Source organism: Pinus tabuliformis, chromosome J, assembly GCF_031772625.1.
Source record: "Pinus tabuliformis cultivar Carrire ecotype Pingquan chromosome J, CPIR1, whole genome shotgun sequence".
NCBI lineage: Eukaryota > Viridiplantae > Streptophyta > Pinopsida > Pinales > Pinaceae > Pinus > Pinus tabuliformis.
The window spans coordinates 368,989,429-369,061,517 of record NC_142295.1 but is presented as its reverse complement, the minus strand read 5'-3'; the positions used below and the strand labels follow the sequence as shown (position 1 = coordinate 369,061,517).

Below are 72,089 nucleotides of genomic sequence, written 5' to 3'. Positions count from 1 at the left end.
CCTGTGTATACCTCTATTTCTTCATTCTTTGTAGTCTGATCTATAATCCTTTGTTGTTAACATGTTGTACAGTCAACTGTCATCTGAGTGAGTTGCCATCAAGGACAACACCTGTATCATAATGCCAACACACACATATTATTATTTTTTGAGGTTTTGATGTATGAAAAACATTACCGGCACACACACACACACACACATATATATGTTGTACTTCTTTGCTTACTATGGTACAAATGTTTTTATTTTTGAGTTGTTACATGTTTCACAAATGTTTATCCATAACATAATTAGCTAATGCATATGTTAATGTATTCATGTGTCGAGGAATATGATGATATGTAATGTAATCAAAATTTCTCTCTAGTAGATGAATACGTAGATACATTCTCAAGATTTGAGGGTTTCTGATGGAATATTTCCCGTTGAGTTGAAGAACAACAAATTGTAAATCAAGTTTTACAACCAATTCCCGAATGCCAAGAGCAATAGCTTCTGGCAATAATTCGATAACTGCGCTATACTCAACAATGTTATTAGTTGTTTGACCTAGGCAGATACCTTGAAGATGAATTAACGGACCATGGGGGTCATAGATGGGATACGCTGCAAATGATAGATTCTAGGTACTACAGCAAGCACCATAAGGGAAACCGATGTGAGGGGACATCGACATCTACAAAGAAGGAAAAAACATAATAAGAAGGGAAGTTTCTTGCAAAATAACACAACAAACCCCACTATACAAAAATGAATGACACACTAGTGTACAAAAGTAACCATGCAAGATGACCTAAGCATAGTACTTTGTGAGAGAGTCCATGCTTGGACTTGGGTAATCAATCAACACAGATGACCACCATAGTTTTACCGTTTACATGAAGAGTAAGCATCGACTTGACCAAATAATAGAGTAGAACTCATATAAGGCTTTCCCCCATGCCCCCTAGGTGAGGGAGAGTGATGAGTCAGATGACAACCCCATTGCAATAATGGGCAATTGGTAAAAACTCAGGGAGGGAGAAAAAACCTGAATCCATGAGGGGATAAAGGGGCCCTCAGTTGAAAGATATTGACTGGCAGGTGAAATTGACATGTCAATAGGCAGCGAAGAATAAAACTACTCAAGACACATAGACATGACCGCCGGGCTAGAACTAAGCCACGGGGATTGAGAAAACACGTCGAGAGAAGAACTCAAAATAGGATGATCAGAGGATACGGAACGTGAGGCAAAAACAATATCCACATAATTGATTTCAACTGGATGTAGCAACATAACCTCTCCCCATGTATCAAAAAGATCCGGTGAAGGTATGACCCAAGGATCAGACTTGACCAAGATCATGTTGATAGAGGCAACATGACGAGGTGGGAGCAGAAAAATTCCCATCAAGGTAGGATCTTTAAAAAGCCTTGCCCCCACACTCTCATAAGGAGCACCAATGTGCTTGACATACGGAACATTTCCATCTGAGGAGGAAGAGGCAAAGAAGGACAGTTGGTTGACTATGACTATCTTCTCTTAATGGGGGAAACGAATCACGTGGAACAGGGAGGAGGCTACAACATGGATGGCATGGGTCCAACTTCGTCTGAGTAGAAGATTATAATTGAGATTATCATCAATAGTTTCTACTTCAATGTGTATTGTCTTTCCCTCCAAAGTAATGGCAAGGTTGGGTAAGACACCGAATGGTCGGGAATCGTGCCTGTTGAAAGATTCCAAAGTGTTAGGGAACTAGTTTAGAGTAGGAGAACGAATTGCCTTCCAACAAGCGATTGACATGATGCAGGTAGAAGCACCTTCATCGATGACAATCCAATGAATGGTTTTATCATTGATGATGACCTGAATGAGAAATGAAATCTGATGAGGAAGACGCAAAACGTGGTTTTCTAGATCAAAACATATAACACTGGAATCAGTAGGATCAATACCACCAATAGCCGGCAGTAATGATTTCCGTTGAGACAGACAACTTTGAAGTACCTTGAGGGCGGACATAACCGATGTCGCCTAAGCCAAATCCTCAACAATATTATAGTGTTGAGCGGCACGAGTGTTGGGATTATATGAGGACATTCACAAAACACCTCGAGAAGGTGGTCAAACGGCGGAATCAGGGTTACGTCGTTTGATATGAAGAGGACTAGAACTTGACGGGGCAGAAGAAGAAGGGGCAACTTCTTTTTCTTTCCCTGATGTCGAGGTAGGAGTTTGATAATATTTTGATCTAGTAGCCATATTGATGGGCATACTCATTATGAACACTTGTGAACTTGAGGAAGTAGATGGTTGACGCTGGTCTAACATTTGGGTTTGCTGGTATAGAAACGACTCTTTTAGGACAGCTGGGGTCCCTTTGAGCAAATGACTAACTTCAGATCATCTAGGAAAATCCTTAGTATAGTGATCCTTCTCACAAATAAGGAAAAATACTTAGGCTTTCGTTGAGAAGCATCACCAGCAGATGACTTAGGAGGACCCTATTTTGGGCATCGACTTTTGTTGGGTTGTGTTATATTCCTTCCACAACTAGCCCACGTAGTTAACTAGGGGGTTAGAAGGGGAGCGGAGCCCCCCATAGTTGCGCCGATTGCATATCGGGGGGAGTCACAGGGGGTTTGAGGGGTGCAAGTAACCCTATGTTAGGTTGGGTGGACCTACCTATGGTTTTGTGCATGATTTTCACACATGGTTTTGGACATGATGGTTTTCGGTCCATGGTGTTGGATGCTTCGGCATGTATAAATATGTATAGTAACATTGAAAGGAATATAATGAAAAATAAAGCTGGTAGTCCCGGTTTTGGGATCCAAGGGAAACTCTCTGTGTATATGTGTTTTATGTGTTATTCTCTCGCATTGTTTATTTTCTGTGTTTTAGAATTCGTATGCAGGTAATTTCTGTACGGGGTTAAAACCTACAGCTTTACCCTTACCTTTGCCTTTCTTCTTACCTTTCAAGGATTTTTCTGCTGTGGTAGACTAAATAGCATGGACCTATGAGGTTTTACTAGGTCCAAGTGGATCACGAGAAGACTCATGGATAGTAGTTTTGGAGACAGAAGTTTTTGCAAGGGTCTGTGTCAGTGAACCAATTACTCTATCAACAGGAAGTGTAGCGGGGGACTTAGATGACGTTAGATCAGATAATGGTCTGGGTGCATTAGGTAACATGTCACATAACGTTCCCGACTATGAATAGACAAGGTCTAGATACTCGCCACGCGTGATAGCTTGTTCCTCAGTGACACATCCTCCCATAGCTATGTTCTTAGCAATTTTGTTGACGAAGGATTTGGTGAACCATTCAGCCAACAATTGATTAGCAATCTCGAACTTAATCAGGCGATGCTGATGCCTCCATTCATGGATATGATCAGAGATATGGGGTGTAGTATCTTTCTTAGGTGACGTTAGCAAGTGGGTGTCAGTTTCATAGTGAACTAGAAATTGGAAATGTGTGAGAAAGGCCATGGCGAGAGTGTTAAAGTCATGATAGGTACTTTGAGGTAGCTCGATATACCATTTAGCTGCAGCATCTATAAGAGTTCATTGGAAAAGACGAAGATGAATGGGATCATCAATGTAAGAATTTGAGGAGCACCAGAGGTGATATGTCATCACATGGACTTGTGGATCCTCTTTGGTTTTTCCTTCAAATTTCAGACAATCACTCGGAATCTTAGAAGGGACCAGAGGCTAGTATGGCAAATGAAGAATGGGATCATTCATGAGTCAAGACACATTTGGAAACTCTATTGTAGCCAAGAACGACAATTGGGTGTTAAAAGGCATTGGAGATTAATAAGTGGGTCCAACCAGAGGAGCCCATCCCTGCTGATAAGGATTTTGTCCCCATAGTGGAGGATTTTGTTCCTAGGGAATCTGATTGTGTCCCCACTATGGGCTACCTTGCCCGTAGGGTGGATTTTTTCCTTGAAAGCCTTGCAACTGTCCAACCATAGGTTGCTGATAAGAAACATACATGTTAAAAGGCCGTTGAGCCTATTGACCTTAGACATATGGATGTTGCACCTGTTATCCTTGGACATACGGGTTCTGAACCTGTTGCCCCTGGACATAAGGATTTAAGACCGGCTGCCCTTGGACACAAGGATTTTGGGCCTACTGCCCTTGAACATTAGGATTTTGGGCCTGTTGTTGCAGGATTGGACCCTGACCTTGTCCTTGCAAGGGTTGCCCCTATTGATATGAGTACAAGGGTTGTTGCTACACAGGTTGGCCTTGCTGCTGTAAGGGTTGACCTTGTGGCTACAAAGGTTGTCCCTGTGGCTACAGAGGTTGGCCTTGAGAATACATAGGCTGGGTAGTTTGTTGAACATACCGCATCTACGGCTGCACGATTTGCTACAACTATTGCAAGGGTTGACCCTATGGCTGTTGCAGTTTTCTTTATTGCAGCAGCCCCTACTGCTGCATGGATGGCACCTGTTGCAATAAAGCTTTCCATTGTTGCTATAGAGGTTTTCCTTACTATTGCAAGGGTACTTGAATAGTTCCTGGATTGATACCTTGAAAATTTGCGAACTGTATCTGACCATAGCCACTGGGAATGGTAGACGGACCAGGCTGAACATATTGTCTAGGGTGAAGGACGTAAGGCAGATTGACCATTCATTGAGAACCATATGAAGCATAAGGAGTTTGGTACTAAACCTGATCCTCATAAGGCTATTGATACTGGAAATTACTTGACCGAGACAAACCAACGGGATTTTGGACCTGTTGATACTGGACATTGCTTGATCCAGCAGGACTAACTGGGTGTTGAATAGAACCAAGGGAAGGCTAGTTCATTCCAACTATGTGAGCTTGTGAGCCACTCACGTTGGTTGTGCCTGACACCATAGAAATATTCAGATGCTTCCCCCCAAAGGGCACAGCCTGTCCGCTTACTAGAGGGACTGGCGAACTAAGAGAGACATAACTCGAGACTGTCATTTGAATCAAACTGGTTACTTGAAACGACAAGACAAGAGGATTCAGAAGGTGGGTCGCACCATGACTGAAGTGACAACATAAAACGTTGTCTATTGGGAGGTCGGGTTCTGAATGAAAGGACCTTTGGCAGGCATAGCGCCAGATGCCCAAACAAGGTTATCATAATTTCCAGTTAACTGAAGATTCCTTCATCTGTAACTCATGCATGCCTATTCTGAGAAAAACCCAGTTGAGATTAAAGAAAAGGATAGTGTACTATCAGTTGCATGTGTTTTCCTATAAAGAAAACTCATGCATGCAGAAGGAATCAATACCTTAGAGGATTGCACAATTCTGACAATGTGTTAGAGCAGTGTTCCACTTGGTGAGGTGAGAATCATCCACTAGGAACAACCCAAGGAAATAGGAGCTTGGAGGCCAGAGAGGAAGGCTTGTGAGAAGCCAAGATTGCCTGTGAGCATCTGTGAGGATTATCCAGAGAGCTGGCTAGCTGTGAGAGCTAAGGCTTTGTATAATTCCTATGTATTTCTAACTTGTATGATAATACAGATAGTGGGGTTTTTAGCTGCGGCTTTCCCCAAAGTATTTTCATGTGCATTGATTCTTCTTCTTCTGGAAATATGTGTTCAGCTCGATCTTTAAGCTTCTGCAAATTGATAGTAGAAGTAGGTTATAGTATTTTGCTTTGGTTATATTGCATTATCGAGTCAATCTACAGTCAGATTTTCTACATGGTCATATAGCGAGATTTGTAGAGAAGTTGCAGAATTTCTACACGGTATCAGAGCCAAGTTTATCAGAGCTGTGAATAGTATATGGAGAAGAAAATTTGAAGTTTGAAGTTCACAGTTGCAAGTGAAAATCAAATTCATGTCATACTTCAAGGTTGGCCAATGGTGTTCTATGGCTTGAGACTCGAGTATGCCTTGGAAGGCAGCTCAAATTACATAGCATGGAAAGATAGAATGGAGGTTGTATTAGAAGAAAATGGCTTGAAGGATTTCATTGATCGAGAAATCCCAAAGCCAGCTTCAACTAATGCACAAGAGTTGGTTGAGTGGAAGAAGTGTGTGGCGAAGGTAAGATGGATCATCCTTGAGGGAGTTCGAGACCATATTGTCTCGAGTATCCATGGGAAGGATACTCCATTTTCAATGTGTAAGACATTGAAGGACCTCTACCAAAATAGTAGCGACCAGAGGAAATTGGCACTCAAGGATAAGCTTCGAAGAATCAAGATGGAGAAGGGTGATATTATTTCCACATATCTAAACAAGCTCACTACCTGCAGAGATTAGCTTAGCAATGTGGGAATAACTATTGCCGATGATGATATGGTGAGCCTCGCTCTCCTTGGCCTTCCAAAGAGCTAGAATAGCTACTAAGACTCTCTGAATGGAAGGGAGAAACTGCCGAATTAGGAACAACTGTGGTCGGATTTGATGCAGGAGGAGATCAGGAGGAGCACACGATATGGTTCTTCATCCAAGGACGATGATGAAGAAAATCTGGCCTTAGCAAGTAAGGCAAGGAAAGGAAATGGGAAGGTTTCCCATTCCAAATCGAATTCTTCTCATTGAGGGAAGAAGGGTGACAAGTCTAAAGTGAGATGCTTTAATTGTCACAAGATGGGACATTATGCGGCTAATTTCCCATCGAATAAGTCCAAGAAGGGATCCTTGGAAGGATCGGAAGGTGAAGCATTAGCATTTTAGTTTGAAATGGACTTTACCCTCATTGCATGCATGGTGTCATCGATGATGGGTTGTGTTTGGTATCTTGATAGTGGAGCCTCATTCCACATGACCGGTGATAAAAGTTTATTCAGTACCTTGGAGGAGAAAGACCTCAAGATGTGCATAGAGATGGGTGACAGATGTGGGCACGGTTGCTTTTGAGAGGGAGCACGGAGCTCCTATCACCTTGATAGATGTGAAATATGTGCCTGGACTAAAGAAGAACTTCGTATCGGTCACGATGTTGGAGGACAAAGGCTACGATGTTGTCTTTAGTAAGGGAAAGGTTTTCCTTAGATACATCACCACGAGACAAGTGAAATAGATTGGTTCACGAGTTAAGAACTTGTACGCTCTTGAGGTTCAAGATGCATGAAAAGCCTTGAGGAGCAAGGAAAATGTTAGAGACTTGGTGGTTGAGAGGGAGAGTAAATTAACCCTCAACATGTAGTCCCAAAAGAAGTCTCAGACAATTGTGGAGGAGCCATAATTGGAGAAGCAGAGAGGAGACCGAGTGAAGATATCCACTCATGCAGATACCTCCATTAGGGGGGAATTTCGATCCAAGTGGGTAGAGGGATCACCTGCAACCATACCTCCAAGTGTGAGGTGGGGCGATGTGAAGTGATATTCCAATGAAGGCTGAAATTGGGCAGGGTTCAATGAGAGGTTTTATCTCATGGATCATACCTTGCTACAGGAGCCCAAAGTACATAGTAGCGGGAGGAATCAGTGGGATTGATGCAGTCAAAGATCAAAGTGACAAAGGCTAGAGCAGTCAGATACTGAAAAGCATAGAGAAGAATTAACAACAATGCAAAAAGGCAGAGTCAGCAGAAGCGCAAAGTTTTCAATTGACAAAGGCAATATCAGTCAGAAACTTTGATGATAGATGCATCATACTAATTCAAGTTGGATGTTTTTTTTTATTTCTGGAGTTGTTGGAGCAACAACACTAGAGAGAAGTGTTGCATGCATAACATTCCAAAGGTTCACGATCAGGATCGAGTTTATAACTTTCTTGTTGAGAGGGAGTGTTGAAAATAGCAACAAGAAATGATAAAAATAGAACAAGAATATTCTAATTTTAATTTTTCCTTGAATTAAAATTGAATTTAGTCTCACCTACTACTTGAAAATAATTAATTAAGTTATTTTGACTTAATTAGTTGGAGAAATTCACGTTAGAAGTCTTTCTGAAGTCATGCAAGAGTTATCCCTTAAATTAAGGAGATAAGCCTTTAATTAAGGAGATAAGGCTGAGTTATGTTTGAGTTGTAATTAGTTAACTTAGTTTACTGAGTTAAGTCCAGATAAATTAGTTCCAAACTATTTGAGGAACTAATAGAGAGTTAACAGTCAGTTGATGCATGCATGCACTCAACTAGTGTACTCCAGTTAACTGAAGATTCCTTCATCTGTAACTCATGCATGCTAATTCTAAGAAAGACCCAATTGAGATTAAAGACAAGGACAATGTAATATTAGTTGCATGTGTTTTCCTATAAAGAAAACTCATGCATGCAGAAGGAATATCTTGGAGGATTGCACAGTTATGACAGTGTGTTAGAGCAGTGTTCCACTTAGTGAGGTGAGAATCATCCACTAGGAACAACGCAAGGAAATAGGAGCTTGCAGGCTAGAGAGGAAGGCTTGTGAGAAGCCAGCATTTCTTGTGAGCATCTATGAGGATTGTACTGAGAGCTGGCTAGCTGTGAGAGCTAAGGGTTTGTATAATTCCTATGTATTTCCACCTTGTATGATAATACATATAGTGGGGTTTTAGCTGAGGCTTTCCCCAAAGTATTTTAATGTGCATTGATTCTTCTTCTTCTGGTTATATGTGTTCAGCTCGATCTTTAAGCTTTCGCAAATTGATAGTACAAGTAGGTTATAGTATTTTGCTTTGGTTATATTGCATTATCGGGTTAATCTACAGTCGGATTTTCTACATGGTCTTATAGCGTGATTTGTAGAGAACTTGCAGAATTTCTACAAGAAGATCTTGGTACATGAAGATACTTATATTTCTTGATCCACATAGTTGTTTTGATTTAGGTGACTCTTTTGATGATGGACATATACATGCTGTTGATTTTGATGCTGCTAAAAGATGTTGATGGTGCAGTTCATATATGGTGTATGATAGATGCTGATGACTATCATGGTCTTGTTTAGATTGTTGGTCCTTGTTATAAATGTCATGTATATCATTTGATGTAAAGGTCATGAAAATACCTAATTTTTAACCCCACTATGCATGGGAAGGATGATGTAATAATTTCTATTTCAATCATGTATAAACAATTGGTGTATCCCCACTTGGTTGGGAGATTGATGTATGTACGAGTCATTGGTGATAGGAAGGTAATAGTCACATAATTGATTTATAGAGTCATGATATTCTTTTGGAAAATATTTTTGCAAACTCTACATGTGCTTAGGGGGAGCATGGACGATTTAGTACATCTCAGCATGTACAAAGGGGGAGCATGGACAACATATTGTATATCAAATGGGGAGAATATCTTGATCTGCCCTTTGCCCTTGATGTCATAGGGGGAGAGTGTCTTGGTGTTGTTCTTGCCATCAAGTCCAAAGGGGAAGATTGTTGGCATTATGATACATGTGTTGTTCTTGATGGCAACTCACACAGATAATAGTTCACAGTGAAATAGGTTAACAACAAAGGATTACAGATAAGACTCCAGAGATTGAAGAAAGAGAGGTATACGTTGGTTCATTTTGTCCAAGTAGCATATACATGCGGGTTAACAGAACAAAAGGAGTGTATACGTATGCATGCACTTTCACAGAAGGAAAAGCGCATATGGGATGGAAAACCAAATAAAGAGAGGTATACGCTGGTTCATTTTGTCTGAGTAGCGTATACACGCAAGTTAACAGAACAAAAGGAGCGTATATGTATGTACGCAATTTCACAGAAGGAAAAGCGCGTATGGGATGGAAAACCAAGGTTTTGGTCCAAGGTATTTGGTCTGAGGTATTAGTTCGAGGTATTTGGTCCAAGGTATTGGTCCTAAGTGGTTTTGGTCTGAGGTGTTTGGTCTAAGGTATTGGTCCTAAGTGGTTTTGGTCCGAGGTATTGAGAAAGGCCTAAAACTATATAAGGAGGAGAAGATCATTAGGCCAAAGTGTGCAAGTATTGAATATCTTATGAAGAGTTAGATAAAATATGTAGGTTATGGGCTTATGATGCTTTGCTTGATCTTAACTAAGGATGCACCTAAGTGGTTGATGATGGATGATGGATCGGATCATAAGACCTAAAATGAATTATCATTATGTGGATTGATCATGGATAGTCTAGATCTGAATACTGACGCATGTGTTTATTCTGAAAGTGTTATGATCTAGGCATGATTGAAGTCTGGAATAGCTATGAAGTTTTTAAGTTAGTGTTTGTAGATTTGTACGCTGGTTCCCTTTGATAAAAGCGCGTATACATGCTGGTTCGGCACATTGAAGTAGCGTATACATTACGAAATATGATGGTTGAAGTTGCAGTTTGTTCTGGCTGTTAATGTAGAGTTCTGGGTTCTGCTTTCTGTTCTGGTAACTATGTTCTACTGACAATGTTCTGAATGTTCAGATTGATTGATTGTGATTTTCTTCAGTGATGTTGGTTTTCAGTGATTGATTGATTCAGTTGTGGTTGATTCAAAGAGTGATGATTGAGTTTCAGTAATTGGTTGATGCAGATGTATTTGATGGTTGTATTGTAGTGGTGATTGATTTTGAGCTTTAAGGTCACTGATGGGTCCATTATGAAAATTTGATGAAACAAGGCCTTAAGATTGTCGTGTTGTGTTCCAGGAGTATCCAGTCTAAAAATTTATGAAACATGGTCCCTGGAGGAAGAGAGAAGTTCGTAGCCTTCTGTAGGTTGGTGCCTATGTAGAAGTAAATATATAAGCCAACACAAGAGCCAGGGGGTTTGAGCTCCCTTCCAATAGTAGCTGGAAAAACAAGTGAAGGTTGGAGCCTTCTGTAGGTTGGCGCCTACGTACTAGTAAATGGGTCGGATAGTACAAAAGCCAAGGGGTTGGAACTCCCTTCTAGTAGCAGTTGGAAAATGAGTGAAGGTTGGAGCCTTCTGTAGGCTGGCGCCTACATACTAGTAAATGAATCAGCTAGTACAAGAGCTAGGGGGTTGTAGCTCCCTTCCAGTAGAAGCTGGAGAATGAGAGAAGGTTGTAGCCTTCGGTAGGTGGGTGCCTGCATACTGGTATGAGTCTGCACTAGTACAAGATTGTAAACAAGTTTTTCTTATATTAAAAGAAGTTAGCAGCGGGTGGTTTTTGTCTTGCATTGGGTTTCCACCTTAAACCTTGGTGTTCATGTGTGTTTCTTATGTGTGATGGTTTATTCTGTTATTACTGCACATGGTTACTGTTTATATGGTTAATTAAGTACTGATTCACTGATTAAAGATCAACATATGATGATTTAATTGACTCATAAGTTTGTTGGATATAAGCTGGTTGCTTTAAAGACAGTTGTGTCTACACGCAAGTTACCTTCATTGAAGTTATAACATATATAAATAAGAGTATGAAAAGAAAAAGTTATTGATTTAACTAATACTGATTCACCCCCACCCCCCTGAGTAATATTCCAACAATTGGTATCAAAGGAGGTCCTTTGGTAGAAGCTTGATCGATTGAAGAAGATCCATAGGAACAATGGGAATGAAGCTGAAGAAGAAAACACCTCAGAAGAAGACTCTCAAAGGAACAGGGACAGCAAGAGAGACAATTGGCCATTAGGTCGAAGCAAGTATTCAAATTTAGAATCACCTCAGATTGAAGATGAATAAGAAAAAGAAGTATCAAGTACAAATTTTTGGTCTTCTGGTGATACTTTTCTCCATTCATGCAATGTTGAAGATATTGAAAGTGATATTGAAATAAATATAGAGGTAGAAGTTAAAAGACTCACATATAAAATTAGAGATCAACAAGATCTATTTAAAAAAAGGTAGTGTGCCTTCAAAGAAGAAGTTACCAGATTAAAAGCTCAGTTGGAGGAAGGAAGCAATACAAGGAAAAGGGAGATCAATGTCAAAAGTTGCAGGATGAAGTGACATCATTAAGAAATGAAATGAAAAAAGCACAACAATCAAGAGACTTAAAGATAGATCCAATTACTATGAAAGTCTTGAAGCTAAGATCCTCTCTCTAAAAGAAGATCTTGGAAAATCAAATAAGCATAATCAAGAACTACCTCAAGCAAATGAAGAACAAGAAAATGAGATTCTCAAATTAAGGAAACAAGTGGAAGAAGGAAGAAAGGCTAAAGAAATCATGAAGAATCAATATCTTGAAAAGGAAGGACAATATCAGGTTGAGGTAAATATCTTAAAAGGTAAATTAGAAGAAAAGTATAATTTGTTACGATTTCAAGATAGTACTAAGATTTTGGATAATATTCTTAGTAGTCAAAGGTCTCCTACCATCAAAACTGGTCTTGGTTTTCATGAATCTGTTGAAGGTGAATCTAGTTCTCAAGATGAGGCAAGGAACTCTAATGCAAAATCTAAAATGCTCAACAAGATGAGAAGTCAACCCCATCAAAAACCAAGGAAAGAAAGCCTTCAAAGAAAATCTTTTACTCCTAACTATGGAAGTGATAGTTAGATATTTCCTCTGATTAATAATGTTGAATGTTTTATATGTCATAATTTTGGACATGTTGCAGCGAGATGTAGAAGTAGAACAATTCAAGACCATCACACAAAAAGATCATTAGCTTCTAGGTACTTTAAGGGATATTGTTTTATTGCAATATGTTTGGTCACAAAGCCATTGACCGCTATAGAAGGAATACGAAACATGTAAGATGTTATGCATGTAACAAATTTGGACATATAGCAAAGGAATGCAGGAGCAATTTTCGAGCACCATACCAAAAGGAGAAAACATCATCACACTCGAATATATGGAAGAAGGAAGTACAGTCAGAAAGATGTGGCATAGCACAAAGTATAGGCATAACAGACTCAGGGCGAGCTGAAAGTGTGAAACTTTAGTGTTCTAAATCTCATACGCAATTTTCATGAAGATAAGTCACGTATATACATGAGTTTGAAGCTCCATAGTCGCGTATATGTTGGTTTGAGGAAAAAGAAGTGGGACGGACTCATAAAAGGGGTCTGATATGGTTCAGTCAATTATCAAATATCTGCTATGTTCTGATTGATGATGGTGCCTTGATGATTCTTACTAACAAATGCAATGATCAGATCTAACATTGAACAGTTGGCACAAATTCAGGGGGAGCATATGCTTCTCATAATGCATTGTTGGCATTATGTTAGAAGATCTTGGTACATGAAGATACTTATATTTCTTGATCCACATAGTTGTTTTTATTCAGGTGACTCTTTTGATGATCGACATATACAAGCTGTTGATCTTGATAATGCTAGAAGATGTTGATGGTGCAATTCATATATGGTGTATGATACTTTCTGATAATTAGCATGGTCTTGTTTAGATTGTTGTTCCTTGTTATAAATGTCATGTGTATCATTTGATGTAATGGTCATGAAATACCTAATTTGTAACCCCACTATGCATGGGAAGGATGATGTAGTAATTTCTATTTCATTCATGTATAAACAATTGGTGTAGCCCCACTTGGTTGGGAGATTGATGTATGTATGAGTTATTGGTGATAGGAAGGTAATACTCACATAGTTTATTTATAGAGTCATGATTTTCTTTTGGAAAATAATTTTGCAAACTCTGCATGTGCTCAAGAGGAGGATGGATGATTTAGTACATCTCAGCATGTACAAAGCAGGGGCTTAATCAGAGAATTCAGCATGTACTTAGGGGGAGCATGGACAACATAATGTATATCAAAGGGGGAGAATATCTTGGTCCGCCCTTTTCCCTTGATGTCAAAGGGGGAGAGTGTCTTGGTGTTGTTGTTTCCATCAAGTCCAAAGGGGTAGATTGTTGGCATTATGATACAAGTGTTGTCCTTGATGGAAACTCACACAGATAGCAATTCACGGTGCAAAAGGTTAACAACAAAGGATTACATATCAGACTCCAGATATTGAAGAAAGAGAGGTATATGTTGGTTCATTTTGTCCAAGTAGCGTATACACGGGGGTTAACAGAACAAAAGGAGCATATACGTATGCACGCACTTTCACAGAAGGAAAAACGCGTATGGTATGGAAAACCAAGATTTTGGTGCAAGGTATTTGGTCTGACCTTTTGGTCCAAGGTATTGGTCTGAGGTATTTGGTCCGAGGTATTGGTCCAAGGTATTTGCTCCGAGGTATTGGTCCTAAGTGGTTTTGGTCTGAGGTATTGAGAAAGGCCTAAAACTATATAAGGAGGAGAAAATCATTAGGCCAAAGTGTGCAAGTATTGAATATCTTATGAAGAGTTAGATCAAATATGCAAGTTATGGGTTTATGATGCTTTACTTGATCTTAACTAAGGATGCACCTAAGTGGTTGATGATGGATGATGGATCGGAATCATAAGACCTGTAATGAATTATCATTATGTGGTTTGATCATGGATAGTCTAGATCTGAATATTGACGCATGTTTTATTCTGCAAAGGTTATGATCTAGGTATGACTGAAGTCTGGAATAGTTGTGAATTTTTTAAGTTAGTATTTGCATATCTGAAAATTTGATGAAACGACGCCTTCAGATTGTGGTGTTGTGTTCCAGGAGCATCTAGTCTAAAAATTTATGAAACGTGGTCCCTAGAGGAAGAGAGACGGTTGTAGCCTTCTGTAGGCCGATGCCTACGTACAAGTAAACTTATCTGTCAATACAAGAGCCAGGGGGTTGGAGCTCCCTTCCAGTAGCAGCTGGAAAACGAGTGAAGGTTGGAGCCTTCTGTAAGCTGGTGCCTACATACTAGTAAATGGATCGACTAGTACAAGAGCCAGGGGGTTGGAGCTCCTTTCCAGTAGCAACTGGAAAATGAGTGAAGCTTGGAGCCTTATGTAGGCTGGCAGCTACATACTAGTAAACAGATCAGCTAGCACAAGAGCTAGGAGGTTGTAGCTCCCTTCCAGTAGAAGCTGGAGAACGAGAGAAGGTTGTAGTCTTCTGCAGGTGGGTGCCTACGTATTGGTATGAGTTTGCACCAATACAAGATTGTAAACATTTTTCTTATATTAAGAGAAGTTAGCAACAGGTGGTTTTTGTCCCACATTGGGTTTCCACCTTAAATCTTGGTGTTCATGTGTGTTTCTTATGTGTGATGGTTTATTCTATTATTACTCCACATGGTTACTATTTATATGGGAAATAAAGTATTGATGCATTGATTAAAGATCAACGTATGATGAATTCACTGACTCATAAGTTTGTTGGATATACGTTGGTTTCTTTAAAGACAGTTGCGTGTACGCGCAAGTTACCTTCATTGATGTAGCATATATAACTAAGAGTTTGAAAGGAAAAAGTTATTGATTTGAGTAATACTGATTCACCCCGCCCTCTCAGTATTATTTCCAACAATGTCTCCACTGTAATGTCCGAACTTGTTTCAGAAAAAGACCTGAATTTCTGCCTATTTGTGTTAGCCCGAGTTCTATATTCTTATGATGCAAAGACCCTAGCACTGTATATACAGTTTTGGTCTAAAGTAAATAAGCTGACATGAACATATGAACAGTTGTGTCTCCAGTAGGTGAGGTGGACATGTGTTATTTATTTTACCTTGAGGCCGACTTGAAGAAGAATAATGTGTGCGTGTCTTGTAGGGCTACTAGACTATCCTATATACTGATATACATTTGTAACATGCCCAAGAAGGGTTCTTCATACATGACATCAACTCTCTTTGACTTTTATGACTAGATGACAAATCCTAAAGGGTCACAATGGGAGCCATGTAAAAATGAAATTCCTTGCTCATGAAACCCATGAGGCAATCATTACAATAATAATTTTATTTTTCTTCTTTACATCATTTACATAAAATCACAATTACACGTCATTATGAAGATCGAACCTACTTACTTTCAAACACATCTTTATTTACCCGTCCTAATGGATGTGGGATTGGATGATCATGAGATTCCAATCCAAATTTTTTTATAATCTCTATTGCAATGAGATTCACCTACAATCCTGAGTCAAATAGAGTGTCAATCTTTGTCTTCCTAACATGTATCTTTATATGCAATAGCCTTGTATTTTCATTATCTTCTTGTTGTTGAAAGCTACTCAAATTTACCTCCTTCTCCACTGATGTACAAGTGATCTTCTCATCCACATTAATTTACTTTAACCTAGTTTCTCAGATTAGTGACCATGAGATTCTTCTTATTATCTTTCTTTTTATTCCTTTGGTTAAACTTTGGATGCAACTTCAATACTTCTCCTCTTTAATATGGTCAGCATAACATTGGTTGTATTGGTTGTTGGGATCTTTGGACTGGTGTGTTATGGTTGTCATCCTTTTGTATTTTCCTCCTTTCCACTTCTTCTTCCCCTCCTTATAAGTGCCTTGGTGCTCCTTCTGCTTCGATCTACTTGATTTCTCTTTCTTCTAGCCTATGTTTTCTAGGCACTATTCTCATACACAACCCTCACCCACCAATATGGAATTGAATTGCATCACTTTCTTCTACAAATAGATGCATAGAGCCCCTAGATACTTGAGGAGTACATTTGGATTCTTTGAGGAGATATCCAACATTATTTCCATCATTTTAAATTTTTTGGTGTACTCATGTACACTCTGCCCTTGCTTCTACCTTAAGTAGTGCTATTGGATCCATTATCATCTACATACTCGATGGGGTAAAATTGTGACTTTATTAGGGATTTAAAGTCCTCCCACTTGGTCACTAGAGGATCTCCCTCCAAACTCAAGGTCTCAATGTGATTTTCCCAACAGGTCAAGGCATGACCCTCTAATTTCATCCATGCAAATGAAATTATAATTTCCACAACTAGTGATTTAACTCCTAGGTGTCGATCTCACCTTGGTACTGCTTGATCTCTACCTTTGGTTCCATTTTGAACAAGGATTGTGAAAGGTTCACAACACTCAAACAGGGGTGATATCTTTCGGGTTCATTCTTTGACTCCTTTATTTCTTCCCAATCTCTTGATCTCCCCTCTAATTAGGCCTTTGCATTAGAAACCACATATTCTCTAAATAACTTGAGCTTGTTGGTCAAGGCTACCATGAGGATATTCATGTTATGGTTTATATCTAAAACTTGTGCTTGTAACTAAGAAGTCCTCTCCTTTGTAGGATTAAGAGGGATATTCACAAATTTGTCAAATACGACTTGGGTTTCATGACTTTTGGCTTAGACAATCTAGATCCCTTAAAAATGTCCGTAATATGCCAAAAGAAACCTGCTCTCATACCAGTATTATTTGTAAACTTCCATTGATATTCCATTGTATAGTTCATCACAATAGATCTTATAAGTTACACTTCAAAATCCTAAATCTACACTATGAGGTTTGTTTCTATTTAGATTTATGGATCTATAGATTATTGTTTATTACATGTGCATGCGAATTATAATTATGCGTAAAATTAGAGGATAAAAAAATAAAATATAAAAAATCATTATTGACACAATATATCCAGGGAAATGCTTTCGAGAGAAAATCTAGCTAGAAGGTATGGTCGCTCTAATCTCTTTCGCTGAGTAGAAAAATGTTGCAAGTATAAAGAAGGTCTATGGCTTGTGGGCTACTCCAGTGCACAAATCCTCTCTATGTACTCTCTCCCTGTCCCTCTTGGCAACTCTGCGTGTCTATGGAACAAAATGCCTTGAAAAATAATGGAACTGGTTTTCCTCCTAGTGGCTCGGTTATAACACAACCCAATAGATTATTAGTGGTTAGGTTTGACTCCAAATCCTAACTAGATTTACAATATGGACTCTTTTAGAATATTTTTCATCATGATTACATGGCTATCTCCTTACCCATGAATAATGGGCATCCTATTGAAATTTTGTGGCCAAAATAGGAAGGTCAACTTCTGGGTGGCATAACTTCCGGACACTGACTCTAATTGAGGTCATATGTGCACTCTTAGAAATGTCTATACATGTAGAATAGGTAGAAAATATGGTATGCTAAAGAATAAAAATTTTACCCCCAAAAATTTCATTTGATGCCTCAAAGTGCTCCTAGAAGGTTTCAGACCTCAATTTACCAAATTGGGCCCTGCTAGTAAAAATGGTCCTATGAACTAATTCCTCCACCTTTCCAATTATAAAATCTTCAAAATGGATGAAAATTAATATAATGATCCAATACAAATCAATAAACATGGATATAAGGTTTACCATATGCATTATGTCAGGCCTTGTTGTTGTGAGATACATTAGGTTGTGTCTTAGTTGCTTGTACAAAGTGGAATTCACTACTAGACTATTTTCATGTTTCCTTAGCTTGGTTCGTGGGACACTTGGTGTGTTTGTTGGATTTCATTCACTCCTCTTGTACCTTGTCAAAAGATCTCTTGCATACCTTCTTTAACAAATGAAAATTCCTTTTCCATATTGTCCAACTTCTGTTCCAATATAATATTTCACGTATTGGCCATCTCAAATACCTTTGCCATAGCATTTTAAAAATATTCAAGCTGCAAATTTCCTGTGTAAATCACATCATCAACATAAATGAAAACAATCAAAATATTACCTTCTAGACATGTTATTATATAGATTGTGTGTTCCTTAATTTTGTGTTTGAATCCTTTGTTGTTCAGAAAAGAATCAATTATGTTGTACCATGCTCTGGGGGCTTGTTTTAAACCACACAAAGCCCTTTTTAACTTGTAAACTTTCAACTCTTGACTCTTGTCTTCATATCTTGGAGTTTCATCTACATTAACTTCTTCCTTCAAGATTCCATTTAAAAATGTTGATTTGATATCCATTTTGTAAATTGGCCCATGATTTTTTGTTGATATTACTAATACTATTCTAACAGTATCCAACCTTACTACTGGGATTAAGGTTTATTCACAATCCACTATAGGATTCTATGCAAAGCCTTTTGCTACCAATATAGCTTTATGATTTTCAATTTTCCTTTCTTTCATTAAACTTGGTCTTATAGACCAATAAAACTCCAATTCTTGTTTGTCTAGTTGATAGATATACAAGACTCCATGTCTCATCCTTCTCTATTGTTGTGATTTTTTCATTCATAGCTTCAATCCATTCTATCTTTTTTATTGCTTCTTCAAAATGTGTTGGTTGATAGGATAACAAGACAAAATGTGTTTGTTCATTATCTAGGTGTTCATAAATTTCTCTCAAACTTCTTGTTTTCTCTGAAATGGTGGGATTAGATTCACTACTTGAGGATGGACTAGGGCCTCCTTGATTTTCCCCTCCTAAAGGAACTTGCAGTCATGGGAGTCCTTGTCTTGGTTGTTCCACTTCTATTATTTCACTTGGTTCAAATGCATGTGGAGAAACTTGATTTCTATTTGTTTTATTATCTTCATCATTCCATGCTTGATATTCAAATAACTTAACATCTCTTGAAATAATTGCTTTTTTGGTGACAAGATTGTACAATTTATAAGTCTCTGATTCTTCACTATAACCAACAAATATGCATTTTTTAATTGTGTCATTCAATTTCCTTCTCATTTATCTTGGAATATGTGCATAGGCTACATAACCAAATATTCTCAAGTGTGATGCACTTGTCTTCATACCACTCCAAGATTCTAGGGGAACTCTACCTTTGATGCTTTTGGTTGGAAATCTATTCAAAATATAAACTGAACGTGTTACAACTTCCATGCAATAATCATTTTGCAAATTATTTGTGTTCAATATGCTTCCTTCCATATTCATGACTATTTGATTTTTCCTTTCAACTAATCCATTTTGTTTTGGAGTGTACCTTGTTGTAAACTTCTTTTTGGTACATTGATCCCTAGAATATGCCACAAATTCTTTAGAATCATATTCTCCTCCTCCATATGATCTTAATACTTTAACTTTCTTACAACTTTGCTTCTTTGAAATTGATTTGAATTACTTGAATTTTACAAATGTATCGGACTTTTTGTTATGAAGAAGGCCGATGTTATTCTATTGAAATCATCAATAAATATTATAACATAAAAACTCCCTCCTTTTGATTGGGTTTAAATTGGACCCCAAAGATCTATCTGAACTAGCTCAAGTAGACTCTAGGCTCTAGTGCTTGGAAAATTGCTTCTTTCATGTTTGGAAAGAATACAACTTTCACATGGATTATGATGGACATCTATTGCTAGTAAACCTAGGACCATAGACTTATTTTTCAAGATATCAAGACTATTAAAAGCTAAATGGCCACATTTAAGATGCAATAGCCAAGATTCAATAGAAATTTCTACAAAATGAGCATATAATAATTATTGCTTGATAGTTCTCATGAAAAGAGGAAATATTGTACTTTTGGTCATTTGGATCCTCGCTATGACTCTTTGATTGGGTGGCTTGTCAAGAATTGTGTAGGTACAACCTTTAAACTTGAATTCAAAACCATTTTCATTCATTTGTACTACACTTAATAGATTTTTTTTTCATACTTTGTACACAATAGACAATATGAATGTCCTTTTCATTCTACTTGTTTACAACTGTAGCAATACCTTTTCTTAATGAATTAACAAGATGATCACTGCCCAATTTAATGTAAGATTTAAGTGTTTCATCAAAACTTGAAAAAACATATATGTTACATGTCACTGTAGCCATTGTGAAATAACCAAATATCTTCATTGTTTTTTTCTTATGCTACTAAACAAGTAAGAAACATGAAGTATGTTGTATCTTCATTAGTGCTTGAAACATCTACACTTCCTTTGTTCAAATATGAATATTTCTTCTTGCATTCACTTTCAAAATGGTCATACTTCTTGCAGTGATAACACTGTATATTTGACTTGTCCATCCTTCCTCTTCCTTTTTTTTTATGCCTCTTCTTCTTTGATTCTGAGGTTGATCCTATGGCTACTCATGTTGACTTCCTATGTTGTTTCAATTGCTAGAATATCCTCTTCATTTTCTACCTTTGCTTCTATTACCTCTATCTCTTCCTCTATTAATTGTGGCTTGAGTTTGAAAGGAATTTTCTAATGATTCATTTCTACCTTTAATGCTTGGCTCATGATTTAACATTGATCCTAACAATTCTTCAATTGAAATTTGGACCACATCTTTACTTTCTCCTATGGTTGTTACAAGCATGTCAAATAAAGGTGGGAGACTTCCGAAAATCTTATCAACCACCTTTTCATCGGTGAAATCCTCTCCATGAGTTTCAAACTTTTAAGCTTCTTCTTAAGGATATGGAGCTTTGCATTCTTGACCTGTTTGTGCTTTCGTATGCTTTTTCCAAATTTTTGTAAGTTTAATGAGCACTAGTTTCTATTGCAATCTTGGGGAATATGGAGTCTTCAACTCCATTGTGCAGATTCCATAGTGCTACTGAATCCTTTCTTTTGCTCTATGTTGAAGCATTTTGGGCATTTGTCATTGCTACTAATTCTACAACTTTAGGTTCTTCATATTTTGTGGTTGTTTCTCCCTAACAATCCAAATTCTTCAAAAATCTCTTCATCTTAATCGCTCCTATTGCATAATTTATACCATTCAATATAAGACCTTGTGTGAAGTGACTATTGGTGGACACCGTCACTGAATTCTATAACAACTAACCCTTACTATGAATTAGGGAGCTTCTCCCCTATTTTCAACTTACTAGAAACCCAATGGGGGTCTTAAAACCTCGAGGTGAGCAAATTTGGCTTAAAATGGTGGCTCTAAATAGAGGAATCATATTGTTAAACATGACATTACAACATCTCTACCATATTGGGTTGGAGAGCGCCTCCAAGGCAATAATTTAATTATTAATTTAATTTGTTTAGTGTTTTACTTTTTATTTACAATATTATTTTAAAAATAATATATTAATATAAAATTTATAAAAATGATTAAATTAATATATAATTTTTGTTTGTTAGTTTATGTGAGTCTTGAGATGACTACATGACTAACCTATGGCTTGAGTGGGCGTGACCTAGGGACATCTGAGCTGTCAAAATCACCCATTGATCACATCTTACGTGAGTCACACCAACCCTTACCAATGATTGGATTTTTTCCCACAGAGTCTCACACTGACCAACCCTTACAAATGATTGGATTTTCCCCATAGAGTCTCAAACTGGTGACCTTCACATCATAGAGTGTCTTAATAGAACACCCTCTCACAATCTGCTCTTCACCTAATGGGAAATTTTTACAATTTAATATATATAAGAAAATAAATAAATAAATTATAATTTCTTTCCAATAAAAATAATATAATATATATATATATATATATATATATATATATATATATATATTTCAACTAAATATAAATTACAAAATATTTCACTACTTATATTAAATAAAATAAAACATTTTAATATCAAATTTTATTTATATGAAAGGTAATCCAAAGTTTGTCAATTGAATTTGTTTGAAAGGTTTTGTCTAACTTTCTTATGTTTTGATTTTTTTGATCGGAATCTAGTATTACAGTTTTAGATGAGATTGTGATCTTAATATATTTCTAAATACATAAATAGATTAAGTAATCTCAAAAATTCTATAATACCACTTTTACAAAAATGTGTTAGGTAACAATGTTGCTGCACTCATAATATACAACATTGTAATCAAATAAGGTGGCAAAAAAAATTATAACTTCTCTTTGAAAACCCATTATTAGTTATAAGTTATAAAAGTGATATGCATTATGTTGGAATATTAAAACGCTGATAATTTGATCAAAATTGTGGAAATACATTTTTTATCTATCACTTAAAATAAATAAATACATTGTAATATATGCTAATTTTTTAAATGATTTTAATAGAGAGGGCATACATCAAGACTAATGCTGAAGAAAATATATTGAAGGCAATGAATTTAGTGGAGAGGGTAGACATCAAGCTTGATGAAGCATAAAATATATTTAGAACATTGATATACTGTAATTAGCAACATATACAAGCTGATCAGTGACAGTTACTCTATCTTACTGTTACACAAAAATATAGTCATCATGATTATTTGCAGTCAATATGGGTCCATCATCACTTGTACTGTCCTCCTAAGCAAGTCTCAGACCTCAGCTCTTTAAGTCAAGCCTTGAAAAGAAGAGAAAGACATTGAAAATCAATAAAAGCTCTGCTTCTGCACTTTCTCCTGCTGTCACCTGCGGGCCCGCACCCTTTGTTCGTGTCAACTACGTATCTGCACGCTCTGTCTGTAAAGGGGTGGGTGCGTACCCCTGTGAAAGTCAAAAGGCGCAAAGTTTATCTTAAAAAACTCACTTTGGGTTAAATCTAGAGTATTCTAGAAGGAATTTTGACGTGGATTGTTCACTCTGAGGTGGTTCATGCATCCCAAAAGAGAAGGAGCTAATCCCTTGACTAAAGGAGCTATCCCTTTGAAGGAGGGCTTTATCCCTTTGAAGGAGGAACTAGTAACTTCCCTCCATTTTACCATAAATACAGGCATTGGGGTGAGGACTAGGGAGGTTAGAAGCTGAACATTTTGAGGGTAAATGCTGGTGAAATTAAGACTCTTTGGTTGAGCTTGAGAGGAGAGATCACATACCTCTTGGTTCCATTGGAGAGTGAGTGAAACTTGTCAAAGTAGAGGAGACATCTTGTTGGACCCTGGGAGGAGCTTGTACAGCGTCAAGGCAAAGGTTGTAAAGTTCTTCTTCTTTTGAATTAATACAATCAAACTCATTTTTCTCAACAAGTATCTTATGTTATTTGTTTCATGGACTCCTTGACTTTCATGTTAAATATGTTTTATGCAATTGGTTTTTCAGGTGCTATTTAATTTGTTTGTATTGTTTGTGTTTGCAGGTTCGCGAAAAGGAGCATTTGGATCAAAGGAGCGAGGGCATCCACAAACTTGCATTGGACCTAAGGTAGGCCCCAAAAACACTTGTTTGCCATTGTTTTTAAAAGCATATTTAGAGAAAGATAGTGTCTGGTTGGTTTGCTTGTCATTAGGTCTTCTTTAGATTCTAGGAAGGTCTATCTTGTCCGCAAGATCGACTAATTCCGTGTGACACTTACTTACCGAAAAAATAGGAGAGACTAATAGGGCCTCTGTGAATCGGCGGAAGTCCAGCTTGGCCGTTGCCTTTGCCAACCTATCAAATAAATAAAATAAAAAGGTTATATATTCTAATCTTTCTCATCAGTTAAATCATTTTATTGGTATTGTTTAAGTTAGGAAATAAATCCACGTAAATGTAATATAAATTTGAATGGCTTAAATTAATATAAAATTTTATAAAATTAAAAATAAATTCATAATGGAAAAGAAGTTTTCTTTAGTATGTAAAACACATAAATGAGGCTCCTCTAGAAAGAGCAAGGAGCATGTTAAGTAAAGCCAATTTGTAACAAGATTTGTGGGGAGAAAAAGTTTCTATCACTTTTTATCTTGTAAATAAATCACCATTAGGTGCATTCTATTGTAAAATTCCCAAATAAGTATGACCAAGTTATCCTAGCATTTTTTCAAATTTAAAAAAAAAAATGGTTGTAAAGCTTATGTCTTGAGCACACACTTATACTTCACTAAGTGTGTTTGCTACTTTTTCCTTCACATGGTTTACTTTTTGCTTCTACCTTTACCAAGCTTTATTATTCCTTCCATTTTCACTAAGTTTTCTCACTACTTTGACTTTCATAAAGTCCAACTAAAATTTGAATGTCCGAATGAAATTTATGACAAGTCTCCCAAATCTTCTTTCTTTTAGTATCATCCCAAGAATGAACTTTTACAACATGCCACATATTTGATTTTTCAAAAATGATTCTGAAACTTTTACCTAAGGCACTTATATATGCCTCCTTAGACCTCTAAAAGTTTTACAATATGGAGAGTCCCAAAAAATAAGTTATAAAAAAATTTCCAAGTCGACATATTTGAAACTGATTTAAGGAGCAATAAAGAACCCAAACTTCCATAGGTAATATCTCATAAAGTGTAATGAAACAATGCCTAAAATTTTTATCACATGTACTTAAAGATATTTCCACTGTCTCCTCAAAATTTCTTGGTTTGAAACATCCAAAAAAAATATGTTATAGCGAAAATTCCAACCTGCCCTACTTAAAACTAATATTAGGAACATTCATGAACCCTAACTTCCAAAGGGAATATCTCATAAAATAATACAAACCAATTCCCAAAACATTTACCACATGTATTGAGATATGTCACCTCTATCTCCTAAAAATTTGATGGTCTGAAACATTGTAGAAAACAAGTTATAGCAAAAATCCCGAGATGGCTCATTTGAGGCAGATTTTTAGACCAATCACAAACGTTGACTTCCACAACATATATTTCCAAAATCATAGCAAACCAAAATCTAGAATTTTAACCATATGTTCCCCTTAACTCTCTTAAATATGCCCAATATTTTACTATTTGAAGCAGTCCAGGAAATATTTATAGAGAAAATGACAAGATGACTTGTTGACTCCACAAACTGCATTTTCATTCACATACATTTTCATTCCAAAGCTTAATCATTTTACATGATATCATGACCCTTCATTAAAAGACATGTTAATTCAAAAAGTGACATCAATTCAATAATTAAATAATTAATTCCCTTTTTTATTTCATTTTTCAAAATGCCATGAGCTTCATATACCATGGGTTTGAAACCACTATTTCACTTTTTGACTCCTCCTTTTTCAAAAGAACACATTTTTTAATATACTTGGATACTTATATATACTATCAATAATATAATCCCTTTTACATCAATGACAAAAGTTGTTTCAATCATCTCCCCCTTCGTCATTGATGGCAATCCCACAATGAAACACATAATCCACCGAGGCTTTCCCTGAACTTGTGCCTCTCCTTAATCACTTAGTGATGAGATAAATATTACTCCCATTGTTGTCTCAAATTTTCAAATGTCTCTATGGGAAGAGGTCTTGTGAAACTATCTTCAATCTGGTCTGTGGTGGAAATATATTTCAACTTGACATTTTGTTCTGCTACTTGTTCTCTTAAGAAGTGATACTTGATTAGAATGTACTCTCTTTTCAAGTGCATAACGTGATTTTTTGAAATATTTATTGTGCTTTTGTTGTCATAAAGTGTTGAAATTGGATGATCATATTCTACATTAATATCTCTCAGTTTTTTCTTCATCAAAAGAACTTGTGTGCAACATGATTCTAATGATATATACTTGGCCTCTGTTTTGGATAAAGAAACTGAAGATTGTTTCTTGACCAATCGAGACACTAAATTGTTGCCCAAAAAGAATGCTCCTCCACTTGTGCGTTTCCTATCATCTAGCACTCCCTACCCAATCTGCATCCATATATGCTACTAGAGTAAAATATTCACCTCTTGAGTACCACAAGCCAAATTCAAGGGTTCCCTTTAGATAGGAATCTTCTTTTCACTACTTGCAGTAGATCTTATTTTGATGCAGCTTGAGACTATGTAACCAATCCTACTAGTTGCATAATTTATGGCCTTGATGTTGTCACATAGTAGGCTTCCAATCATTAACTTGTACAATGTTTTATTTTCTTCTCAAGATTCATCATATTTACTCAATTTACAACCTATGACCATGGGTGTGCTGACAAATGCACAATATTCCTTGATGTACTTGGTTTGTTAAATGAATAGCCCTTTGTTGGATTGAGAAATCTCTAAACCAAGAAAAAATAATTGTTGACCTAGAATAGAGATCTCAAATTCCTTTTGCATTTCCATTACTAACTCTTTGCACGTTTTTTTCATACCCTCTCCAAAAATAATATCATCTACATATCCCATGATGATCAATTGGTTTTCTCCTTCTTTCTTGATGTAGAGATTATTTTTAGTAATTCCTCTTTTGAATCCTTATTGTTGTAGATATTTGTTAAGTCTTAAACACTAGGCTCTAGCAGCTTTCTTTAGCCCGTAAAGCGCTTTCTTCAATTTGCATGCATGATCCTTATTTTTTTATAATAAGAACCATTCTCATTGTTCAATGTATACTTATTCCTCTAGATTTCCATTGAGAAAGGACAATTTGACATTTATTTGATAGAATCTGAAGTTCTTGAAACTTGCAAGTGCCAAAAATAATTTAATAGGTTATAGTCTTTCAATGGGGGCAAATATTTCTTCAAAATCAATACCTTTAACTTGAGCATAGTCTTTTCAAACTAAACTTGCTTTATTTCTTATTACTTGACCATCTTCATTCAATTTGTTTCTAAAAACAAACCACATGGTGTCAATCACTTTTTATTTTTTGGTCTTGATACAATTTCCCATGTCTTCAATTTAATTTAGCTCTTCTTCCATATAATCAAACCATTGCTTGTCTTCACTAGCTTCTATGAAATTATTAGTCTCAATTTTAGATAGAAAGGAGAAATGTACATGTTATGATCCATTTGCTAATCTTTGTCTATTCCGGACTCATGTATCTTAATCACCAATAATTAGATTTTCCTTAATGATTCTTATGGATGAATATTGATGTTGTCTTTGTATCTTGATGTTTTGTTTCTTCTTCTTCTTCTTCTTCTTCTTCCTTGCAACTCGTCTTTTCTGAATGTTTATTTGCTTGTGTTTTCTCATTTTAAGGAATTGCTTCATCCATTTAAACGTTTTTACTTTCTACAATTTTTGCAATGATTTGTTGTAACATCTATAAGCCTTCAATCTTGATGAATAACCAAGAAATATACCTTCACCAACTCTAGAGTTAAACTTTCCTAAATCCTCGTCATCTCTCTTTATGTACCACTTTCTCCCGAAAGCTTTGAAGTATTTGACTGCTACTAGTCTATCCTTTTATAGTTCATAAGGTGTTTTGTTGTTTTTGAATTGGATTTACCCTCTATTCAAAATGTAGACTATGGTCCTAACCGCTTCTCTCCAAACCATGTTTCATATCTTTGATCCATCCAGCTTTTATGTTTATGTTTTTCCTTTCTGCCACTCTATTCTATTGTCTAGTTCTTGTAACTAAAAGAATGTATTTTTATTCCACGAGACTCACAAGACTCTTCAAATTCATTTGAGATAAATTCACCTCCTTGATTTCATCTCAAGTACTTGATTTTTAAATCAGTTTTATTTTCAAATAAGAATTTGAAAGATTTAAACTTCTCAAATGCATCTAATTTACGTTGAGGAAGGCAACCCATGTCATCCTTGAGTAATCATCAATGAGCAACATGAAGTAATTTTCACCTTGTAGATTTTGTGTTCTTGAAGGCCCACAAACATTTATATGAACATCTTCCAGTGAATTCATTATTGAGTACTCATTTCTCTTAAAGCTTGTCCTTATCTACTTCCCATGCTAACACTACCCACAAATAGTGTTTGAAGGTTTTGTAATCTTTAGCATGTCTCTCACTTCTTCTTTGGTGTTGATTTTCACTCGAGTATCAAAGTTCATATGGCCCATTCTTATATTTCATAACTAGCTTTAATATAGTAGTACCATATAACATTTTTCTCCCTTTATCTCATTAAGGATATATACACTATTTTATTTTTTATTTGCATATGCAACTAATTTTCCTATGCATGCCTTCCTTATCTCACAACCATGATAATAAAAATGTGAGAATGTGTCCTTGATCACACATTTTACTTACATGAAAATAATTATGATTCAAACCTTCAACATATATGACATTGTTGTTTTTGCCTTTCCATTATTGAGACTACGAATACCTTTTCAAGTTATCCTTGTGGTAGAATTATTTACAAATATCACACTACCTTCATGAAATTTTTCCAAAGTGAAAAAATTTCTCTGGCGACCTATCACGCAGCTTCAAAATCCACTATCAATGTACCATTGGATTCCTTTTTTTGGGTATGAAGTGTAGTTTTTACAAGCATAAATTTCTCCTTCTTTAGCTCTTCTTACCCCTTTCTCTCCAAAATTTTGTGTATTCTTTGGTAAGGGTGTCCTCTTCCTTAATTTGTCTAGTAGATTCTATAATACCACTTCTACAAAAGTGTGTTACGTGACAATGTTGTTGCACTCATAACATACAACATTGTAATCAAATAAGGTGGCAAAAAAATTATAGCTTCTATGTGAAAACCCATTAGTACTTCTATTTTTGTTCCATGCGTTAGTATTTCTTGCAAGTGCTCTACAATATATTTCTTTATGACCAAATTGATTGCAAGAAAATCAATAACCAATAAAGGAGTTTCAGTATCGAGTTGTGCAAACCACCTTGATGGAAAATATCTTATGAATTCTTCAATGTTGTCATTGTGAGAAAGGTCAAGTTTATGTAGAAATTCGCTTTATTTATTCATGTTTCCTTCATTTTAGATGGATATTTTGAGAACATAAACATAGCTTTTATATTTTCATTCATTTAGTTTCTTTGGTGGCTTTCTATCCAAATAACTTGAATTTTCTTTAGGATTCTTCTTATTCATACCATAGACAAGATCAATCTTAATGAATGGTGACTTTTGACAACTGACGATTTCATCTAATGTGTTAGTATTCTTTTCAAACTTTAAGCCTCTATTCAACTAAGCAGTTGACTTATCTATTTCCTTTCTTAAGGAAACAATTTTATCTTCTAGCTTCTTGCAATTCTTTTCTTTTTCCTTCAACTAGACTCTCATAAAATGCTTCTATATTTTTTCCTCTTGTAGTTGAACCTTTAGGCTAATAATACCCTATTATCTTTCTTCAAGGATTTATGACATCTTTGATCTTGCATCATGACACTCCTCTTTATATTTCTATAGATACTCCTTTTGTTTCAAATTTGTTTTCTTAATATTCTTTATTTCAAATAGGGCACAATGAGTTCTTCTTCAAGATCCACTTGTTCATCTGTTTCAATGCTTTCCAAAGAAAAAAACATGCCACATCATCACACATCTTCCTTGGTGCCACATCATAATGACATGTCACCTCACAACATCCCCGACCACATAGCTAACACATGGAAACCCCTTGGGTGTACTTTGACTCACCACATCAACATCTACCACACCAGGCTCTTATTAGGCTTCAAAATTGTCGGGAGGAAAGCCCAATATCAGAGTTTTGAACTACCAATGCTCAACCTCCTCACACTTGATACTAAATGGAACAACATCCTAATATCTAAAAAAATTTCACCCATGTCACCTCTAGCCATTTCCTATCACTTGGCCTCCTATTGTGCAATCTAATCCATGCCATACCATGTATTCTCACTAAGTCAGTTGCCACATGGCTGAGACATGGAAATATTATCCCATGTCAGTTTACCACATTACTTGCCACATGGCATGCCTCATGGAAATTCCATATCACCATATTTTTCACATAGAATTTGTATTAGGATTATTATGTATAGAGAGTAAACCCTAACTACCAGAGTTTTGCTCTCTTGATACATGACCACCATATGCCTGATGCTTGATTGTTGATATCTATTAATTTTCATCCCCCAAACATTTGGTCTATTTTAATTGACATATATGTCATATTCTGTTAGTGTCAATGGTTTCATCTCAATTGTTTCTTGGGGTTTAACTAACACCAAATACCCGATGTCTTGATCCATCACTTGACCAGTCCCAAAATCTTCCAAACACTGTTAATTGTTCAACAATGTGGGTTCTATTAGTATCAGGGATTCTAGGTAGTGAAATACCTAACCGATAGGGCACAATATCCAAATGTCTTGATAATAATAACTTGATAACTTGAAACTCCCTCCAACTAGCTCCAAGTCATGGCCCCCGTGTCATCCATTTGACCAAGGGATGAAGCCAATGACTTTGTTCCCCAAATTTACAAACTTGTTCCATATAGATCTAGAAATGAAATTGGTCAATCCTTGAATTTCCAAACATTTGCTACATAACTCTATAAATTTAATGAGTTAATCCTTAAATTTTCAAGGAAATCCCCAAATTTCTATGCTTTTAATAAATCTTCCAAGCATATTCCAAGGTTTGAAACCTTCAATGATTAGTCCTGGAATTTTTTCCAAGGAAAGCAGGTTAGAAAGGTAGGGTCAAAGTCTTAGCTTATGTCTATAGACTAGAAGGGAATTTGACAAGAATATAAGCTACCCAAGATACTATTAAAAATTAACTCAAGATAAAACCAAATTTACTGAGAAAAACATTAACATAGCAACAAAACTCAAACATGCAAACATAACACCATGTTTACCCTGGGAAAACATGAACACTGGGAAAATCCCAGCTAAGGGAATTCCATTAGATTCGTTGGCAAAACCATTGGCCAAGTCAGCCAAGTGATCCTTCACCCCTCATATCCCTTGGTCCATTACAATATAGTCTTCACCTAGGCTTCTAAAGGCTTCACTCATGAATCCATTGGCACAAAACCATGGGAAACCAAAAAACCATGGGCTCAAAACCACTATTGTTGACCTAATCAACATTGACTCTTTCCTTGAGTCAATTTTACCTAACAATTCCCCCCTTAAACCTTAACTTGGGATTCCCTTGACCAAATCCAACCAAATCATCCAAGTGAGTTAGCTTCGTTCATTCTATCCCTTGTCCCCCTCAAAGTCTATACCCAAGTTATCGTGCTCCTTATCACCTAGTTCTATCACTAGATTTTACTAGAAATTTCCCAGGGTTATGCATGCCTTACGAGGTCTTACAATAGTATGCCTATTTACATGCAATTTGAAAATTTGACTCCATTATGACATTTTTTTTTATTGATCCAACATTTATGTTACAATCCTCTCATCTTAACATGCTTCCACCCTCATACTCTTCTATTTAGAGATAATTTTCATGGCTATGTCTCACCAATAAAACTATCATCTCATTGAAACATTTTTCCAAACCCTTTGCGAGCATCCTTGACATATATTTCCATGGCTCTCGACCATGATTTCCTATGGCATAAAACATGCAAGCCCTCGATCTCTATCACATGTTGTATTTTGTAATCGATACAACATTGTTCCATAATCTCTTCATTCCACTACTCACGATGTCGTATGCTAGGAATTCTCAAGCTTCTATAACATCGTTGTGATCTTCGCCAATTGTTGTTGGGCATTGGAGCATATGCTCCCAATAAGTGTGAAAAATTGTAACTGCAACATATAATTCCCGACGATATCACTCTCTCCTTGGAGTATAAACTCCACTCCTTAAGGTATAAAATCTTGATGGTGTGATTGGTAGGATCCTTTGCAACAATCGTTCCAATGAGACTCCCATAGTAGTATACCATAGAATATCTAAGAAGATTCCATGCTTCCTTTTCACTATGACTCTCCTCATGTGACCCTATCCCTAATTGTACCTTCACCTGATCCCCTACAATACTATCGACTAATGCATTTATCACATTAATTTCTCCTACCACCATATTGATGGGCCCATTTATCTCATTGCTAATAATTTCATTCACTCATGGCCACCATAGTTGACTCGAATACTGTAAGTCAAATGGCCCATTCTAGTTGTGTTTATAAATGTCTCAACCACATCGAGCTTTGTCCTCTACAAGAACCTATCTTGTCTACAAGAACTTATCTTGCCTTCATTAGATTGCACTTGCTTCCAATGAGAAATTTGATAATTCCCACATCAAGTACATGTGAAGTTCTTCTAGCCAACGATAGATGTTTTGGAAAGTCTTGTACCTGCCGTAGGGATATGAAAATTTTACATCTTTGAATTATTCCTAACTAGTCATGTACTTTACACAGCCTCCACATGGATCCTCTCCTCTATGTTCCACAGTGAGGTAGGTTCCTTCGAATTTCTTCAACTATAACTTTCCACTCTATACTCTACACAAATGTCTTCAAAAAATGGTTTTCCAAGTATCCTTTATGCATCGATCACACACAGGCACAATTCTTCACATTTTTCACTAGGAAAAAATAACCCTTGGCAATAGAGGTGTCCCCCTAAAGCTGCACTCAGATCTGATACCATCTTAAAAATTAACCAGAGAGAAAACCAAATTTACTAAGCTAGACATTAACGCAACCAGAAAACTCAAATGCGCAATCATAACACCATGTTTACCCCAGGAAAACCCCAACTCTAGGGAGAAACCTAGCTAGCATAATTCCATTTTATACCTTGGACAGAACCCTAGCCAAACCAGCCAAGTGAGCCTTCATTATTGGCATCCCCTATCAATAGAGTCTTCACCTAGCCTTTTAAAGGCTTCATCACATAAATCCATGGGAACAAAACCATGGGAAACCAAAAACCCGTGGACCCAAAACTACTATTGTTGACCTAGTCAACATTGACTCTTTCCCCAAGTCAAGTTTACCTAATAGATACTTCTTGAAACTATAGAGACCTTCACCAACCATGGGGGTACCCATATACTTCATATCTCAAGCATAAACCAATCAATTCTCAAATGAATTCAAAGAAGTCATTGTATATAATTTTCCTCCTCTAAAGCCTCCATGCCTTCTCTCTCAATCTAGTGTATCCTTACAACTAATCAGCAATCCAATTAGGTGTACATCATGGATTTTTAAACCTCTAGTTGGCCTCGTAAATGGACAAACACTTTCACTTACTGGAAACTTCAAACCATTTAAGAGGCTTCTACCATTCAAGAGTTCCTTCATGAATTCAAGAGTTCCTTCGTGAATTCAAGAGTTCCTTCATGAATTCAAGAGTTCCTTAGTGAACTCTATAGTACTTTATTTTATCCATTTTGATAGAAATACTTATTTTGAGTCTCCTCTTTGAAATGAAGGCTTCTACTCTTACACCTAATTCCACACCAACAATGACCTTCTAATTACCACAAACATTTAACTCAAATATTTTTTGATCTAACCAGTCCTAACCAAACTCACTTGTTAAGACTCACAAAGGGCCTTTCATACCAAAACAAACCATCCTAGTTTTCCACAGGGTTGAGGAGTCATCCTCCCCTATCTTCTTAGTCTTAACTTCATATAAGATAAGGTCTATAGAAATGATGAAATATTAACCAATACCAAGACTAAAATCTAACAATCCTATTCTCTTAAAAATAGATGATAGGAGAAGATAAGGATCCAAAAGCAAGAATATGAAGGCTATATAGCCATTAAAACCAAATTTATCATTTCATTTCTTAGACAACCTCGCATAGCCCATAATACTCATTCAGAAGACAAAAACATAACTAGTGCAAATCATTAACATCATTTCTTTTTCATTAATAGGATTTAGATTGCAGAGATGCATCCCACAAGTCTACTTATCTAATCTTAATTATTTGTTTAAGACCTCCAGTCCCTACAAGCGTGCATAGATTATCTCACAAACCATTTTTGATTTGAACCCTTCCACATTTTATTATGGAAATATTTGTATAATATCATAGTAGCTTTGGCGAAATTGACAAAATAGTACCCCAGGTTGCACCAATTTTTGAAATCAATTGTTAAGTACACAAAATCGAAGGAAGACTCAACTTCATCTGAGCCCACACTAGTGAAGACACTTTTCATTGTCATTGTGGTGGCAATATGTTTCAACTTGACATTTTGTTCTACAACTTGTTCTTTTAAGAAGTGATACTTGATTACAATGTACTCTCTTATCAAGTGCATAACGTGATTTTTTGAAATATTTATTGTGCTTTTGTTGTCACAAAGTGTTGAAATTGGATGATCATACTCTACCTTAATATCTCTCAGTGTTTGCTTCATCAAAATAACTTATGTGCAACATGATGCTAATGATATATACTCGGCCTCTCTTTTGGATCAAGAAACTGAAGATTATTTCTTGACCAATCGAGATACTAGATTGTCGCCCAGAAAGAATGCTCCTCCACTTGTATGTTTCCTATCATCTAGCACTCCTTACCCAATCTGCATCCATATCTTCTACTAGAGTAAAATATTCACCTCTTTAGTACCACAAGCCAAATTCAAGGGTTCCCTTCAGATAGGAGTCTTCTTTTCACTACTTGCAATAGAGCTTATTTTGATGCAGCTTGAGACTATGCAACCAATCCTACTAGTTGCATAGTGTATGGCCTTGATGTTGTCACATAGTAGGCTTCCAATCATTAACTTGTACAATGTTTTATTTTCTTCTCAAGATTCATCATATTTACTCAATTTACAACCTATGACCATGGGTGTGCTGACCAATGCACAATATTCCTTGATGTACTTGGTTTGTTAAATGAATACGCATTTGCTAGTTTGATAAATCTCTAAACTAAGAAAAAATAATTGTTCACTAAGCATAGAGATCTCAAATTCCTTTTGCATTTTGCATTAATAACTCTTTGCACGTTTTTTTCTTACCCTCTCCAAAAATAATATCATCTACATATACCACGATAATCAATTGATTTTCTCCTTCTTTCTTGATGTACAGATTATTTTTAGTAATTCCTCTTTTTAATCCTTGTTGTCGTAGATATTTGTTAAGTCTTAAGCACTAGGCTCTCGAAGCTTGCTTTAGCCTATAAAGTGCTTTCTTCAATTTTCATGCATGATCCTTATTTTTTGATAATAAGAACCCTTCTCATTGTTCAGTGTATACTTCTTCCTCTAGATTTCCATTGAGAAAGGCCAACTTGACATCTATTTGATAGAATCTGAAGTTCTTGAAACTTGTAAGTGGCAAAAAATCTTTAATAGGTTATAGTATTTCAATGGGGGAAAATATTTCTTCAAAATCAATACCTTCAACTTGAGCATAGTTTTTTCAAACAAAACTTGCTTTATTTCTTATTACTTGACCATCTTCATTCAACTTGTTTCTAAAAGAAAACCATGTGATGTCAATCACATTTTTATTTTTTGGTCTTGAAACAATTTCCCATGTCTCACTCTTCTCAATTTAATTTAGCTCTTCTTTCATATCATCAAACCATTTCTTGTCTTCACTAGCTTCTACGAAATTCTTAGTCTCAATTTTAGATAGAAAGGAGAAATGTGCATGTTATGATCCACTTTCTAATCTTTGTCTAGGCCACACTCATGTATCTTAATCACCAATAATTAGATTATCCTTATTGATTCTTATGGATGAATCTTGATGTTGTCTTTGTATCTTGATGTTTTGTTTCTTCTTCTTCTTTTTCTTCTTCCTTGCAACTCATCTTTTCTGAATGTTTATTTGTTTGTGATTTATCATTTTAAGGAATTGCTTCATCCATTTTAACATTTGTACTTTCTACAATTTTTGCAATGCTTTTTCGTAACATCTATAAGCCTTACCTCTTGATGAATAACCAAGAAAGATACGTTCATCAACTCTAGAGTTAAAATTTCCTAAATCCTCGCCATCTCTCTTTATGTAGCACTTTCTCCCGAAAGCTTTGAAGTATTTGACTACTAATAATATATCCTTCCATAGTTCATAAGGTGTTTTGTTGTTGTTGAATTTTATTTACCCTCTATTTAAAATGTAGACTATGGTCCTAACCGCTTCTCTCCAAAACATGTTTGATAGCTTTGATCCATCCAACATTGTTCTATCCATCTCTTGTACGTTTATGTTCTTTCTTTCAGCCACTCTATTCTATTGTGTAGTTCTTGTAACTAAAAGAATGTATTTTTATTCCACAAGACTCACAAAACTCTTCAAATTCATTTGAGATAAATTCACCTCCTTGATTTCATCTCAAGTACTTGATTTTTAGTCAGTTTCATTTTCAAATAAGAATTTGAAAGCTTTAAACTTCTCAAATGCATCTAGTTTTTGTTGAGGAAGGCAACCCATGTCATCCTTGAGTAATCATCAATGAGAAACATGAAGTAATTTTCACCTTGAATACTTTGTGTCCTTGAAGGCCCACAAATATTTGTATGAACAACTTCCAGTGGCTTCATTATTGAGTACTCATTTCTCTTAAATCTTGTTCTTATCTACTTCCCATGCTAACACTACCTGTAAATAGTGTTTGAAGGTTTTGTAATCTTTAGCATGTCTCTCACTTCTTCTTTGGTGTTGATTTTCACTCGAGTATCAAAATTCATATGGCCCATTCTTATATGTCATAACTAGCTTTAATATAGTAGTACCATACAACATTTTTCTCCCCTTGTCTCATTAAGAATATATACACTATTTTATTTTTTATTTGTATATACAACTAATTTTCCTATGCATGACTTCCTTATCTCACAACTTTGACAATAAAATGTGAGAATGTGTCCTTAATCACACATTTTACTTACATGAAAAAAATTATGGTTCAAACCTTCAACATATATGATATTGTTGTTTTAGTCTTTCCATCACTGAGACTAAGAGTACCTTTTCAAGTTATCCTTGCGGTAGGATTATTTCCAAATATCACACTCCCTTCCTGAACTTTTTCCATTATTGGGACTAAGAGTACCTTTTCAAGTTATCCTTGCGGTAGCATTATTTCCAAATATCACACTACCTTCATGAACTTTTTCCAAAGTGAAATACTTTCTCTTGTCACGTGGCTTGAAAATTCACTATCAATGTACCATTGGATTCCTTTGTTTTGGGTATGAAGTGCAGTTTGTACAAGCATAACTTTTTTCTTCTTTAGCTCTTCTTACCCTTTTTTTTTCAAAATTTTATGGATTCTTTGCTAAAGGTGTCTTCTTCCTTGTTTTATCTAGAAATTCTATCACTTCTACAAAAATGTCATAACATACACCATTGTAATCAAATAAGGTGGCAAAAAAATTATAACTTCTATTTGAAAACCCATTATAAGTTATAAGTTACAAAAGTGATATGCATTATGTTGGAATATTAAAACGCTGATAATTTGATCAAAATTTTGGAGATACATTTTTTATCTCACTTAAAATAAATAAATACACTGTAATATATGCTAATTTTTAAAATGATTTTAATAGAGAGGGCAGACATCAAGACTAATGCTGAAGAAAATATATTGAAGGCAATGAATTTAGTGTAGAGGGTAGACATCAAGCTTGATGAAGCAGAAAATATATTTAGAACATTGATCTACTGTGATTAGCAACATTTACGCACTTGGCTGTATTAATTGACGTAACAGATAGAAGCTGATCAGTGACAGTTACTCTATCCTACTTACCTGTTCATTTACAGTTGGAATAGTTGAGCTAGTCGATGCCTGATCAGTGTTGTGTCGAGGTTCTACTGGGTCCTCTGGGTCGTTTCCTTCGCCATCCTGTAGAATAAACAAAATAAATCCACGTAATTGTAATATAAATCTGAATAAGTTAAATTAATATTAAATTAAAAATAAATTCATAATGCAAAATAAGTTTTCTTTATTTTTTATTATTTATAGTAGCTTTAAAATAATATGTATAAAGTAATTGAGTTCAATTATATCTATAAACTAAATTTAAAAATAATCTTAACAAAATAGAAATAGTAATATATATATGAAATACAATGAAAGATATCCAGAGATGTACTTTTCCTCCCACTTGGTCACTAGAGGATTTCCCTCCAAAGTCAAGCTCTCAATGTGATTTTCCCAACAGCTCAAGGCATGACCCTCTAATTTCATCCATGCAAATGAAATTATAATTTCCACAACTAGTGATTTAACTCCTGGGTGTCGATCTCACCTTGGTACTACTTGATATCTACCTTTGGTTCCATTTTGAACAAGGATTGTGAAAGGTTCACAACACTCAAACGGGGGTGATATCTTTCGGGTTCATTCTTTGACTCCTTTATTTCTTCCCAATCTCTTGATCTCCCCTCTGATTAGGCCTTTGCATTAGAAACCACATATTCTGTAAATAACCTAAGCTTGTTGGTCAAGGCTACCATGAGGAGATTCATGTTATGGTTTATATCTAAAACTTGTGCTTGTAACTAAGAAGTCCTCTCCTCTGTAGGATTAAGAGGGATATTCACAAATTCGTCAACTACAACTTGGGTTTCACGACTTTTGGCTTAGATAATCTAGATCCCTTAAAAATGTCCGTAATATGCCAAAAGAAACCTGCTCTCATAATAATATTATTTGTAAACTTCCATTGATATTCCACTGTACAGTTCATCACAATACATCTTATAAGTTACACTTAAAAATCCTAAATCTACACTATGAGGTTTGTCTCTATTTAGATTTATGGATCTATAAATTATTGTTTATTACATGTGCATGCAAATTATAATTATGTGTAAAATTAGAGAATAAAAAAATAAAATATAAAAGATCATTATTGACACAATATATCCAGGGAAATGCTTTCGAGAGAAAATCTAGCTAGAAGGTATGGTCGCTCTAATCTCTTTCGCTAAGTAGAAAAAGGTTGCGAGTATAAAGAAGGTCTATGGCCTGTGGGCTACTCCAGTGCACAAATCCTCTCTATGTACTCTCTCCCTGTCCTTCTTGGCAACTGAAAAATAATGGAATTGGTTTTCCTCCTAGTGGCTCGGTTATAACACAACCCAATAGCTTACTAGTGGTTAGGTTTGACTCCAAATCCTAACTAGATTTACAATATAGACTCTTCTAGAATATCTTTCATCATGATTACGTGGCTATCCCCTTCCCCATGAATAATGGGCATCCTATTGAAATATTGTGGCTAAAATAGGAAGGTCAACTTCTGGGTGGCATTACTTTCGCATACTGACTCTAATTGAGGTCATGTGTGCACTGTTAGAAAGGTCTCTACATGTAGAATAGGTAGAAAATATGGTATGCTAAAGAAGAAAAATTATACCCCCAAAAATTTCATTTGATGCCTCAAAGTGCTTCTAGAAGGTTTCAGACCTCAATTTACCAAATTGAGCCCCGCTAGTAAAATGGTCCTACGAACTAATTCCTCCACCTTTCCAATTATAAAATCCTCAAAATGGATGAAAGGTAATATAATGATCCAATACAAATCAATAAACATGGATATAAGGTTTACCATATGCATTATGTCAGGCCTTGTTGTTGTGAGATACATTAGGTTGGGTATTAGTCGCTTGTACAAAGTGGAATTCACTGCTAGACTATTTTCATCTTTCCTTAGCTTGGTTCGTGGGACAATTGGTGTGTTTGTTGGATTTCATTCACTCCTCTTGTACCTTGTCAAAAGATCTCTTGCATACTTTCTTTAACACATGAAAATTCCTTTTCCATATTTTCCAACTTCTGTTCCAATATAATATTTCACATATTGGTCATCTCAAATACCTTTGCCATAGCATTTTTAAAATATTCAAGCTGCAAATTTCCTGTGTAAATCACATCATCAACAAAAATGCAAACAATCAAAATATTACCTTCTAGACATGTTATTATATAGACTGTGTGTTCCTTAATGTTGTGTTTGAATCCTTTGTTGAGCAGAAAAAATCAATTATGTTGTACCATGCCTTGGGGGCTTGTTTTAAACCACACAAAGCCCTTTTTAACTTGTAAAATTTCAACTCTTGACTCTTGACTTCATATCTTGGAGTTTCATCTACATTAACTTCTTCCTTCAAGATTCCATTTAAAAATGTTGATTTACTATCCATTTTGTAAATTGGCCAATGATTTTTTGTTGTTATTACTAATACTATTCTAACAGTATCCAATCTTACTACTGGGATTAAGGTTTATTCACAATCCACTATAGGATTCCATGCAAAGCCTTTTGCTACCAATATAGCTTTATGATTTTCAATTTTCCTTTTTTCATTAAACTTGGTCTTATAGACCAATAAAACTCCAATTCTTGTTTGTCTAGTTGATAGATATACAAGACTCCATGTCTCATCCTTCTCTATTGTTGTGATTTCTTCATTCATAGCTTCAATCCATTCTATATTTTTTATTGCTTCTTCAAAATGTGTTGGTTGACAGGATAACAAGGCAAAATGTGTTTGTTCATTATCTTGTTGTTCATAAATTTCTCTCAAACTTCTTGTTTTCTCTGAAATGGTGGGATTAGATTCACTACTTGAGGATGAACTATGGCCTCCTTGATTTTCCCCTCCTAAAGGAACTTGTAGTCATGGGAGTCCTTCTCTTGGTTGTTCCACTTCTGTTATTTCACTTGGTTCAAATGCATGTGGAGAAACTTGATTTCTATTTGTTTTATTATCTTCACCATTCCATGCTTGATCTTCAAATAACTTAACATCTCTTGAAATAATTGCTTTTTTGGTGACAAGATTGTACAATTTATAAGTCTTTGATTCTTCACTATAACCAACAAATATGCATTTTTTAATTGTGTCATTCAATTTCCTTCTCATTTATCCTGGAATATGTGCATAGGCTACATAACCAAATATTCTCAAGTGTGATGCACTTGTCTTCATACCACTCCAAGATTCTAAGGGAACTCTACCTTTGATGCTTTTGGTCAGAAATCTATTCAAAATATAAATTGAACATGTTACAACTTCCATGCAATAATAATTTTGCAAATTATTTACGTTCAATATGCTTCCTTCCATATTCATCACTGTTTGATTTTTCCTTTCAACTAATCCATTTTGTTTTGGAGTGTACCTTGTTGTAAATTTCTTTTTGGTACATTGATCCCTGGAATATGCCGCAAATTCTTTAGAATCATATTCTCCTCCTCCATATAATCTTAATACTTTAACTTTCTTACCACTTTGCTTCTTTGAAATTGATTTGAATTACTTGAATTTTACAAATGTATCGGACTTTTTGTTATGAAGAAGGCCCATGTTATTTTGTTGAAATCATCAATAAATATTATAACATAAAAACTCCCTCCTTTTGATTAGGTTTAAATTGGACCACAAAGATCTATGTGAACTAGCTCAAGTAGACTCTAGGCTCTAGTACTTGGAAAATTGCTTCTTTGATGTTTGGAAAGAATACAACTTTCACATGGATTATGATGGACATCTATTACAAGTAAACCTAGGACCATAGACTTATTTTTCAAGATATCAAGACTATTAAAAGCTAAATGGCCATATTTAAGATGCCATAGCTAAGATTCATTAGAAATTTCTACAAAATGAGCATATAATAATTATTGCTTGATAGTTATCATGAAAAGAGGAAATATTGTACTTTTGGTCATTTGGATCCTCGCTATGACTCTTTGATTGGGTGGCTTGTCAAGAATTGTGTAGGTATGACCTCTAAACTTGACTTCAAAACCATTTTCATTCATTTGTACTACACTTAATAGATTTTTTTTCAAACTTTGTACACAATAGACAATATGAATGTCCTTTTCATTCTACTTGTTCACAACTATAACAATACTTTTTCCTAAGGAATTAACAAGATGATCATCTCCCAATTTAATGTAATATTTAAGTGTTTCATCAAAACTTGAAAAAAAATATATATTACATGTCACTGTAGCCATTGTGAAATAACCAAATATCTTCATTGTTTTTTCTTACGCTGCTAAACAAGTAAGAAACATGGAAGATGTTGTATCTTCATTAGTGCTTGAAACATCTACACTTCCTTTGTTCAAATATGAATATTTCTTCTTGCATTCACTTTCAAAATGGTCATACTTCTTGCAGTAATAACATTGTATATTTGACTTGTCCATCCTTCCTCTTCCTTTTTTTTAATGCCTCTTCTTCTTTGATTCTGAGGTTGATCCTATGGCTACTCATGTTGACTTGTTGTGTTGTTTCAATTGCTAGAATATCCTCTTCATTTTCTACCTTTGAGTCTATTACCTCTATCTCTTCCTCTATTAATTGTGGCTTGAGTTTGAAAGGAATTTTCTAATGAGTCATTTCTACCTTTAATTCTTGGCTCATGATTTAACATTGATCCTAACAATTCTTCAATTGAAATTTGGACCACATCTTTACTTTCTTCTATGGTTGTTACAAGCATGTCAAATAAAGGTGGGAGAATTCTGAAAATCTTCTCAATCACCTTTTCATCAGTGATATCCTCTCCATGAGTTTCAAACTTTCAAGCTTCTTCTTGAGGATATGGAGCTTTGCATTTTTGACCTGTTTGTGCTTTTGTATGCTATTTCCAAATTTTTGCAAGTTTAATGAGCACTAGTTGCTATTGCAATCTTGGGGAATACGGAGTCTTCAACTCCAATGTGCAGATTCCATAGTGCTACTGAATCCTTTCTTTTGCTCTGTGTTGAAGCATTTCTTTGGGCATTTGTCATTGCTACTAATTCTACAACTTTAGGTTCTTCACATTTTGTGGTTGTTTCTCCCTAACAGTCCAAATTCTTCAAAAATCTCTTCATCTTAATCACCCCTATTGCATAATTTATACCATTCAATATAAGGCCTTGTGTGTTGTGATTGTTGGTGGAAGCTGTGACTGAACTCTGTAACAACTACCCCTTACTATGAATTGGGGAGCTTCTCCCCTATTTTCAACTTACTAGAACCCCAATGGGGGTCTTAAAACCTCAAGGTGAAAAAATTTGGCTTATAATGGTGGCTCTAAATAGAGGAATCATATTGTTAAACATGACATTACAACATCTCTACCATATTGGGTTGGAGAGCGCCTCCAGGGAAATAATTTAATTATTAATTTAATTTGTTTAATGTTTTACTTTTTATTTACAATATTATTTTAAAAATAATATATTAATATAAAATTTACAAAAATGATTAAATTAATATATAATTTTTGTTTGTTAGTTTATGTAAGTCTTGAGATGACTACATGACTAACCTATGGCTTGAGTGGGTGTGACCTAGGGACATCTAAGCTGTCAAAATCACCCATTGATCACATATTACGTGAGTCACAGCAACCCTTACGAATGATTGGATTTTTTCCCACAGAGTCTCAAACCGGCCCTTACAAATGATTGGATTTTCCCCATAGAGTCTCAAACTGGTGACCTTCACATCACAGAGTGTCTTAATAGAACACCCTCTCACAGTCTACTCTTCACCTAATGGGAAATTTTTACAATTTAATATATATAAGAAAATAAATAAATAAATAAATGATAATTTCTTCCCAATAAAATTAATATATAATATATATATTTTTAAATATATATTTCAACTAAATATAAATTATAAAATATTTCACTACTTATATTAAATAAAATAAAACATTTTAATATCAAATTTTATTTATATGAAAGGTAATCCAAAGTTTGTCAATTGAATTTGTTTGAAACGTTTTGTCTAACTTTCTTATGTTTTGATTTTTTTGATCGGAATCTAGTGTTATAGTTTTAGATGAGAATGTGATCTTAATATATTTCTAAATACGTAAATAGATTCAATAATCTCAAAAAAAAAGTTAGACATTTAGATTATGCACACCTTAAAAGTCAAAATTGTGATTTTAACCAATCTTTCTTAAAAAATAAATAAATAAAAAACAAGCCCAAAACAAAACAAAAACATTAAAAAATCAAATTAAAAACTTAATACTCTAAAGAATCAAAAACATTAAAAGAATCAAATTAAAAACTCAATACTCTAAAGAAATCACTATTGACATTTGATTTTGTAAAAGGATGTTCATTAATCTTTCATCCCATAATGTTTTATCTTCAATTTTTAATAACATGTTTATGGAGACACATTAGCTTTGCATAAATGTGATATGCATTATGTTGGAATATTAAAAAGCTCATAATTTGATCGAAAATTAGCAAATAATTTTTCTATCTATGACTTAAAATAAATAAATAAATACACGGTAATATATGCTAATTTTTTAAATGATTTTAGTAGAGAGGGTAGACATCAAGACTAATGCTGAAGAAAATATATTGAAGGCAATGAATTTAGTGGAGAGGGTACACATCAAGCTTGATGAAGCAGAAAATATATTTAGAACATTGATCCATTGTAATTAGCAACATATAGAAGTTGATCAGTGACAGTTACTCTATCTTGCTTACCAGTTCAATTTCAGGTTGAATGGGTGAAATTTATGACAAGTCTCCCAAAGCTTCTTTCTTTTAGTATCATCCCAAGAATGAACTTTTACAGCATGCTACATATTTGATTTTTCAAAAATGATTCTGAAACTTTAAAGGCACTTATGTATGCCTCCTTAGACCTCTAAAAGTTTTACAATATGGAGAGTCCCAAAAAATAAGTTATAAAAAAAATTCCAAGTCGACATATTTGAAACTGATTTAAGGAGCAATAAAGAACCCAAACTTCCATGGGTAATATCTCATAAAGTGTAATGAAACAATGCCTAAAATTTTGATCACATGTACTTAAAGATATTTCCCCTATCTCCTCAAAATTTCATGGTTTGAAACATCCAAAAAAAAATTTTATAGCAAAAATTCCAACCTGCCCTATTTAAAACTAATATTAGGAAGATTCATGAACCCTAACTTCCAAAGTGAATATATCTCATAAAATAATACAAATCAATTCCCAAAACATTTACCACATGTATCGAGATATGTCACCTCTATCTCCTAAAAACTTGATGGTCTGAAACATTGTAGAAAACAAGTTATAGCAAAAATCCTGAGATGCCTCATTTGAGGCAGATTTTTAGACCAATCACAAAGGCTGACTTCCATAACATATGTTTCCAAAATAATAGCAAACCAAAATCTAAAATTTTAACCATACGTTCCCCTTAACTCTCTTAAATATGCCCAATATTTTACTATTTGAAGCAATCCATGAAATATTTATAGAGAAAATGACAAGATGACTTGTTGACTCCACAAACTGCATTTTCATTCACATACATTTTCACTCCAAAGCTTAATCATTTTACATGATATCATGACCCTTCATTAAAAGACATGTTAATTCAAAAAGTGACATAAATTCAATAATTAAATAATTAATTCCCTTTTTTATTTCATTTTTCCAAATGCCATGAGCTTCATATACCATGGGTTTGAAACCACTATTTCACTTTTTGACTCCTCCTTTTTCAAAAGAACACATTTTTCAATATACTTGGATACTTATATATACTATCAATAATATAATCCATTTTACATCAATGACAAAAGTTGTTTCAATCATCTCCCCCTTCGTCATTGATGGCAATCCCACAATGAAACACATAATCCACCAAGGCTTTCCCTCAACTTGTGCTTCTCCTTAATAACTTAGTGATGAGATAAATATTACTCCCATTGTTGTCTCAAATTTTCAAATGTCTCTTTGGGATGAGGTCTTGTGGAACTATCTTCAATCTGGTCTATGGTGGAAATATATTTCAACTTGACATTTTGTTATGCTACTTGTTCTCTTAAGAAGTGATACTTGATTAGAATGTACTCTCTTTTCAAGTGCATAACGTGATTTTTTGAAATATTTATTGCGCTTTTGTTGTCACAAAGTGTTGAAATTGGATGATCATATTCTACATTAATATCTCTCAGTGTTTTCTTCATCAAAAGAACTTGTGTGCAACATGATTCTAATGATATATACCTGGCCTCTGTTTTGGATAAAGAAATAGAAGATTGTTTCTTGACCAATCGAGACACTAAATTTTCGACCAAAAAGAATGCTCCTCCACTTGTGTGTTTCCTATCATCTAGCACTCCCTATCCAATCTGCATCCATATATGCTACTAGAGTAAAATATTCACCTCTTGATTACCACAAGCCAAATTCAAGGGTTCCCTTTAGATAGGAATCTTCTTTTCACTACTTGCTGTAGATTTATTTTGATGTAGCTTGAGACTATGTAACCAATCCTACTAGTTGCATAATTTATGGCCTTAATGTTGTCACATAGTGGGCTTCCAATCATTAACTTGTACAGTGTTTTATTTTCTTCTCAAGATTCATCATATTTACTCAATTTAAAACCTATGACCATGGGTGTGCTAACCAATTCACAATATTCCTTGATGTACTTGGTTTGTTAAATGAATAGCCCTTTGTTGGATTGAGAAATCTCGAAACCAAGAAAAAATAATTGTTCACCAAGAATAGAGATCTCAAATTCCTTTTGCATTTCCATTACTAACTCTTTGCACGTTTTTTCATACCCTCTCCAAAAATAATATCATCTACATATACCACGATAATCAATTGATTTTCTCCTTCTTTCTTGATGTAGAGATTATTTTTAGTAATTCCTCTTTTGAATCCTTATTGTTGTAGATATTTGTTAAGTCTTAAACACTAGGTTCTAGCAGCTTTCTTTAGCCCATAAAGTGCTTTCTTCAATTTGCATGCATGATCCTTATTTTTTTATAATAAGAACCATTCTCATTGTTCAATGTATACTTATTCCTCTAGATTTCCATTGAGAAAGGACGATTTGACATCTATTTGATAAAATCTAAAGTTCTTGAAACTTGTAAATGCCAAAAATAGTTTAATAGGTTATAGTCTTTCAATGGGGGCAAATATTTCTTCAAAATCAGTACCTTCAACTTGAGCATAGTCTTTTCAAACTAAACTTGTTTTATTTCTTATTATTTGACCATCTTCATTCAAATTGTTTCTTAAAACAAACCACATGGTGTCAATCACTTTTTTATTTTTTGGTCTTGAAACAATTTCCCATGTCTCACTCTTCTCAATTTAATTTAGCTCTTCTTCCATATAATCAAACCATTGCTTGTCTTCACTAGCTTCTATGAAATTCTTAGTCTTAATTTTAGATAGAAAGGAGAAATGTACATGTTAAGATCCATTTGCTAATCTTTGTCTATTCCAGACTCATGTATCTTAATCACCAATAGCTATATCTTCCTTAATGATTCTTATGGATGAATATTGATGTTGTCTTTGTATCTTGATGTTTTGTTTCTTATTCTTCTTCTTCTTCCTTGCAACTCGTCTTTTCTGAATTTTTATTTGCTTGTGATTTCTCATTTTAAGGAATTGCTTCATCCATTTAAACATTTGTACTTTCTACAATTTTTTCAATGATTTGTTGTAACATCTATAAGCCTTCAATCTTGATGAATAACCAAGAAATATACCTTCACCAACTCTAGAGTTAAAATTTCCTAAATCCTCGTCATCTCTCTTTATGTATCACTTTCTCTCGAAAGCTTTGAAGTATTTGACTGCTACTAGTCTATCCTTCTATAGTTCATAAGGTGTTTTGTTGATTTTGAATTTGATTTACCCTCTATTCAAAATGTAGACTATGGTCCTAACCGCTTCTCTCAAAAACATGTTTGATATCTTTGATCCATCCGGCTTTTATGTTTATGTTTTTCCTTTCTACCACTCTATTCTTTTGTGTAGTGCTTGTAACTAAAAGAATGTCTTTTTATTCCACAAGACTCTTCAAATTCATTTGAGATAAATTCACCTCCTTGATTTCATCTCAAGTACTTGATTTTTAAATCAGTTTTATTTTCAAATAAGAATTTGAAAGCTTTAAACTTCTCAAATGCATCTAATTTACGTTGAGGAAGGAAACCCATGTCATCATTGAGTAATCATCAATGAGCAACATGAAGTAATTTTCACCTTGTAGACTTTGTGTTCTTGAAGGCCCACAAAGATTTATATGAACATCTTCCAGTGGATTCATTATTGAGTACTCATTTCTCTTAAAGCTTGTCCTTATCTACTTCCCATGCTAACACTACCCACAAATAGTGTTTGAATGTTTTGTAATCTTTAGCATGTCTCTCACTTCTTCTTTGGTGTTGATTTTCACTTGAGTATCAAAGTTCATATGGCCCATTCTTATATTTCATAACTAGCTTTAATATAGTAGTACCATATAACATTTTTCTTCCTTTATCTCATTAAGGATATATACACTATTTTATTTTTTATTTGCATATGCAACTAATTTTCCTATGCATGCCTTCCTTATCTCACAACCTTGGCAATGAAATGTGAGAATGTGTCCTTGATCACACATTTTACTTACATGAATATAATTATGATTTAAACCTTCAATATATATGACATTGTTGTTTTTGTCTTTCCATTATTGAGACTACAAGTACCTTTTCAAGTTATCCTTGCAGTAGAATTATTTACAAATATTACACTACCTTCATGAAATTTTTCCAAAGTGAAAAAATTTCTCTGGCGACCCATCACGCGGCTTGAAAATCCACTATCAATGTACGATTGGATTCCTTTTTTTTGGGTATGAAGTGCAGTTTGTACAAGCATAAATTTCTCCTTCTTTAGCTCTTCTTACCCCTTTCTCTCCAAAATTTTGTGTATTCTTTGGTAAGGGTGTCTTCTTCCTTGTTTTGTCTAGTATATTCTATAATACCACTTCTACAAAAATGTGTTACGTGACAATGTTGTTGCACTCATAACATACAACATTGTGACCAAATAAGGTGGCAAAAAAATTATAGCTTCTATTTGAAAACCCATTAGTACTTCTATTTTTGTTCCATGAATTAGTATTTCTTGCAAGTGCTCTACAATATATTTCTTTATGACCAAATTGATTGCAAGAAAATCAATAACCAATAAAGGAGTTTCAGTATCTAGTTGTGCAAACCACCTTGATGGAAAATATCTTATGAATTCTTCAATGTTGTCATTGTGAGAAAGGTCAAGTTTATGTAGGAATTCATTTTATTTATTCGTGTTTCCTTCATTTTAGATGGATATTTTGAGAACATAAACATATCTTTTATATTTTCATTCATTTAGTTTCTTTGGTGGCCTTCTATCCAAATAATTTGACTTTTCTTTAGGATTCTTCTTATTCATACCATAGACAAGATCAATCTTAATGAATGGTGACTTTTGACAACTGACGATTTCATCTAATGTGTTAGTATTCTTTTCAAACTTTAAGCCTCTATTCAACTAAGCAGTTGACTTATCTATTTCCTTTCTTAAGGAAACAATTTTATCTTCTAGCTTCTTGTAATTCTTTTCTTTTTCCTTCAACTAGACTCTCATAAAATTCTTCTATATTTTTTCCTCTTCCAGTTGAACCTTTAGGCTAATAATACCCTATTATCTTTCTTCAAGGATTTATGACAACTTTGATCTTGCTTCATGACAATCCTCTTTATATTCCTATAGATACTCCTTTTGTTTCAAATTTGTTTTCTTAATATTCTTTATTTCAAATAGGGCACAATGAGTTCTTCTTCAAGATCCACTTGTTCATCTGTTTCAATGCTTTCCAAGACAAAAACATGCCACATCATCATGCATCTTCCTTGGTGCCACATCATAATGACATGTCACCTCACAACATCCCCTACCACATAGCTAACACACGGAAACCCCTTGGGTGTACTTTGACTCACCACATCAACATCTACCACACCAGGCTCTTATTAGGCTTCGAAATTGTCGGGAGGAAAGCCCGATATCAGAGTTTTGAACTATCAATGCTCAACCTCCTCACACTTGATACTAAATGGAACAACATCCTAATATCTAAAAAAAATTCACCCATGTCACCTCTAGTCATTTCCTATCACTTGGCCTCCTGTTGTGCAATCTGATCCATGCCATACCATGTATTCTCACTAAGTCAGTTGCCACATGGCCAAGACATGGATATATTATCCCATGTCAGTTTACCACATTACTTGCCACATGGCCGAGACATGGAAATATTATCCCATGTCAATTTACCACATTACTTGCCACATGCCATGCCTCACGGAAATTCCATATCACCATATTTTTCACATAGAATTTATATTAGGATTATTATATATAGAGAGTAAACCCTAACTACCAGAGTTTTGCTCTCTTGATACATGACCACCATATGCCTGATGCTTGATTGTTGATATCTATTAATTTTCATCCCCCAAACATTTGGTCTATTTTAATTGACATATATGTCATATTTTGTTAGTGTCGATGGTTTCATGTCAATTGTTTCATGGGGTTTAACTAACGCCAAATACCCAATGTCTTGATCCATCACTTGGCCAGTCCCAAAATCTTCCAATCTCTATTAATTGTTCAACAATGTGGGTTCTATTAGTATCAGGGATTCTAGGTAGTGAAACACCTAACCGATAGGGCACAATAGCCAAATGTCTTGATAATAATAACTTGATAACTTGAAACTCCCTCCAACTAGCTCTAAGTCAAGGCCCCCGTGTCATCCATTTGACCAAGGGATGAAGCCAATGACTTTCTTACCCAAATTTACAAACTTGTTCCATACAGATCTAGAAATTCAATTGGTCAATCCTTGAATTTCCAAACATCTGCTACATAAACCTATAAATTTAATGAGTTAATCCTTAAATTTTCAAGGCAATCCCCAAATTTCTATGCTTGCAATAAATCTTCCAAGCATATTCCAAGGTTTGAAACCTTCGATGATTAGTCTCGGAATTTTTTCCAAGGAAAGTAGGTTAGAAAGGTAGGGTCAAAGTCTTAGCTTATGTCTATAGACTAGAAGGGAATTTGACAAGAATATAAGCTACCCTGAGAAAAACATTAACATAGCAACAAAACTCAAACATGCAAACATAACACCATGTTTACCCTGGGAAAACCTTAACACTAGGAAAGTCCCAGCTAAGGGAATTCCATTAGATTTGTTGGCGAAACCATTGGGCAAGTCAACCAAGTGATCCTTCACCACTCACATCCCTTAGTCCATTACAATAGAGTCTTCACCTAGGCTTCTAAAGCCTTCACTCATGAATCCATGGGCACAAAACCATGGGAAACCAAAAAACCATGGGCTCAAAACCACTACTCTTGACCTAATCAACATTGACTCTTTCCTTGAGTCAATTTTACCTAACAATTCCCCCCTTATACCTTAACTTGGGATTTCCCTTGACCAAATCCAACCAAATCGTCCAAGTGAGTTAGCCTCCTTCACTCTATCCCTTGTCCCCCTCAAAGTCTATACGCAAGTTATCGTGCTCATTATCACCTAGTTCTAACACTAGATTTTACTAGAAATTTCCAAGGGTTACGCATGCCTTACGAGGTCTTACAATAGTATGCCTATTTACATGTAATTTGAAAATTTGACTCCATTATGACATTTTTTTTATTGATCCAACATTTATGTTACAATCGTCTGACCTTAACATGCTTCGAGCCTCATACTCTTATATTTAGAGATAATTTTCATGGCTACATCTCACCAATAAAACCATCATCTCATTGAAACATTTTTCCAAACCCTTTGCGAGCATCCTTGACATATATTTCCATGGCTCTCGACCATGATTTCCTATGGCATAAAACATGCAAGCCCTCGATCTCTATCACATGTTGTATTTTTTAATCGATACAACATTATTCCATAATCTCTTCATTCCACTGCTCATGATGTCCTATACTAGGAATTCTCAAGCTTCTATAATATCGTTATGATCTTCGCCAATTGTTGTTGGGCATTGGAGCACATGCTCCCAATAAGTGTGAAAAATTGTAACTACAACATATAATTCCCAACGATATCACTCTCTCCTTGGAGTACAAACTCCACTCCTTAAGGTATAAAATCCTGATGGTGTGATTGGTAGGATCCTTTGTAATAATCGTTCGAATGAGACTCCCATAGTAGTTTATCATAGAATATCTAAGAAGGTTCCACGCTTCCTTTTCACTATGACTCTCCTCATGTGACCCTATCCCTAGTTGTACCTTCACCTGATCCCCTACAATACTATCAACTGATGCATTTCTCACATTAATTTCTCCTAAAACCATATTGATGGGCCCATTTATCTCATTGCTAATAATTTCATTCACTCATGGCCACCATAGTTGACTCGAATAGTGTAAGTCAAATGGCCCATTCTAGTTGTGTTTATAAATGTCTCAACCACATCGAGCTTTGTCCTCTACAAGAACCTATCTTGCCTTCATTAGATTGCACTTACTTCCAATGAGAATTTTGATAATTCCCACATCAAGTACATGTGAAGTTCTCCTAGCCAACAATAGATGTTTTGGAAAGTCTTGTACCTGTCGTAGGGATATGAAAATTTTACATCTTTGAATTATTCCTAACTAGTCATGCACTTTACACAGCCTCCACATGGATGCTCTCCTCTATGTTCCATAGTGAGGTAGGTTCCTTCGAATTTCTTCAACTATAACTTTCTACTCTATACTCTACACAAATCTCTTCAAAAAATGGTTTTCCAAGCATCCTTTATGTATCGGTCACACACAGGCACAATTCTTCACATTTTTCACTAGGAAAAAATAACCCTTGGCAATAAAGGCGTCCCCCTAAAGTCGCACTCAGATCTGATACCATCTTAAAAATTAACCAGAGAGAAAACCAAATTTACTAAGATAAACATTAATGCAACAAGAAAACTCAAATGTGTAATCATAACACCATGTTTACCCTAAGAAAACCCCAACTCTAGTGAGAAACCCAGCTAGCATAATTCCATTTTATACCTTGGACAGAACCCTAGCCAAACCAGCTAAGTGAGCCTGCACTATTGGCATCCCCTATCCCATTACAATAGAGTCTTCACCTATCCTTTTAAAGGCTTCATCACCTAAATCCATGGGAGCAAAACCATGGGAAACCAAAAACCCATGGACCCAAAACCACTATTGTTGACCTAGTCAACATTGACTCTTTCCCCAAGTCAAGTTTACCTAATAGATACTTCTTGAAACTATAGAGACCTTCACCGGCCATGGGGGTACCCATATACTTCATATCTCAAGCATAAACTGATCAATTCTCAAATGAGTTCAAATAAGTCATTGTATATAATTTTCCTCCTCTAAAGCCTCCATGCCTTCTCTCTCAATCTAGAGTATTCTTACAACTAATCAACAATCCAATTAGGTGTAAATCATGGATTTTTAAACCTCTAGTTAGCCTCGTAAATGGACAAACACTTCCACTTATTGGAAACTTCAAACCCTTTAAGAGGCTTCCACCATTCAAGAGTTCCTTTGTGAATTCAAGAGTTCCTTAGTGAACTCTATAGTACTTTATTTTAGCCATTTTGATAGAAATACTTATTTTGAGTCTCCTCTTTGAAATGAAGGCTTCTACTCTTACACCTAATTCCACACCAACAATGACCTTCTAATTACCACAAACATTTAACTCAAAGATTTTTTGATCTAACTAGTCCTAACCAAACTCACTTGTTAAGACTCACAAAGGGCCTTTCATACCAAAACAAACCATCCTAGTTTTCCACGGGGTTGAGGAGTCATCCTCCCCTATCTTCTTAGTCTTAACTTCATATACGATAAGGCCTATAGAAATGATGAAATATTAACCAATACCAAGACTAAAATCTAACAATCCTATTCTCTTAAGAATAGATGATAGGAGAAGATAAGGATCCAAAAGGCCTATAGAAATGATGAAATATTAACCAATACCAAGACTAAAATCTAACAATCCTATTCTCTTAAGAATAGATGATAGGAGAAGATAAGGATCTTAACTAGTGCAAATCATTAACATCAATTCTTTTTCATTAATAGGATTTAGATTGCAGAGATGCATCCCACAAGGCTACTTATCTAATCTTAATTATTCGTTTAAGACCTCCATTCCCTACAAGCGTGCATAGATTATCTCACAAACCATTTTTTATTTGAACCCTTCCACATTTTATTATGGAAATATTTGTATGATATCATAGTAGCTTTGGTGAAATTGACAAAATAGTACCCTAGGTTGCACCAATTTTTGAAATCAATTGTTAAGTACACAAAATCAAAGGAAGACTCAACTTCATCTGAGCCCACACTAGTGAAGACACTTTTCATTGTCATTGTGGTGGCAATATGTTTCAACTTGACATTTTGTTCTACTACTTGTTCTTTTAAGAAGTGATACTTAATTACAATGTACTCTCTTTTCAAGTGCATAACGTGATTTTTTGAAATATTTATTGTGCTTTTGTTGTCACAAAGTGTTGAAATTAGATTATCATACTGTACCTTAATATCTCTCAGTGTTTTCTTCATCAAAAGAACTTATGTGCAACATGATGCTAATGATATATACTTGGCCTCTCTTTTGGATCAAGAAACTGAAGATTATTTCTTGACCAATCGAGACACTAGATTGTCACCCAGAAAGAATGCTCCTCCACTTGTATGATTCCTATCATCTAGCACTCCCTACCCAATCTACATCCATATATTCTACTAGAGTAAAATATTCACCTCTTTAGTACCACAAGCCAAATTCAAGGGTTCCCTTCAAATAGGAATCTTCCTTTCACTACCTGCAATAGAGCTTATTTTGATGCAGCTTGAGACTATGTAACCAATCCTACTAGTTGCATAGTGTATGGCCTTGATGTTGTCACATAGTAGGCTTCCAATCATTAACTTGTACAATGTTTTATTTTCTTCTCAAGATTCATCATATTTACTCAATTTACAACCTATGACCATGGGTGTACTGACCAATGCACAATATTCCTTGATGTACTTGGTTTGTTAAATGAATATGCCTTTGCTAGATTGATAAATCTCTAAACTAAGAAAAAATAATTGTTCACTAAGCATAGAGATCTCAAATTCCTTTTGCATTTTGCATTACTAACTCTTTGCACGTTTTTTTCATACCCTCTCCAAAAATAATATCATCTACATATACCACGATATCAATTGATTTTCTCCTTCTTTCTTGATGTACAGATTATTTTTAGTAATTCCTCTTTTGAATCCTTGTTGTTGTAGATATTTGTTAAGTCTTAAGCACTAGGCTCTCGAAGCTTGCTTTAGCCTATAAAGTGCTTTCTTCAATTTTCATACATGATCCTTATTTTTTGATAATAAGAACCCTTCTCATTGTTCAGTGTATACTTCTTCCTCTAGATTTCCATTGAGAAAGGCCAACTTGACATCTATTTGATAGAATCTGAAGTTCTTGAAACTTGTAAGTGGCAAAAAATCTTTAATAGGTTATAGTATTTCAATGGGGGGAAATATTTCTTCAAAATCAATACCTTCAACTTGAGCATAGTTTTTTCAAACAAAACTTGCTTTATTTCTTATTACTTGACCATCTTCATTCAACTTCTTTCTAAAACAAAACCATGTGATGTCAATCACATTTTTATTTTTTGGTCTTGAAACAATTTCCCATGTCTCACTCTTCTCAATTTAATTTAGCTCTTCTTTCATATCATCAAACCATTTCTTGTCTTCACTAGCTTCTACGAAATTCTTAGTCTCAATTTTAGATAGAAAGGAGAAATGTGCATGTTATGATCCACTTTCTAATCTTTGTCTAGGCCACACTCATGTATCTTAATCACCAATAATTAGATTATCCTTATTGATTCTTATGGATGAATCTTGATGTTGTCTTTGTATCTTGATGTTTTGTTTCTTCTTCTTCTTTTTCTTCTTCCTTGCAACTCATCTTTTCTGAATGTTTATTTGTTTGTGATTTATCATTTTAAGGAATTGCTTCATCCATTTTAACATTTGTACTTTCTACAATTTTTGCAATGCTTTGTCGTAACATCTATAAGCCTTACCTCTTGATGAATAACCAAGAAAGATACGTTCATCAACTCTAGAGTTAAAATTTCCTAAATCCTCGCCATCTCTCTTTATGTAGCACTTTCTCCCGAAAGCTTTGAAGTATTTGACTACTAATAATATATCCTTCCATAGTTCATAAGGTGTTTTGTTGTTGTTGAATTTTATTTACCCTCTATTTAAAATGTAGACTATGGTCCTAACCGCTTCTCTCCAAAACATGTTTGATAGCTTTTATCCATCCAACATTGTTCTATCCATCTCTTGTACGTTTATGTTCTTTCTTTCAGCCACTCTATTCTATTGTGTAGTTCTTGTAACTAAAAGAATGTATTTTTATTCCACAAGACTCACAAAACTCTTCAAATTCATTTGAGATAAATTCACCTCCTTGATTTCATCTCAAGTACTTGATTTTTAGTCAGTTTCATTTTCAAATAAGAATTTGAAAGCTTTAAACTTCTCAAATGCATCTAGTTTTTGTTGAGGAAGGCAACCCATGTCATCCTTGAGTAATCATCAATGAGAAACATGAAGTAATTTTCACCTTGAATACTTTGTGTCCTTGAAGGCCCACAAATATTTGTATGAACAACTTCCAGTGGCTTCATTATTGAGTACTCATTTCTCTTAAATCTTGTTCTTATCTACTTCCCATGCTAACACTACTTGTAAATAGTGTTTGAAGGTTTTGTAATCTTTAGCATGTCTCTCACTTCTTCTTTGGTGTTGATTTTCACTCGAGTATCAAAATTCATATGGCCCATTCTTATATGTCATAACTAGCTTTAATATAGCAGTACCATACAACATTTTTCTCCCCTTGCCTCATTAAGAATATATACACTATTTTATTTTTTATTTGTATATACAACTAATTTTCCTATGCATGACTTCCTTATCTCACAACTTTGACAATAAAATGTGAGAATGTGTCCTTAATCACACATTTTACTTACATGAAAAAAATTATGGTTCAAACCTTCAACATATATGATATTGTTGTTTTAGTCTTTCCATCACTGAGACTAAGAGTACCTTTTCAAGTTATCCTTGCGGTAGGATTATTTCCAAATATCACACTCCCTTCCTGAACTTTTTCCATTATTGGGACTAAGAGTACCTTTTCAAGTTATCCTTGCGGTAGCATTATTTCCAAATATCACACTACCTTCATGAACTTTTTCCAAAGTGAAATACTTTCTCTTGTCACGTGGCTTGAAAATTCACTATCAATGTACCATTGGATTCCTTTGTTTTGGGTATGAAGTGCAGTTTGTACAAGCATAGATTTTTTCTTCTTTAGCTCTTCTTACCCTTTTTTTTTTTCAAAATTTTATGGATTCTTTGCTAAAGGTGTCTTCTTCCTTGTTTTATCTAGAAATTCTATCACTTCTACAAAAATGTCCAAACATACACCATTGTAATCAAATAAGGTGGCAAAAAAATTATAACTTCTATTTGAAAACCCATTATAAGTTATAAAGTGATATGCATTATGTTGGAATATTAAAACGCTGATAATTTGATCAAAATTTTGGAGATACATTTTTTATCTCACTTAAAATAAATAAATACGCTGTAATATATGCTAATTTTTAAAATGATTTTAATAGAGAGGGCAGACATCAAGACTAATGCTGAAGAAAATATATTGAAGGCAATGAATTTAGTGGAGAGGGTAGACATCAAGCTTGATGAAGCAGAAAATATATTTAGAACATTGATCTACTGTGATTAGCAACATTTACGCACTTGGCTGTATTAATTGACGTAACAGATAGAAGCTGATCAGTGACAGTTACTCTATCCTACTTACCTGTTCATTTACAGTTGGAATAGTTGAGCTAGTCGATGCCTGATCAGTGTTGTGTCCTTCGCGAACCTGTAGAATAAACAAAATAAATCCACGTAATTGTAATATAAATTTGAATAGGTTAAATTAATATAAAATTAAAAATAAATTCATAATGGAAAATAAGTTTCCTTTAGTTTTTATTATTTATAGTAGCTTTAGAATAATATGTATAAAGTAATTGAGTTCAATTATATCTATAAATTAAATTAAAAAATAATCTTAACAAAATAGAAATAGTAATATATATATGAAATACAATGAAAGATATCCAGAGATGTACTTTTCCTGAAAAATGGATAAATTAAAATAAATAAATGATATTAACATATAAATTTACATTAATTAATTTGTACCTTATCCAGTACTCCCTGTGCTTTAGCTGATAAAAAGGCTACATGCAATATTTCTTCTTCCATGCCCTCTTCAGCCAATTTACTGCACTTTTGAAGAACTGCTTTGTTGAGGTCTTCTGTCATGTAAAAAAAATAAACATTTGCCAATACGCATTGTAACCGATGGATTTTATTAATTTCAGGCGCTGATAAATAAGGATCGATGACTGTCCATGTTTCGAACAAGCAATACTTTGCAACTTCCGTCGAGTCCCTAGAATTCTGCAGATTACGTCGTTCCTCTTCGGAACAACTTTTCAATTGGTCTATGAGTTCGCTTAGTGGCTGTTTGATCTCCGTCTCCAGCATCCCAGGCTGCGCACGTTTATGCCAACTGTGCTGGAGACTCTCGAACTCTTTATCGGCTTGCCGACCGAGTGATTTGACTTCCTCATTTAAACCGTCAACAAAGTTCATGTATTCCCATGCTTGAATGTAACATTGCATAGCATCTTCAATAACAGAAGCATCACTGCCGTCATTATAGTAGATCATAAAATGGATCAATGGGACTGCTGTCCTCTTCCACGAGTTTTTGTTAGCTTGCTGCAAATGAGCCTTTCCTTCTTTAGCAGATATCCCAGCTTCACCTTCCGCGGTCCCTGTTTCGAGCCTTAGTAAGCAAATCAATTCACTGGGACTGCGCTTACCGGCCTTGCTCCATATACCTTTCTACTTTCCTGAAGCCCCATTGATTGGCTACCCACAGAATCGAGGCACTCTGTCCTGGAAATAGGAACATCTCCAAGGACTCTTTGTACTTGGAATATTGAGCGTTGTCATCCACTAATTCTGAACCCACGGTCTGCAACCAGGTACGCGATAACCTGAGTTTCTCTAGCCAATGCTTTGGATCCAAAAGACGTAGTTTCTGTAGCCAATGCTCTGGATCCGAAACACGTAGTTTCTGTAGCCAATGCTCTAGATTCGAAACATGTCGTTTCTTCCTTGTATCGCGAATTCTCTCCTCCTGAGTTCTTTTGTCCCTAACCAATAAGCGTATCAAGTATGCGGCGAGATCATTCTGCGCATCTTCAATACTCATCCTCCGAAAATAATCCCTGTTAGAAAAATCACCCGACATATAAACGGAATTCACCCATCTGATTAACACGACGATCCATCCTATTAGGACGATTACAAACTGACCAACAATCACAAACTGAGTCAGCGTTCTTTTATTCCCACTATTGAGCGACTCATAATTTGTAAGTTGAACGTATCTCCATTTAATGACGGAGACCACAATGCAAACCGTCACACATAGCCCAGGCGCTGAACATAAACCTGCCATGGCCAAGACATAATCAGGTTGGGAGACACGTGCCACCATCCAACATTTGAGAACGTGATCCTTAGTCTCATTACACTTCGGCCTATCACATGGAGTACAACAACACGAGAGTGCTGAAGTAATCTTTTGCGACATGATCCTACGAATGCTTCTACCAATCCTGGCCGCTTCGATTAACAGCAGAAGCAAAAATATAGTCGCTATGAATAGGGTAGTGCTGCACACTTTGGACCATTTTCTGTCAGACCCTTTGGTCTCTACATTATAATCAGCACTAGGAACACTCAACGATTCATTTCGATTCTCCACTTTCCAAACGGACTGAACCTCAGACATAATATTGAATCTTATACTCAATACCAATGCTGCAAGTTCGATCACCACCGTAATAGAGCCGGAACGGGCCATTCCTGGAATCAAATAAGCAATGAACACACACATCATAAGTCTTCCGCTATCAAGGACCAGCTGATTTTTAACCAAAACGGCCACCACCGCTTTTGTCTGGTAGCTGCTGCCTGAATATACGCTGATATGCGAATAGTCGATATAGGAGAGCAGTTGGATAATAAGGGCGCTAAGCACAAGAGCCTGTCCTGGAATCCAGAGAGCCCTCCTCTTCCACGCCTTCCACACATCCCATAACAGCGAAAAAATAACTGGAACCAACCATGCGCACCAGTTTACCAGATCTTCCGTCCTGGGAAGAATTATAGGCTGCAATTCGATTTCCATATCAATTACACCGAAGACGCTGCTTTGAGGAGGGTGTATTCCTAATAACGACTATCTCGCTGGAACTTGTCTGCATTTACAATTCGATGATAGAATCAAAGAAGCATAAATAGACTGAAAGAATCATACAAATGGCATTCGTAGGTAGGATAAAAATTGAAGAAAGAAAAATAAAGTGGAAATCAAAATGCGAGAAAATATGATTCAAAATGACATCAACTGAGACGAACAGAAAATAATAACAACACACCTCTGGCTGCAGCGATCCAAAGTTCAAACACACATTCGGTTTAGAATTCCATCCTCCAATGCAGAGCTAGCGAGTTGAATGAATGCAAGAGAGAAATTTGATGTAAAATGGGGATATGTTAGATTGCAGAATGTGGTATCTTTAATAACCTTAAATACATAACAGGGTTGAGTTCACGCGCTAAAAAAGGAAACGGGGCTAGGGCAGGAGCATAGTAAAATAAATGTCCACAATCGCGTCTCTCGTGTCCAGTGGCAACCCACACGCCAGAACTTGTGTCGATTGCGGATTTCGCAAAATATTCGGAATCAGGTAATAATTGCATTAATAAAATATATTCATTTTTCAATGCAAATGACAACGGCCCCACTCGCCGCCTGCCTGACACTAAATGCACATTTTAAATTGTTGTCATCCAGCCATAGTCAAAGAGATGTCTACAATCGGTCCTCCACTCGTAATAACTGTATTAATAATTAAAGCGCGTTTTTGATGTGGTTCATTTTTTGATGTTAGAAGACGCTTTTTAAATTTGTCCAATTAGCTAGGAATTTCAAATGTGAAGTATCACCATCCGCAACTCTAAACCCTATATTAATTATTTTAGCACACAATGTCACCATTTGCAACTCTAAACCCTATTTTAATTATTTTAGCACACAATGTTAATGGTTTTACTTTATTTAATGGGCAAATTATCGAATTTGTTAGTAAACTTCTATCCATGATTCCAATAACATTATGTTAATTTTGAACCCTTCATCATTATAATTAACAAAGATGATAGGTAGTTATGTCTATTGTGAAGCACCTTTCATTTAATTACTCATTAATTTTACTATGTAAATTAAATATCGGTTTGTAAACATTTTTTTTAAGCAAGCCAAATTTTTTATATTTTAAAAAATATACATTAAATATACTCATGAAGGATGGGAGTAGTTTGTATCTGAGTTGTTTGCACAAAGAAAAACATGTATATGCTTACGAGAGATATGATAAAACATTAAAGATATCGGTTACAGATTACTATGTAGAAATTGACAAAATACAAAATATAAAACATTACTAAAATAATGTTAATAAAATATTAATTAATAAGACATGTTGAGGGATGATAAAATATTATTAAAACATTGAATATTAAATATTAATTAATAAAATATTATTAAAATATTAAATAATATTAATTATTAAAATATTAAACAATATTAATTAATAAACCATTAAAAATAATAAAACATTGAAAATTAATAAAATATTATTAAAATATTAAATATTAATAAAACATTAAAGATTAATAAAACATTAAACGTTAAAATTTAATAAATCATTAAACATTGAATATGACAAAATATTAAACATTAATAAAAAATAAACATTGAACATTGAATATAAATTAAAGATTAAACATTAATAAAACATGAAACATAAATGAAACATTATTAAAACATTAGGCATTATTAATACATTAAACATTGAAGGTTGATAAAACATTAACTATTCCTAAAACATTGTACCAAAAAGAATTATAACTATAGAATATTCTGAACATTTAGATATAGAATATTGTGAAGATTTAGAAAAAAGATTATAAATATTGAATATTGAATAGAGAAATACAAATATAAAAAACAAAAGATAGGTTTAAACATATTTGAAGATATAGTTATAAACATTGAAATATAAAATAATGATACGAAATATAGATTAAAATATGAGATTTTTAAATAAATTATTAAGAATTTATATATATGAGAAAATAATATTAATATGGTAAATTTTAACTTGGAAAAAGCAAATAGAATAATAAAATTTATGAATATTATATTGGAAATATTCCCTAAAATATAAATATGGGAAAAATTAATATTTGAAGTTTTATATATATATATATAAAAGATTTGATATTTATAATATTGAAAAATATAGATTCCAAATATTGGAAATTGTAGAATAAATATGACACTTAAAATATGAAATGTTTTCTGAGAATTTATAAAATATAAAAATGTTTAATAAGGAGGAGCACAATTAAGAATATGGAAAATTTGGAAAATTTTATTTTAAAAGGAAAAAGATTATTTGATATTAGAAAAAAATAAAATGAAAATAGAGATATTTATATATGTAATATGTACTTTTTAAATAAATTATTAAAGAAAATATATGAGTGGGCATAATGGTAAAGAGTATGTTTCCTCTTAAGAGGTCACAGGGTCAAAACAAGAGGGGGTAGGGGGTAGAGTATGTACCGAGGAGGGTACCTTGTCCCATAAACAAGGGGGTCTCATACACCAATTTGGTGTAGAATAACAAAATTTAGGAATATTAGAAATGTTAGAAATATTACAAAATTTACATTTTTTGGGTTTATTAATAATTAAAATATATATATATATATATATATATATATATATATATATATATATATATATATATATATAAGTTTTAAAATTGATAATATTGAAAAATATGCATTTCAAATATTAAAAATGTTTAAATAAATGTTACAAAAACATTTTAAACTAAATACTCAAAATTAGAAAAAATGAAATGAAAAGAAAAAGTAAATATTTAAAATTAGTAAAGAAAAACTAAATATTTAAAATCACAAAAAATGAAATGAAAATAGAGATATTTATATGTTAAATATGAAATGTTGGAAATTGAATTTGAATATTGAAATTATATTGGAAATTTAATTTGAAATTGAAACATTTGAACAATAGGGGGTAATGAGAATGTTAATTTCTTTTGGAAAACACAGAAAAGGAAGTGATGTTGACAAGAAGGCGTTACTACTGGTGTGTTGGAATATGGCTCGATCATTCATGGAGGTGGAGGAAGGAAACTGGAAACTAAAGCAATCGAGGCGGTTCAAAATTATATTGGAGGAACGACGTTTTGGAACTGCATCTTTGTGCATGTTGCTTTCCTCTAGTTTCTATTAGTCGGGTTCATAGCATTTCTCGGTGGTTGGCAAATGTTGGTGGGCTCTTGGGCTCGATTTGGGACGGTGTCAATTGTTGCTAGGGTTGAGTTGCGTAGATTTTCTTTTGGTCTTTCGTGGCCTTTAAAAGGTCTATCTCCCTTCCTATGGTTTTTTTTTTTTGGAAAATGAATTGCGAAGAAAGAAAGGAATTTTTTTCTATAATGACAAATGATGTGCGAGTGTGGACATAAGGTCTATGAGTCACGTGAACAGTTCATTAGCCTCCGTAGAGACCCAAGTTAGTTACCAGGCCCGACTCACTTGGTAGCATCCTGAAAAATTAGTCTTGGGTTCTCTTAGAGGTCTCGGGTTGCCGTAATGGGATTATTGAAATTGGTAAACTACACAATACCATAATTGCAATGTAACAGCCCTGGGTAAAAATCCATGCAAAAAAAATATAAGACCACGGTCGATAAGACACGTATTCCAAGTTGAATGGTGGGCAAGACATCCCAATGGGTGTTCATTTCGGTTATTATGACTAAAGGAAAATGAAAAAGGCAATGACAAAGGCTTTGGAAAGACAAAATGACATTTTTGGCACATTTGTTTATGAAAATAATGGAAATTAGGAGAAAAGGGAGGTGAAAGGTCATCGGTTGCATGTGACAAGGAAAATGAAGGAAAATAATGGAAAATGAAGAAAATAGAGGCCTCATTGATAAAAAGGCTTCTGAGGATCAGTTGGCAAGCTTGATCACTTCAGTTTTGGAGCTCTCTTATTATTCTCTCTCTCTCACTCTTGGACACTTAGAGTTTTCTTGGAGCACTAGGGAATTGGATCAAGAAATGAAAAGAAGGCAAGATGAAGCAAAGATCAAGCAAGGGAAAGCAAGATCAAGCAGCTACAGTAGGATTCTTTGTGGGTTTTGATTTGCATGTGTGATTTCCTTGCTAAATTTGGCATGCATGGTATTGCATGTGGTTCTTTTGTTGTTATGGCATGGGTCTTACGAGGTGTGATAGTGTTTTTCAACCTAGCCTTGCAATTTCCTGATAGCCTTGATGAGATGGGTTCTCATACTTCGATTGAGTTGGATCACCGGATGGATTCGAAGTTGAGTGGGGTGGATCTCCTAAATGACAAACACATGGCCTAGTGGTCCCTGAACCGAACTATGGATCACAGTAAAGCCACAGGCCTAGTAACCCCTAAACTGGACTATGGGTTATGGTAAAGCCATGATTGTGTGCCTCGGTGGGCCTAGGAATCCTTGTTGGTGAATGGCAGGATATACGATAAAGCCTCGAGGTGGATTGCTCTTCGTTGGACCTAGTAGTCCCAGGATGGGATGCACAGTAAAGCCTAGAGAGTGGGTCTCGGTGTAGGGCCTAGTGATCCCTAGATCAGACTGTGGATTACGGTAAAGCTTGAGAGACCAGGAGGCACTCAAATTCCTCACGGTGTAGGTGGAGAACTTTGGTAGCATCCATGCTTGTTTGGTTCTTTTTGGTTAGTTCTTGTTGGGTTGTGTTATATTCTTTCCATGACTGCCCCAACGTAGGGGGCCACAGGTGCTATCAGGGGGTAAGTAGGGGGATGGTAGCCCCCCTACACAGGGTCTGAGGCAACACCCCGAGAAAATTTTTTTGGACTCTATATTAGGTGGGCGGACCTACCTATGGTTTTATGCATGGATTTCGCACATGGTTTTGGGCATGATGGTTTTCAATCCATGGTATTTTGTAGATCCAGTCAAGGGAACTACGGTTATGTTCTAATCTAGGGTTACTGGATTGGGGCTTATGGATGCTTCGACATGTATATATATGTATTGTAACATTGAAAGAAATATAATGAAAAATTAGGTAGTCCTGGTTTTGGGATCGAAGGGAAATCTTTGTGTATATATGTTTTATGTTTTATGCTCTTGCCATTGTTTATTTTCTGTTTTTAGAATTCGTATGCAGGTAATTTTTGTATAGGGTTAAAACTTACATTTGGTATCAGAGTTATTTTGGCTTCAAGGGGACACCTTTTTTGCTAAGGGCTTCAAACTAGAACAAAATTAACAAGGGATCATAAAATGGACCGCAATTACCTGAATATTTTGTCGAGGCAATAAGGGTTGCCTTGGTGTGCCACACGTAGGCAGACTGGTAGCAGTGCTAAGATGCCTAAAGCCTCCCCAAAAAACATGGGAAATTGCAAGAGGTTAGCCCCAATTCAAATTAACCCCGACGGAAATGAAATCACGGTAATACAAGAACAAATTCGTTATACCTGTGGAATAATTGCAAGAGATTCCATGGCGACATCTCTGGTAGCATGGGAGGCTTGGAGGAACTCACAGGGGAGATGGAGCATCGTAGGAGCATGACAAACAAAATGCAGAAATGGGAGGTGAAAGATAGGGTTAGAGTGACTAAATAGGAGGAAACCCAATCTGAACCGTCAATGAAAATGAGACAATCTCAGCCATCCATGCATCCCAACGAGGAGAGGCCACCCATGTGGGCAAGAGAGGTTGGCAGCAAGGTATTGGTCCACGTGTATTTGGGGAGGAAGCGCTATCAAGTGGAGGACAACGTTCATAAATAAAACATTAAAGGGAAGAACATATATGTATTACAATAGTTCATAATGACATAGTATTTAAACCATGAAGTAAACCCCCTCTACGCTTTTCCCTATAGTGTTAATTTAATTAAGAGTAGGGACACCTTTGGAAATCGTTAATAGTATTATAACATAAAACATTATTACAAGACTTGTGACATTTCTAGCATAAAGTATTGTTAGGATACAATATATTCTGAGGAGGTCATGGTGTTTGAATTCATCATTGAAACATGGGGGATACATGAGGTTGATAGCATGGAAACTTGATGATTGGTACCATTAATATATGGAAAAAAAAGATCAACGAACCTCTAAGGTAGCTAGTAATAATGTTTATACCAATGAAGAAATTTTTTTTGTTGGAGGCTAGGTATATTACAATAATCTACTCTATTCCCATATCAACATGAATATTATGAAACTCCTTTATCAACACAGCAACAACAATCAGAGATGCACATATATAATAATTTTTCATCAACAATTCCTCCACGTTATCTAACGATATACAAATATGCCTTATCTCCCAGGCTCTTAGTTCGACTCAGAAAACACTCAACATTGCAATTGCATCATACGACCTCAACAACCTCGCACTGGCCTCCCTACCTTGAAGGAACTCTACTACGACTGAGTAGGCGTAGTCAAGGAACGTATATAGTTTCTATTCCATCAAACGATGATGCTCTCCAAACAATAAAAACCATAATTCTTATCATCATATATACCATAAATTTTTAGAAAGGCTAACAACATTGTATATGACATTCATCGATGAAATCTTAATTTCGAAAATGACAAGTCTGCTTAACATGGTAAGTGAGCTGGTTGGTTCATGTGAAATCTCAAATACATGGAGAATCCATGTGGAGGAAATACAGGCGGCACTGCACGCAAAGGCACAACGTCTAAATACCAATTGAAGGATCAAAGAGCACAACGCTTTGATATGCTTGGCTCTCCCAACAAACAACAATACAAGTAAACACACAGAAGTTCCTTCAATGATTCTCTGCTCATCTAGCTCTGATACCAATTGAAAGAAACAATACAGACCAAAATGTAATTGCGCCAAGTCGTCTTCTTTAATAAGCCTAATATGCATGTATTTTTATCCCTATGACATTGTTGGTGCACTCCAACATGAAGAAAGACTAAAACATGCATTTTAGTCACCCCCATGCAGATTGAAGAACCTTCTCATTGAAAACGACTGATAATTTTGAGTGTGCCAACCTACAAAACATCCCATATCAAGTCTTGTGTTCAGAAAAACCTTCTTTCAGCCATATATGATACATTTCTCCAAATACAAAGTAAATGAAGTACAATAATACCTAAGGGCCCAGAGTCGAAGGTAAGATGCAGTATTGGAGATGACACCTAATACAAACTGAATAGTAATTTAAGATGCAAGAAGTGGAAATAATGATATAACCAATAAATTGAAGATAATAAGCCAAACACTACGAACAGAGCATTTGTCAACATATAACTTTTTTCACTACCTCATTATCCACTCTAGGAAAGGTCTTTCTTGAAGATATATAAGCTTCATTTACATCAAAATATGCCTACCAAATCATGAATACATTTAAATAGACTTATAAATTTTAATCAAATGATCTAGAATATAAAACATCAGTATGAAAACAATGATCAAATGGGAAAAGGGGTAGATTTTAAATGTGTGTAACAACCAACTCCTGAGTTCAAAAACCTGCAATTGTAATATGATGAATAGAAATGTATTACAATTGCTTTGCTCAACTGAGCACAACCTGCAAGTGAATAACCTGTCTCTCTGCTCACTGAGAAGCTCTGACCCAGACTTAGTAAATTTCTACCTCTGCTTGAGCACATATTTCCTTGCACAATTCCTTGAGAAATTAGGCCCCTATTATTTAGGATTTTTTACAAAATGGATTGTGCAATTCCCAAGGTTGATCATCTAACTGCATGCAACACCTGTACACTCAAGACTAGTCTAAAATTGATGTTACACTGTCTTGAAATCTCCACCACAACTGGGGAACTTGAATTCTCCATGCACTAGCTATTTTGGGTTGATTGATCAGTTAACTAGATGAAAACTGATTTTGACTAAAGTCCCACTGCACAATTGGCCTTCCATTAGTTCCTCAATTAGTTGGAACTAGTTTAACTGAAAACAACTTGAGATAACTGACTTGATTGCTACAAATTAGCAATCATACATACTTAACTGAACTCTAAGTCCTCCAACTCGAATTTACTGAGTAAATCGGGTGACACAAGCCATGTCACACAAAGTTAACTACATCCAAGCTATTTGTTGATGTCGAAATTCAATTTTTCTCAATTTAATCAAGGAAAAATCACATTGAGAATTTCTTGCTGCATTTTTCAAGACTCCCTCTCTACAAGAAAGGTATTATCAACCACCCCTATCATGCAACTATGTAAAATGAACTTACTTGTTGAAAAAGCTTTTGTAAAAATGTCAACATCTTGCAGAGTAGCAACATCATCTACCTGGATATCTATATGATTGGATCGATCGTGAAATACAAGATTTTCAGAGAGATTGATGCAACTCTGATTATCAAAATTGGATCCATCATCTGGCCAAATAGTCCAACAAGTATCTTTCTCATCCATATCGCCCCACGTGTTGCTTGACTTGTAGCCATGTATTATGCTTATGTCTAGCTGACAACTACAGATCTTTGCTTCATGTTGTACCAAGAAACAACTACGGACCCAACACTGAAAATTCCACTTTATGTACTCTTGCGATCTGATGGACTTTGTGCCCAATCTACATTTGTGAAGCCGCACAACTTCACTCCCTCTGCTTGTCTGTACCATAGTCCAAACTAGTTAGTGCCTCTGAGGTAACCTAAAACATGTTTAGTTGCCTTTAAAAATAGTTTGGTTGACCTAACCATAGCTTAGCTTAGCTGGTTGACTGCACAACACATATCTGGTCATGTGTTCACAAGATACATGAGTGGACCCACTAGCTGCCGATAAATGGTAGCATCCACTTCTTCACCTGAAGTGGCATCCTCCTTCCTCTAGTTGTTCATTAGAGGTGTCTCCATGGGTTTACAACTCTCCATGTAGAATCTTTGCAATATCTCATTTGTATACTTTCCTTGAGAGACAAACAATTCCCCATCACCTTGTCATACTTCCAACCTGAGAAAGTAGTGCATGAGACCCATGTCCTTCATTTCAAATTCCTTTGCAAGGTCCTCCTTACAAGATATGATCAACTGCTCATCACTAGTTAAAATAAAATTATCAACATATAAGACAATAATAATCAATTTACCTTCTATCCAGATGTGGTGAGGTTTACATCCGCTTCAATTATGGTAAAGCCCAAACCAGTGAGATAACTATCGATCTTGGTGTGCCAAGCACAAGGTGCTTGTTTGAGATCGTACAATGCTCACTTGAGTCTGCACACATGAGACTCTTGATCAGATGTCTTAAAACCTTTTTGTTATTCTATGTACACCTCCTCCTTAATAACCCCATTGAGGAATGTTGTTTTTACACCCATCTGGCAGATATTCCACCCCATTTGCGTAGCCAGACCAATAATTGATCTAATGGATGAGTACCTTGCTATAAGAAAAAAGTTATCCTCACAGTCAATTCCCTCAACTTGAAAGTACCCCTTGGCCACAAATCTAGCCTTATAATTCTATATGCTTTCGTTTGTTTCCTACTTCACCTTGAAGATCCATCTCAAACCCACTATTGATTTATATGTTGGTCTTGGGACCTTTTCCCAAACATTGTTCTTTGCAATGGATTCGTATTCCTCCACCATTGCATCAACCCATATAGGTTGCTCTATTTCTTCCTCAAAATAGGATGGCTCAATCTCTATAAGCTCAATCATAAGAGTCATGTATCCAATGTACCTCTCGGGTGACCTCCTTTGATTATGCAAATTTGAAGGATATCCCACATTCTCCCTCACATCCTCCGCAATTCTATCAACTTCCTTAGTTCTTTTTCTGCCTTCTCTGGAGGTTTTGCTTTAGTGAATGTCTCCACTCTCTACTCCACAATTTGTGGTTTCTCTACAACTTCCTGAGGTTCCTCTTTTGGAGCTAAAATCTCATCTTTTGGTGGGATCTAAAGCTCCCTCTCAAGAGAGCACCACATAGCTTTCTCCTCATCAAAATTTACATCCCTTTGCACAACTATCATTATGAGTGATGGAAAGTACACATGTTAGTTGTGGGGAGTTTCTGTGTAACCCACAAATACCCCCAATTCTGTGGTCGACTAAATATTATTCCTTGATTCTTTGGAGACATGGAAGTAAATAGAGGCTCCAAAAATTTTGAAGTGCGACACATCTGACTTTCTTCTTGAGAAATCCTCCTCTAGTGTAATGATTCCAAGAATTTGAGGAGGACTTCGATTTTGCAAACAAACTGTTGTATTGCATGCCTCAACCCACAAATGCAGAGGTAGTCCTTGGTCGTGCAACATCGCCCTCATTGCTCCCAAAATACTATTCTTTCTCTCAACGACTCCATTCTGATGTGGGTTGTGGGGTGTTATCAACTATCGTCGAATGCCTTCTTTCATACATAAGTTTTTAAATTAATTCAACACATATTCACCTCCATTATTGCTCCTAATAACCTTCACCTTCTTGCTAGTTTCTTTCTCAACCAGTGCCTTGAATTATACGAACTTGGATAATGTCTCATCTTTTTTCTGCATGAAGAGATCCAACACTTATGTGAGAATTCATCAATAAAAAGGACAAAATATTCGTCTAACAATGGAGGCTATCGAGAAAGGTCCACAGACATCAAAGTGGATCCTTTCTTGTACTGCATGCACTTTGTTGTCTTGATCATAGAATGTGGATTTTATGTACTTCCCCAAGGTACATCCTTTACATACATCTTGTTGCTCAAGTTCTCCTTTAGGGAGGCTAGTGGCTATTTGTTGTATAATATTCAAGGTGCCATGATGCAAATGGCCAAGTCTTATGTGCTAAAGTTCACCTACATCGCGACCCTGCACTTTCTCTTCCTTAGTGCTTAATGCAACACAATATTCCACATCTAACTTATATAGATTCTTCACACAAACCTCAATCTTCTTCACATGTCCTGTGGCTATGTGTCTCAAGAATGCTTTTCCTTTGTTGAAGATCACGTCATAACCACAATCTTCCAAAACTGCAACAGAGATGAGATTTTTCTTTAGGCCTAGAACAAACATGACATCCCTGAGCCTAAGAGGGGATCTTGACTCCCTCTGAAAGGTGACTGTACCAATACCGGTCATGTTGTACCTTCCATCATCCCCTAGCTCGATGTGCATCTAGAGATCTTTCTCCTCCAGGTCACTGAAAAAATCTCTACACCCTGTCATGTGGAACAATGCACCTAAGTCCAAGTACCACACACTCTCCATCACTGTGTTGGACATGCATGTGATAAGGGTAAAGTCAAGGTCGAACTGTGAAGCCAAGGCTTCACCTGCTACTCCTCCTAAGGTATTCTTGCTTGCCTTTTTCTGTGGGTCACTTCGTGGCATAGTGCCCGTATTCATGACAATGGAAGCATTTAATTTTTGACAAATCTTTCTTCTTTCCCCCTTGGCTAGATTTTGGTTTGGTTTGAGATTTCTTCCCTTTTCCCTTCTTTCCCTTTCCAACCAATGCAAATTTTTCTTCATCCTTGCCCTTGGATGAGGTCCCATCTCTGGTATTTTGCCTTATTTCATCTTGTACCAAATCGTACCATAAGTGTTCCCAATTCAGTAGTTTCTCCCTCCCGTTCACTTAATCTTGATAGCTATGCCAACTCTTGGGAAGGCCCAGAAGGGTTATGCTTACCAAGTCATCCTTTGAAATAGTAACACCAACTCCTGCAAGCTCATCACGAACTTGTGTGAACCTCCTC

At 35.2% G+C, this 72,089-nt stretch overlaps 1 protein-coding gene across 1 annotated transcript; it reads right to left on the bottom strand.

Annotated features, from left to right (window-relative positions):
• Positions 1-37,779: 37,779 nt before the first annotated feature.
• On the bottom strand, positions 37,780-58,962 carry LOC149227275 (uncharacterized). The gene is made up of 4 exons (XM_089380449.1): positions 58,278-58,962; positions 57,886-57,951; positions 37,852-37,947; positions 37,780-37,791 (listed from the first exon to the last, which is right to left on the bottom strand). The coding sequence occupies exons 1-4, from the start codon at positions 58,809-58,811 to the stop codon at positions 37,780-37,782; spliced, it is 708 nt and encodes a 235-aa protein (XP_089236575.1). The 5' UTR covers positions 58,812-58,962.
• Between the last annotated feature and the right edge of the window lie 13,127 nt (positions 58,963-72,089).

What these genes read in the sequence shown, in the direction of transcription:
- LOC149227275 (XM_089380449.1), bottom strand. Translation starts at nt 58,811, where the DNA reads ATGATCTACTATAATGACGGCAGTGATGCTTCTGTTATTGAAGATGCT. An exon ending in CACAGGGAGTACTGGATAAG is followed by an intron (nt 57,952 to 58,277) that starts GTACAAATTAAT and finishes TTTATTCTACAG; the next exon opens with GTTCGCGAAGGACACAACAC. An exon ending in TTCCAACTGTAAATGAACAG is followed by an intron (nt 37,948 to 57,885) that starts GTAAGTAGGATA and finishes TTTATTCTACAG; the next exon opens with GATGGCGAAGGAAACGACCC.